The sequence below is a fragment of the Cryptomeria japonica genome, chromosome 5 (assembly GCF_030272615.1).
Source record: "Cryptomeria japonica chromosome 5, Sugi_1.0, whole genome shotgun sequence".
NCBI lineage: Eukaryota > Viridiplantae > Streptophyta > Pinopsida > Cupressales > Cupressaceae > Cryptomeria > Cryptomeria japonica.
In genome coordinates, this window is record NC_081409.1 from 837,809,777 (window position 1) to 837,881,865 (window position 72,089).

The 72,089-nt window shown below is 37.9% G+C and overlaps 1 protein-coding gene across 2 annotated transcripts; it reads right to left on the bottom strand.

The window, feature by feature from the left end:
• Positions 1 to 10,319: 10,319 nt before the first annotated feature.
• On the bottom strand, positions 10,320 to 18,213 carry LOC131052708 (small ribosomal subunit protein uS10y). 2 transcript variants are annotated; one of them, XM_057987293.2, is made up of 4 exons: positions 17,901 to 18,213; positions 12,423 to 12,538; positions 12,146 to 12,259; positions 10,320 to 10,729 (listed from the first exon to the last, which is right to left on the bottom strand). In XM_057987293.2, exons 2-4 carry the CDS (start codon positions 12,532 to 12,534, stop codon positions 10,587 to 10,589), a joined length of 369 nt encoding a protein of 122 aa, XP_057843276.1. In that variant the 5' UTR covers positions 12,535 to 12,538; positions 17,901 to 18,213; the 3' UTR covers positions 10,320 to 10,586. The 2 variants fall into 2 exon arrangements, with proteins under 2 accessions (XP_057843276.1, XP_057843277.1); XM_057987294.2 differs by having other exon boundaries at positions 17,878 to 18,076.
• Between the last annotated feature and the right edge of the window lie 53,876 nt (positions 18,214 to 72,089).

Genomic DNA, 72,089 nt, shown 5'->3' on the forward strand with positions numbered 1-72,089 from the left:
TTCATGATGGATCCTTTTGAGATGACTTTCTCTAGGGTCGGTATGGTTCAGGGAATGTTGTCACTCTCTATTAGGATTTTGACTTCTAAATCGATTAAGCATCTTTTGTGTTCCAACACATTGCCTAGTCAATGGGTTGTGGAGGGATTGTTTCTCCTACTTGGTCTATAACATATGATTTCTTCAATTAGATATTCTTCCTCACACAAAGTGACTTTTGTTGAGATGTCTAGTAAGGACTCCCTTCTCCATCCATGGTTAGAGGAGTTAAATAATGACCTGTATTGGACAATTGTTCAAAGAAGGAAAAGAGGTCTTCCTAAATATGTATTAAAATCTCATCCTCAAGTTAAGGGTGTGTAGATTGCAAAGGAAGGGATCAATCATAGTGTAGGTTAGGTTGGTCATTTTCCAATAGCATCTTGGCTATAGTTCTATTGTAGGGCAACTTTTCTAGTAGTTGTTTTTTATTAGTAAAATAGCGTTAACTAGGGCTTTTCTAGGAGTATGTATATTGCCCTTGTTTAAAGTTTTAGGCACTTCCAAAACTTGATCTTTAGTCATTCTTTTCATGTTGGTTAGATTTTTTTTTGTTGACAAATTGTTTTAATTGTTTTATGAACCCATTAAAACCTATTTAACCTTTATCCAAAAACATAACATGAAACCATGAATTTTGCACTCCAACAAAAAAAAAAACCCAACTATATCAATGAGAAATTTTAGTAGTATTGAAAAAGTTGGTATGGATAGTAGAATTTTGCAATATTTTTATGCCTCCAATTTTCAAAAAACATAATTTACAACCAACTAGAATACCCATTATATAGATTTATCACAACAAAAGACTTATCCTAAGACATAAAGGAATTTTTGCAGATAACTATGCAATTCACAATCATAATCTAAAGAGTTTGGTATTAGTGGAAAATAGTGTCATCGCAATTCAATCGAAATATAATGTGATCATGGTCTCATTTAGATACATTCTCCTCTAGTTTCTACCATGTTCTTATTCCTAAGTTTAATTTCACTAAATCATGGTCTTGTCCAGATACATCCTCCTCTACTTTATACTATGTTCCTATTTCCAAGTTTGAATTTTATTTATTGCTCAAGTTTTTGTCTTTGTGCATTTTCCGATCCACTTTGGTTCAACCCTTCGGTTTTACTTGAAGTCTACTACCTCTAACAAGAGTGACTTGTAAGAGTTGAAAAATTGGATATGGAGCAAAAATTTCTTCTCAAAGCTTTTCAACATTTATATCGAAAAATGTGGTTGTCTTTAATACAATACTAGCCCTTTTCAAATTACCAACCTACTAATCAATTTACTTACAACTAAAATAATAAGAGAAATGAGAGGAAATAAGTTGTTGGATACTTCTTGAAACAAAACCCAACAAAGGTCTTAAATTATTATTAGCCTTAGAAACATAATTATGTAATTATTGACGAATCTATTAGTGTTTCCTCACATGTGCACACATCCATTTTCTTAATCTTCTTGTTGAGAAAAATAATAGCTTCTTTAAACCTTAGAATGCAGGATTTCTTAGTACAATTATAGAGATCTAATTCAAATAATCAAGCAAATAATGTAAAATCAAATTTAAATTAAATTAACCAAAAAAACAGGATATATTTGAGAAGGGAGATAAGATTCTTTTAATGCAAGTGCATTATGATAGGTAACTTAAAATTAGGAAAAAAAAGGAATCAAAAGCTTGTGATAGAGCTCTAGTAAAACCATATTGTCGTGGATGGGATAATGTTGTGTAGCCTTGTCCCAAATCAGGTCATGTTGTGCAAATCTCTTTGTTGTGACCTAGTCTAGCACTAATGCAATTTCTAAATATTGGTCTTCCTTGACCTCTTGTTGAAAAGGAGTAAACCTGCGCACTTCTAAGTTATAAGTCATCCTTGGAAAGTTGGCATACAATTTTGTTGGTGTATATTATGTCTCATAATTACACTTTACTTAAGCTGACTTAGGATAATGCATCTCATAGTAGTTTGCATATGAGACACTTAGGGAAGTGTGCATCTAGGGAGGTTGCTTGTAGGAGAAATTTCACCTTTTGTGGTCTTATCTTGTGGTTACATTCCACCTTCGTTGGGTGATCCACCTCTTATGAAATATTTTATTATTTCTCCTACCCACCCCTTGTATCTCATTGGACCAGATGTCATGATTGTGTGCTCTCATAGCCTCGTCTTTATAAGTAGACTCGTCTTCATTGTAATCAATCCAATCAATCAACTCAGTCAGTTGGGTATTCTGCATCTTGATAAGAATACAGTTTATTCTTATCACATTCATTCTCTCTAGCTCTTGTGCTTTGCATTGGACTCTAGATCTTGGTTGCTATTGGCAAACTCTCACAAATTTTTTAAACATGTCACTTAAACAATATAAATGGAAATGCCTTGATTAGTATTAAGTATAATGTAGAGATTATGCTTTAATGTGTCTATGAATAGGAATACTTTAGTGTATGATTGCATGAATGCTAGTTGATTGCTAATGTCCTAGAACTTCCTATAAATGTATAGCTTTCATTTATCAATTTAATATATTTGACATATAAATTGAGGGGATAATAGTTTTATATAGTTATATTTCAAAAGGGTTAGACCAAGAGTAAGAAACTAGAATTTGGTTAAGAAGGAGTAGGCCACAATTTGTGGCCCTCTCCACAAACAATGGTGTGTCATCTAACAGGTGTAGACCATTGCTCACTAGTCTTGACTCATGTATTTAGGGGTCAATTTGTGTGCCACCATTGCTCACTAAGAAAGCATATAAGGAGTCTTGACTCATGTATTTAGGGGTCAATTTGTGTGCCAGCATTTCTATAGAGGGTATAAAATATTTCAATGTAAACCATGGTTTAAGAGTAAGAAGGATTGTACATGTCCCTGTGGAATGAAGTGTCCAAAAATGAAAACCTTCTCTAAGGTGCATGTACAAAATTGATTCATGGGTTTAGTGGATTATGAAGAGAAAAGGTCTAAGGTGCATGTACAAAATTGATTCATGGGTTTAGTGGAGTTATGAAGAGAAAAGGTCTTTAACTAGGTTAGGTATAGTGTTGTTGATTATATATGTCAATCCAAATCAACTAAATTGATACTTGTTAATCAAAGCATACCCGAAATTGACATTATTCAACCTCTCCCACAATCATTAATTTTCAAATATTAAATAATATGGAATGTGAAGGATATCAAATATGAGAATATCCCCCTGAGGAAACCTTAAAAAATTGTAGTTGTGATGTAGTGTGGTTGATTATATATGTCAATCTAGATCAACTAAAATGGTACTTGTTAATCAAAGCATACCCAAAATTGACCTTATTCAACCTCTCCCACAATCATTAATTTTCAAATATTAAATAATATAGAATGTGAAGGATATCAACCATGAGAATACACCTATGAGGAAACCTTAAAAGAAATGGTAGTTGTGATGGTTGTTCCTTTTCCCTTTCTAGTGTGTTTTTTTTTTTCTGATTTTTTTGGGTGTTAAGACTGCTGATGGTTTTCTATTAGTTGTTGTTTGTCTATGCTTATTTTCTAATCAGCATTTTATAAGACATTCCAAATTTTCTTTAAAACCTACTTTATTTTTAATTAAAAAGTATGAGAATATCTTAAATTTGGAATCTCATTTTTATAAAAAAAAAATTACGAGTTCATAGGAACATTGACTGATGTTTGTTATCATAATGATGATGAGGAATTTTAACACATTAAAGATTTTTTTTTAAACTCGCCTAATCTAATTAGAGGGATAAAACACCCCTTAATGATACAACAAAGTTCAAATAACTAAAATAAACATGTAGAGAAGTAAGAGGGATAAAACACCCCTTAATGATACAACAAAGTTCAAATAACTAAAATAAACATGTAGAGAAGTAAAAACCTTTGTGCTTAAAAAAGGATTTTCAGCAACCACTAGTCTAATTAATCTAATTAGAAACATAAAACGCCCCTTGACTAAAACAGCAAACATGTGAAGTAACTTTGTGAGATAACACAGTTGTGGAAGTCCCCGGATTTTTTGCAGGTGTTCCCGTCCCCGACGGGGACGGGACTCTTAGGGGACATCCCCATATTTCTGCATATATAGACTGAATTTTGACAATGAATTCTATAAGCAATTTGACTTTGACTTTGACTCTCAATTTAACACATTTGTCATAATAACTCTGCCAGTTCTTATTCTATAGTGTATATGTGCATGTTTTGTCCATGTTTTCCTATGAATATTTAAAATTTCTCCATAGATTTTATTTTTTACTATTTTTATATAGCCATCCCCAAAATTAACAAAAAAAAAACACATACCCCCGTCCCCAAACTTACAGTAACATATGATTCAACAAAACAAAAAAGCTATAATAGCCCAATTAATTAATGAAAAAAAAAATGAAACCACAGTTTAATCGTGTCAAAATGGCAAGTCTTCTAGCTTGAATAGGTTTCCATTGGCAGAATACGTCGTGAATTTGGAAGATGTGTTGAGGTTTGTATACGAAACTCATGCGAGAAAAGAGATTCTTAAAAGAGCTCAATGATAGCTTTATTGCCTAATACAGAGCGTAAAATGTCAAGTTCTTTAAATGGCGTAAATGTCATCTAGAGAACATCACACCTACCATTACAAGCATCGAGGTAAATTAATCTTTAATGCTCTATTCTTCCCTCATGGAAACTTCCCTCTTTGACTCCCCTTATCTTATCATTTAGGTGACCATCTTCCTTACCGTAACTGTAGTTGCAGGATAATTGTTCAGGCCAAAAAACTACATCATGATTATTATGATCAAGGCTTGATAGAGGTGATTGCAAGGCTAGGATTGGAGGACGTCAACCCAAAGATCGACTTAGTTAAGCAACCAATCACTATCCCTAACTTCAGCGAAAGAATAAAAGACTGGGCAGATGCTGCAATTGTGTAACCACCACACGGTTGGAGAACAGTTTTCTCCTTGAGATTAAAATCCTTCAAGGGGATCCCTAGATTAAAATCCTTCTGGGGAAGGGAGTCAATTCTCGTTGTTTTCAACCCTTCTCTGCCCATTAGAATGGTAGGGCGTCGTAAGGTAGGTAGAGAAGGAAAAGAGAGGGTCTCCCTGCCTAAGGCAGTTCCGGCTTACTAGCAGTTCCGTAGCAGTTCCAGTTGCGGTTGTTAGGCCGGGGCAGGCATCGGTCCTGCGGCATCGGTCGGGTTCCAATTTGTTTAATAACAATGAAGCTTCGTTTACAGCTACTTATGGATGGTAAAGGATGAAATAATCAACAGCCATATTTGTATCATCCATCTTCAGGTAATATGATTCTGCAATGACAGCACGGTTCTGTTAGTTGATGTGTTTAGATGAGTAACAATGCAATAAGTCGTCAGCCACATTTAGATCATCCATCTTCATACATTGTCATTGTTCATAGCCTCCACTGTCGCACAATGCTGTTTTGCAATCAGTGACTGGCTTCTGAAGATTTTCACTATGCAATAACCTCCTGTTTTGGGAAATATGGCGTTTTGTTCAGTGACTGGCTTATGAAGATTTTCATTGTGCAATAATCTCCAGTATTGGGAAATAATGTTTTGTTCAGCCACTGGCATATGGAGATTTTGATTGTTCAATAACCTACAGTATTGGGAAATGCTTTATTACCAGCCAGTGACCATCGTGTATGAATACTTGTGTTAGTTTGCTGCCATGTATGTCATTTTTAGTCAAATACAGGCTAAGCCTCCATATTTACATCAGCTGTACAGCGAGATGGTTGTTAGCATTTCTACTTTCATGCAACATACCTATTACCAGATATCAGTGCTTGAACAGTACTCCAATCTCGAACCTAATTTCTGATTTCAGTTTTCCACTGGATAATATCGTCGCCTACCAACAATGTCTGCAACATCAAAATACTTGTTCCCCAGTCAAAAACCCTCCATAGGAGAACATAAATGAGGTTCCAAACAAGCCAGCCCTTGCACAAGGTGTCTCTTGCATTGATATAGCTGTCCCATGTCTCTAGTAGCAGTAAAAACGGTCTCCCATGCTTGGAATGCAAAATGGAGCATCCAAAACCCTTCAACTTCCCCTAGAAACCGCCTCAAATCAACATATGGCAATCCCAAAACTGCAACAGTGATTGCCAAACTCAGCTGTTGAAAACTGGCAATCATGAAACCACCAGCATGATTTCAACAAACAAACTGTTGGAACCAGCGATCCCAAAGCCATTCAAATTTCACTTGTTTTTTCTACCTGAACCTGTCTTCTAGCCTCCTTGTGATATTCTGCATCACGCTAAGGCCGCATCTGACCTGAGAACTGACATTCTTGCTTTGAAACTTGACAAAATCCAATCTTCTAGAAGGAGCTAAGTCCTGAGACAATCTCTTAGCTGGAAATGGCAATAAATTACCTTTTGTTCCTTAGGTCCATTTTACGTATCACTTTTTTTCACTACTTTCAAGTAAATATCAAGAGACATAATACTTTAAGTCAGCATTGCACATTATTTATGTAGATTGCAACTAATATATATGGTCAGCAGATTGATAAGAGCTGGAAAGCTTTGTTATTAGAATTTATTTTGGGTCATTCTTTTGAGGCCAAAGAAATAAAATGGAGATGCTTTAGTTATGCCTGCTAGTTTTGTTCTCTAGGATTGTGCAAAAAGATACCATGGTTAATTTTATAGTCTTTGCGTTGGAAAAGCCAAAAGGGGATACAGAGATGTTCCTGATACACTGGGCATATAAAGATGTAAATTTAACTCATTTGATAACATAAACCCATTGAGGCATTACAAGCCAAAAAAGGAAATCAAAAGCTATGCGAAAGCAGGTGAAGGTTTACCCTGCATCCTGCTATTCACTGCATGTGCTACATTCAACAGACAACTCTTAAACCATTTTTTCTTTGCAAAATCTGTAGCATCAAAAATACAGAGATGAAAAAATTTCAAAAAGAAAGTGAGCTGAGGCTCAGGAGCTTACTCTCAAACAACAGCACTGTCACCAATCTTGTTGAAAGAAATGAAATTTGAGGCTTATGTTTCTCCTTGCTTGCCCTGAAACAGGTTTTGTATTGTAAATGGCCTGTTTCTTGTTGCCAATGATTTATTTTTAAATTTTACATGTTTTCTATACTTTGCATTTTTATCAGTTGCAAGTTGGTACACCTTTTGGGTTATTGAGAACTTGAGATATAGCAAAAGTCTGATTCATGAGATTTTATGAATTCCATATGTATATATACTATGATTTCATGTGTTAAATTATTCATACATAAATGTGTTTCTTGCACTAAAACCTTCCCTACCCTATTTCCTGTCACGTTGTCATTGTCATCATGTTTCTCGTTTCTAGCAGCTATGGCCATCATGCCACCGTGACAGGTTCCTGGAAACTCGAGCAACTTCCAGAACTCTTTCAAAAACCAAAGCACAGGATTTACGACATCTCAACTTTCAATGGAGTCATGCTGCTTCTCTTCTTTGAATGAGTGAGCCACAAAACCTGTCCTTGTCTCTGATTCATTTGTTGTCTCCTAAATTTTAACTTCAACTTCCTTATTTTTAGAATACTCATAATACTTGGTCTTTGAAACCCAATTCGCCTCACAATTTGCATTCATTTTTAAATTCAGATGTTCTCATTACTCAAATTTTTAAAAATAATTTATCTCTTCAACTTTTAAATCCTAATCAGTTTCGAGTCATTTTTTTCATCATTTTCAATTTTATTTGTCAAAACCCTAATGCAGCAAAGAGCAGAAAAACATCAATAACTTAAATAAGTTATCTTCTTTAATCGCAATGGTTTTATCAAGATCACCTGGAAGCATGGGGTGCAGGCACACTATTTCAAATCAAGTTACAGGGCTAAATGAAAAAAGATAGAGCCATATGAATATTTATATACTTATCAAAATATGTGGGTACCTAGTGTGTCGGTCCTCATCCCTATTCTGGAGACTTCTGGTGACTGGATTCATCAACTGACAGAGATTCACTTGGTAGAAGATATTCAAAGCATGTATGAGGACGGGTTCTCCTCCCTAACTTAGGACTCCCATTGATTGTGGGTTTTACCAACTATCAAAGAGTCACTTGGTCAATGATGTTTAAAACATATCTATTCTGGAGCCTCCTGATGACACGGCTGCTACCAGCTTTGCAGAGCCAACTGGTAAAAAAATGACTAAGACATATAAACATGGGTTCTTGTCTCTATACTCGATTTTTAAAATGACCATAGGTTTTACCAATTCACCAGGGGACGGCAGTGATTTGGAAAAACAAAATGTTTCGAACATATATGAAATTTGTGGGTTTAGTTTCAAATATCTACCGACGCATCTTCTCAATTTTAGGACCTCTTTCTTGCATCACCTAGCCAGTGCTCAAACATGGTATCAAAAGTTCAATTCCACACACAAACCCAGTAGTGCATAGGCCTGAATGGCACTGATTACTGACACTTTGTTATACAAATACTCTCTTCATTTAGCCAGTGTCCAAACTTTGAAACAAAAAGATAGACGGTATCTACTACATCATTTGATCAAAATTGACAGCAAAAGATCCCAAATTTAAAAAGAAAAGGAGATCCAATAGGCGCTGTGTAGACAGCCTGCTCGATTAGATTTTTGTACTTAGCAGTATGGTTAGTTGTGGTATGATCTCATAGACTGTTTGGCCCCTCATTTATTCATACAAAACTGATTTGCAAAAATAAAATCAGAAGAAAAAGAATAAATTTGAGGGGAGGAGTGGAAGTGAACTGTGCGTACCGTACATAAAATGAATGCAATAGACAAAAGCACTTGCTCGGCAGGAGGAAGCGAGAGAAGCTTCGGGGGGGGTACGACTCCCACTTGAGCCACTAAATTGTTATGAGAATGAGGAGATTTTGGTAGTTCCAAGTGCGAGTGTGGATTTGAATCGTTGTTTTTCAGAAGGCGGGCTACAGCAGATGCTCCCTATTTTCTACTAACAAAGCGGCGAGATTGAATTATGAGAGGAGTGCGATTAAAATATGAGCAGCCTGTGAATTGGGCTGTGCAAGTGATATTCATTTCGTTTTGTGTATTGATGTGGCGTGGCTGAAACCCAAAGTCATTATTGGTCGGGAAAAACTAATAATATTTTCCAGAAGGCTCAAGAAACTGCTGTGAGGGATGGTGGGCATGCCCTCCAAGCACCAGTGGAATAAATTTATAGAGTAAAGCTGCCTTTCATAGTGGGGCTTCTTAAAATATCTTCTGGGTATTGCCAGAATTCATGAGAGTTTTATTGTCCCCAAGGATATGTATAGCAACTCAGCAACTGCTACAAACAAATCTGGAATACTTTAGTACATATATTCCCAGACAAGGATCAAAATGTACAGCTTAGCTTCACAAATAAAATAGAAATTAACAAAATTTGAGAGAAACAAAGAAGTCCATACCTGTACCAAGCTCAAAATACAATGAAAATTAGGTTTCGCAACGTCAAAAATAAATTAAACTCTGCATAAAGCATTCAATGCTAAAGATTTTTGCAAATTTTGGGAGAACAAATTTGTACATCTGCCAGCTCGACGATGCAATTCCAAACGTGCAATGCAATTAGCAATTGTCAATAATAAATGCTTCCTTATATAGTGAAATAATACATAGTTTCAAAAATAAATATTAAAATTTTCAAATAAATCAATAATTATAATTTCTACAATGACTGTTACTCTTATTAACTGATAGGAGAGCAGATAAATACTTTTTAAGAAATTTATTAAATATTTATTAATATTAAAACTATACATCTTCATATAAGTTCTTAATAATTCTGAAAGCTGATTGGCCGATTGAAAACAACAAATGCATCAGACCGATGCACCGGCACGGCAGGAACTAATAATGTAGATAATGACCTCAACAAAAGCAACAAGAATTATTTAGCTCTCTGACAATTAACTTGGAATTACATGAATATAAAACAAAATGGATTTAGTTGAATAAGTTATTTACCATCAATCAAACTCAACTACTATTTATTTCTTAAAAGGATAAAAACTAACAAAAATTAAAACATTACTCAGATAATTTCATTGCAAAGCTCAATCCCTGTTTATTAAGAAACATTTGAACTGCAGAAACATTGTGTTATTTATCATACCCATTCAAACATAACTACTGAATGAAACACAACATTGATCAAAAACAGCCAGACTAACGAAATATATATAATGATTCTGAAACATGTTGTGACAAGCTGAAAAGGGAAAAAGCAACAAGTGGCAATTGTAAACAAGATCCCGCCACCATATGATTGTAGAATAGTAAAGAAACAGAAACCATCCAAACTTCAAAGTATGATGTCACAAAGACGAAAAGTTCCAGAGAAAATTGCAGATGTGAAGCTTAATTCTAGTCATAGCTTAAATGAAAAACAAAAAAATTCCACAGTAGAAATCACATCTGAGATATTAAGTGCTCAGTCAAAAATTCAATCTAATTAAACCCTAAGGCAAAATTCAAGATTACAATAAGCAGACTAATGTTTAGTTCTCATGTGTCTGCAATAGTAACCTCAACCTCGACTCCAGGTTCGATGGTAATTGATGTGATCTGCTTCACCACTTCAGAAGAGCTAACTAAATCAATTATTCTCTTGTGAACACGTAACTCAAATCGATCCCAGGTATTCGTACCTAGATAACAATCAACAAGACTAAAGATCAGTTTGAGTTCAAGTCATCAAAGAATGTGGAGCAACAAAAATGAGTTTTTAACTTCTAAATTTATTCAACAAAACCAGGTTTCAAGATAAATGGAGTGCAAGGTTTGATGAGCATCAAAATTTCATCACACAAAAAAATGTCCAGGCATCCAGGAAGGTAGAATTCGCGAAAGCATTACAGCACTGGAAAACCCCTGAAAACTACATGAGACAAGAAGTAAAAATCATACAGGAGTTCTAAAAATATGCTGGAGGCGAAACATCCAGAAACAAAAGTTAGATTGGACAGTGTAAGAAGAATCCACTTGTTAGGAAAGAAAGACAACATTAAGTGCAGGGCAAAATTTCAACCTATACCAGAGATGGAGCCAATAACTTTTGACTATTCCATCATATTTCAGATGATGAATGATTTAAGAATAAAAACTTCTATTGTGACAGAAATGGAATAACAAACAAACCCCAATTCAAAATGAGTTGCATGAACTCTTCAGTTCATTTTTGGACCAGAAAGCAGTATTTTAAATTATATTACTGCAATGCTCAAATGTACTGGGCTTTTTCAAGCATCAACCTTCTAAACTAAATAAGTATTCACAATAAAAGCCACATTAAAGGCTACTACAATAAACCAACCACAAAGACCACCAGGAAAGAAAGTTAAATTGCAATGGGCAACCTGGCAAATGTCCTATAACGTATTAGCCATAACAGAATATTTGCGTCCAATTGAGAATATCGCTAAAATTCACAAAAGGTTTTGAATAAACAAAATACTGATCTAGGCTGTCAAGCCCACGTGGGATCAGTCACACAACATAAAAAAATAAACTTGACACCTATGTTTCTGTTTCTTAACACACCAAGCAACCCAATCTAGCTTGGGATTCACAAATTGAAGGATCACAAGGCATGCAGCTTGGTAAAATTCATTTATCAATTTATTATAATAACTAAATTAGAAGAACATGCTCACAAGCGTTTCAAAAACAGCCTGTGTAATTGTACTTGTATCATTAGATGTCCATACATATGTAAATATGCAATGAACATGTAAGATACCACAGGCTCACAATATCCCCAAATCTGAACAGCAACTCTGTGTTTCCGTACCATATTTCTTGTAGACTACAAACTTCAATTGAATGTCAATGAGGAAATGGACATACAGGAGCTTTTTGTTCACAAACAATAGAACTGTAAATATTTAAGAATAAATTTCATGCACCTTCCAGGACTATCATTTCTAACTAAACATTGAAAAACATGTCCATGATGATGCATCTTATAGATTTAAAAAAAAAAGATCTAGCTTAACACTACACATTTTAGGAGCTAGATTGTATTCTGACATAGGATGGCAAAGATTAATTATATATGTTAATACCTTCTCCACAAGGGGACTTTCGGGTAGTGATATGAAGGACCTTGGTAGGCATTCTGACAGGTCCCTTGACCTTCAGCCTCTTATCCTTGGCACCACGCACAAGGTCAGCACAAACTGCAAGAAAAATTGAAAAGAACAGAATTTAAGAAGTGAAGTGCCACCAATTATTTAAATCACATCCTACAAATGGCAAGTGCATACCCACACTATCCTAGCAGACTAATTGTTCTATAAAAATTTAACATTATACAATTTAAATAGAGGATGGAAAAGATACCTTTCTCAAGGTTTTTTACATTCTTAGAGGAAAGAGTGATCCTAATTCGATGCAGCTGCTCCTGAGATTCTTCAAGACCAGCCTTCATGGGTTTCATCATACCCATAGCCATGTTTCTAGTGATAAAATAAATAAAAACATAAAATGTGTGTAAGGATAAAGAAACTATGTAAATTCAGTAAGCTACCTGTGGAAAGTAAAAGCATCACATATCAAATAGCTAATTCCTTAACAAACAGATCCTCTGAAATGCATGATTCCAATCCAGGAAAAAAAGAACTCAACCATTCCATTATTAAGGTTAAGAATTCATTAGGACACAAAAATTTATGCAACATGCAAAATACAAACTTGAAATCACTAGTACCTAAACTCTTAGAGGGAAGAGCAGGGGGCATCAAAAGGAATTTATTCAATAAACAAGCTATCTTTAAAATATCTAACTGATGCCAAGAGTTATCAATCTCAAGGTACCTATATTGATATGTTTTAAACTTTTATAGAATGGATAAGCCACCTCGCATTTTTTCGATAAATGCATTTATGATATACATGTTATTTTAATTACAAATTCATCTTAATATTATAATACCCTATGCCAAAAGGTTCATGTTCAAGTTCCACAAATATAAAATTTAGATAGGTTCAATTAAGCAAGAATAAAATTTGTTAAAAACAATATTAGCGATTAAATTCAAATAATATAAATTTTCAAATTTTTTTAATATATTAAATTAAAATTAATAAGTCGATGGGATTGAGCTCTAATGGCAAAGGCCATAAGGTTCTCAAGATGGAGATCCATGTTTGAACCTTCAAAGTGACATCTAGTGTTGGATTTCCATGTGGTGGCTCTTGGACTTCCATTGTGGCTCCTAAGTAGATTTGAGTTGAATAAGTGAATTCTTAGTTAAAAATGTTGATGGGGAGGAGGTCCCCTTGTGACCTCCCCTGGACTTGGGCCAGGCTAAAAATCCCAAGATTTGCCAGGGAAAAAATTAAAATTAAAATTAAATAATCTCATGTTGAGTGCCAACTTTTGGATATTTAGCTGTCGTATGCATTGCTAAACAATTATATAATAAATTGTTACAGGTTATTATAAATTACACTATTAAATTACTATACTAGTCTATTGCTAAATTCATATTACAATTAATGTTATGTTATATTATTGAATTTAAAATCATTATAATTTGTGTAATAATTATTGAAGCACTAATACTTGCAGGCCATAGAATTGCCTATTTAATTTATAAATGTAGCAGGTTTGGATTCATTCAGAAAACAGATTGGGAATGTTAGCTTCAATCTTCAATACTCAGCAACAACACCATCTTTCTCTAAACTGCTACCATACGGTATTAGCCAAGTGGTTTTGGGATTCAATAAAAGTTAAAACAAAACCCAATTAACAATCTAACTCTACAATGAATAGAATTAAGAGTCACTGTCACTTTCTATTACAGAGCCACAAAACTGTCATGACAAAGAATGAAACTAAGTTCACTGAATTTCAAACTTCAAGGATTAAATTCAACAAACCGTACGACTTACTTGTAGATAATACCACTAATATTAACATCCCTACTACTTAAGAATGTTTAGATTTAAATCAACGTTATTTCAAGTAGATAGATTAAAAATACATATTTCTTTATTTTTATTAAATAGCTATTTCATTTGTCTATATTGCTTATTTTACTTGAAGATCAATTTTATTTTTCTAAAATCAAACAAAAATAAATTATTTACTTTTACTTTTACTTTTACTATTTTATTTATGTATATTTTTTAATTTTAGGTCCAAGAACCAGCAAAAATTGGGGGTCAACCCAAATTATCCAATGCAAACAAATAAACTTGCTTAAACAATATCAAACCCACTCGAACTATCAAACAAAAAGGCCGAAGCCACAGCAGTTCCAAACCCTACCCGAATCAACAGAGTAGGTATATACATACCAAAATAGGCATAGATGAGGGAAAGGGCAAATTAGACAAGCCCATTCCCAACATCCCAAACACATTCACAATTACAGTTGGAGCTTTTTATTTCGATATCGCATCCTTCATCACCTCTTCTTCGGCATCCTCTTACGCCAAAACCTCCATTTTGGAATCTGGAGACCAATCTATCTTTTCTTTATAGCATGAAAATGATCCAAAACACTGTAAAAATAAACCCAACCTTGTTTAAGGGCATCACCCACATCCTCATGGTGGAGAAAGAAACTCAAAATTGTGGAAAGCATACTCACACAACATCAAAGGCATCCCACCACCTCTGGTATACCCCAACAACAGCTTACCCCTCACCTCCCAAACTGCATGCATCAAGAGACTCATGCATCCCCTTCGCCAGCTCCCAATTTCGAACCACTCACTACCTTCATAAAACCAAGTCTATCATAAAACCAACCACGGCTTCTTCACCAATCACCTTATCCCATGCTTAGGCACACATGCATCACATTTCCCTCTGGCTCTTGCACCATCCACCATTTTTCCTCCCTTGCTGTGAGAACTAGAAAGCCAAAGCCACCAAGAACAACAGCCACAAAAAAAACCAATGAAAATGATGCATTCAAAACTCCCGACACAGAATAAACAACATCAAGGCTAACACCACCCACATTGATTAAAAAATACACATGCTTCTTTTGCCACCAAATGTCTTCTTCGGACAGCACAAATGTAATATTTTTCTCCTCAATTATTCCCACTTTATTTCCTTAAATCCAGACTATATTGGGCATATTTTCTAGTAGACCGCAGCCAGCAAAAAATATCCTCCACTAGTAGCCTTCATAATACACCTATAAGAACCTCCTATGAAGTACCTGCTGCTCATTTTATTTTAAGTGTCCTTTTTTATCATACTTTGAAGTTAAACATGTGTTAGTTAATTAAATGTGTTTTCCCTCAGTGGTCTAAGCCCGGTTGACCTTCAATGCACAAACTTACAATCTTAAGTCTTAATCCAGAGGTACCATCTTCCTTTTCCATTAGAAATGTGCTCTTCCTGATCAATCTAAAAACAGTAATAACCAATCCAAAAATCCTAACGGTAATGTAAAAAATCAATAATAAAATGGTGTCAACAAGAGATATTTTAAAGCAACAAATAGTCTAATTTTTTAAAATTCCTTCTATATTTAGTTAATTTTATTATTTTTAGTAAAACCAACCCCAAAATCCTTTTGATAGAGAGCAAATGCAATCAAACACCGTAGGAATAAATAACATGATGTCAAACAGTAAACTATAATTTGAAGCATCATTTCCTAATCTTTGAAAGGCCTCTGTATGCTTAGTTACATAGCATTATCATTCAATCAGCACTGAAAATGTTTTGACAATTGCCAATTTTTTCAGTGACTTTTTTTTAAATTGTAAGGATTTGGATAATATTTGATGAATGAAGAGCTTTGAAAGTCAAAACATAATAATGCAACAGGAATGAGATTGAAGGTGACCAGATGCCCACTATTTGTAATAATATCCACTCCAAACATTTTCTTCTACAATATGCCGAATCTATGAGAAGTTGAAAACACATAATCAAATGTTATATAATTATTTTGAACTCACATGGACTATGGTAGTAGTTAATCGCTACCTACTAAAGATCAGCTCAATAAATTATGAAAAGTAAAACCGTAAAGAGCAACAAAAAAAGGAATAAAATGCAATCAAAAGCATTAAATGACCCTTGTTACCTGGGCCATGCTGATCAAACTGGCACTTTGAAAAGGGGGCAGGTTTTTAACAACCTGAATTTTTTCACATTTTTTGGGGTTTAGGACAGAATTTGCCATTTTTTCCTGGTTTAAATCCTCCATGTGACTGAAATCCATTTAAATTTTCAGTTTGCCATATAAATGTGATGCTACTGTTCTTAAAACACAAACCACGGCTTTTAGGATCTCCATATAAACAAATTAGCTTACTTTTAGAATTGGTTAGACCTTCTTCTCCTTAATATACTTTTTACAAAAAGCCAAAATATTGACCTATATGAGTCCAAACACAGATGTAAATACCCTAAGTTTTAATGAATAAGAATGACATGTAGAGTAAAAAAATTAAAAAATCATTCAGATATTGGTCTCGAAAACAAAGGAGGACAGAATCTACACGGCTGAGGAAAATATATAATCCGGTTAAAAACTAAAACAATATGAGGGATGAGGAATATGACTCTCGGAAGGTAGATGAGTACTCCTTTGACCTTTCAACCAAAGGAACATTGAACTCAAAGAATGAACCCACCAATAAATAAGCTCAGGAAATTTCATTAGCCCCTATAATGATACCATACAGAATACAACACTTTTAACCTAAAACCTTGTGTACGGTTTCCAATACTATTATGAACAAACTACATAATACCATTTAATGACATCATGTTCAACATGAATATATTCCCCACATAAAAACTGCAAAAGATAATATATCATAGGGTAAATCATGCTTGTATTATTTTATTTTACTTTAGTACAATGTATAAGGTCCCCTCAAACAATCTCTATACATATAATACAATGTTCATCAAAATATATTCCCACATCAAAAAACCAACAGATAATTTCATCAAAGGTGAATTAAAGTTTATATATTGTTGCACTCTAATAATACAACGTATAAGGTCATCTCAGAAAACTCTACCCATATTAAATGCGTGTATATTTAAAAGCCAAACAACTACGAACTCTAGTGTAAAAAATGACGATAAATACAACCATGCCTAGCTGAAATTCTTCTAGGTAAATCATTAAGGTGTGCATAACATTCGGCAGACTATACTGACACTTTCTTAATTTAAAAAAGAACATTTATAATCCCACAAATAAACCAGATATCAAATACCCATCTCATTTAACTTAAGCATCATTAATAATGTCATGTCCGTGGGGTTGTAGTATACTCTGAAAAGTTTCACTCAGATCACAGTTCCACCAACATAGGAAGGTAACTATGACTCCAATAAACGACAATTAAGCATAAATCATATTAACAAAACTTGAGAATGTTCTCCAGGAATAACACACGCCCAATCCAAAAAAAAAATTTCATGATATCCCCTGAGCTGGAGAAAAGGAGGATTAAATGGGCAGAAAACTTACATTAACCTAAAATGGGCAGTACCAAAAATCTATTAATCCGGATTATAACCAGGAAAAGCCCACTAAAAATAATACAGATTGCTGAAAATTCAACTTTCGCTCAGATGGGTTGTCCCATCATTATTGGGATTTTCTATACAGATCGTGAAATCGAAAGTAGAAAGATAAATCTAAACCGAAAAGGATGCCTCTATCTTGAACAAAAAATCTGGAAAATAAAATCAAGCAATACAAATTACAGAAGATGAAAAAAACCAAATAATAAATGTTCTAACTGCAGTACTGATTTATAGTTATTACAATCAAATATGATGCAGAGTACCAACCTCCAACTCTAATGGGTTCTTACCAAAGATAATAGCAGCTGCTGTCGAAGAGTTCTATCGCCTCCGCCGCTCAGCTTCGAAAGAAAAATTGGTGAATCGACCAAATCTTACCTTATGTTTAGTTTTCTAGGGTTTTAGAGGAGTGCTGAAAAAGAAGGGTTTTCTCGTCCGCGATAGAGAATGCAATATAAACATTTCTTGTAGAGAGGAGATTCTCTAGTTGTAGAGGACAAAGGCTCCTATCCTAAAGCAAACAATAGGCTCAATAAGATTAACAGTTGCACCTAGTTGTGCAATGGATACGCAAAGACATGTGGAAGGTCAATTAGAGTAAAACTGTTATATTTTTTGCATACTCTTGTGTAATATGTGAGGTCAATTGGTAGGATCAGTGGAGAAGTCATAGCTTCAATTCGTATGAACATCAACTTATAGGGAGGCAAAAAATGACTAAAATAGGTTTTTTTAATCAAGAAGATAATCAAGTTGTATCACCGATAGGGATAGATGGAGAGAGATGAAGAGATGAAGGAGGGAAAAGCGAGAGAAAGAGAGAGGGATGAGGAGATAGAGATACGGGATAAAGAGGAGAGAGGGATAGATGGAGATGGAATAGATATATATGTATATATAGAGGGAGAGATATGAAGAGATAGAAAGATATGGTAGAGATATGAAGTGATGTATATAGAGAGGGGTAGAGAGTGAGAGAGGGGTAGAGAGTGAGAGATGAGGAGAGAGGGATAGAGATGAAGAGATAGAAAGATATGGAAAGAGATTCTAGAAGTGATATAGAGAGAGAGTTAGAGAGGGGGAGAGATATAAAGCTAGAGAGATGGAGAGATAATTAGAGGGTGGAGAGGGAGACATGTCTATAGATAGAGGAGGAGAGAGGAAGATGGAGATGAAGATGAAGATGAAGGTAGAGAGAGAGGAGGAGGGGGAGGAGGAGGAGGGAGAGTGTGAGATAGAGAGCAATCTAGATGGTTATATAGAGAAAAAGAGAGATAGAGATATAATGATGTCTAGAGGGGGAGATGGAGAAAAAAAGATAGAAAGAGAAACAAACAAAAAGAAGCAAAGATAGATGAATAGAGAGAGAGGGGGGGAGGAGGAGGAGGAGGAGGGAGAGTGTGAGATAGAGAGCAATCTAGATGGTTATATAGAGAAAAGGAGAGATAGACATATAATGATGTCTAGAGGGGGAGATGGAGAAAAAAAGATAGAAAGAGAAACAAACAAAAAGAAGCAAAGATAGATGAATAGAGAGAGAGGGAGAGGGGCAAGAATAGGGAGAGGGGCAAGAATAGGGAGAGGGAAAGGGGGAGATGGGCATATATAGAGATATATGGATATAGATGTAGAGAATGATATGAAGAGAACGAGAGAGAGGGGCGAGAGCAAGATAGATAGAGAAATAGAAATAGATATTTAAAGTAGGAGAGATGGAGGGAGAGATGAAGTGAATAAGGGAGAAGCAAATAGGGAGAGAAGAGGAGATAGCTCAATATGTAGAGAGGGATAAGAGAGAGAGAGATTAGTAATAGAGAGAGACAAAGAGATAGAAAAAAGGAGGGAAAATATAGAGAGATAGAGATGAGAGGGGGATGGAGATAGATAGGGATAAATAAGAAACGTGTGTATGTGAGTGAGATATAGATAGAAATAGAGATAAGGAGGGAAAATATAGAGAGATAGAGATGGAGAGGGAGATATATAGAGATAGACATAGGGAGAGAGAAACAAGGAGTGTATGTGAGAGAGAGAGAGAGAGGGAGAGGGAGAGGGAGAGAGTGAGGTATTACATTTGTACATATTAATTTAATTTATACTATATATAAGTTGGATTATATATTATGTTATATTTATATTAAATGATTTATATATAAAATCTACTAAATAATAACAAAAATAATTATAATGTTATTTTAAAAATTTAACATTTGATTATATGAATAAAGTATCAAAATGAGGTCTATACTTCTCTTTGCTATTTCCTTGCAAATTTGATTGTTGTTTCATTAGCTTCAATACAAGATTTTGCAAAGAAAACCTTGTTAGCACATGTTGATTTAGCAAGACGCTTTACAAGCTTCCCTTGGTACAAAACAACACAAAGACAAGATGATTCAAAATAGCAATAAATAAAGATTGAGATTCTTACACTTTTATTCTTTGAGCCATACATTTTAAGTGCAACAATATAATTGCAAGACATTAACTTGGAAATGGGTAAGCATGGGTCACATTTTTAAGATATGTAAAGACAAGTTGACTAAATATTTTGTGTTTCTTTTTTCTTAAAAATTGAATTAACTCGATATCTTGTGTTTTTTAGGAGAATATGTCGTGTTATAGAAAGATTTCAGTGTTGTGCAAAAATTGTATACAATGGCCAAAATTGTAAATATATAACTTTTAGAGAGAGAGAGAGAGAGAGAGAGAGAGAGAGAGAGAGAGAGAGAGAGAGAGAGAGAGAGAGAGAGAGAGAGAGAAATCTGTACAATTAGACTATAGACATATTCTACAAGAATCATCAATTTTGAACAACAAAAAAATTGATTTTACATAACTTCAATTTTATTTATCCATCATTAATTTGAAAACTAGATACTCTTATCCATCCCTCTTAATTTTCATAAATTCATTACAATTATTTATTCAACTCTAATTCATCGAAGGTGTTTCTTATTTGGGAAGAGCTACCTGACTTTAACGATCAACGACCCACATCATCTACGTATCGTACAAGATGATTGAAATTCCTCCAACCCTCAGATAATTTTAGTCATTTATTTCTTTAGGTCGTTTCCACCTTTTAAATCTCCATGTGAAGAGAGTTCTCTACCACATCAACTTGTTTGTTTAAAAAAATTAACTTACTAGCAATTGCACCTTAGTATGCAATGGGTATGTCGAAGAGGTGTGGAAGGTCAATTAGGACAAAATTTCATCAATTTTTTGCATAAATTTGTGTAGTACATGACATCAATTGGTAGGCCAAATTTAGAAAATAATGTTGCTTGTGCAACAAAGGTGTCAATGGAGAAGTGATAGTTTCAAATCCACTTTGCATCCTTTTACAAGGTTCTAATTATAAATAAAACAAAACTTTTCAAAATTGGGAAGGTAATCAAGTTCCATAACCAATAGGCTCATGTTATGTTTGCAATCAGGTGAGAGGGAGAGAGAGGTAGAGGTGGGGAAAGCAAGAGAGAGGTAAAGAGATAAATAAAGAGACATAGATATAGATGAAGATGAGATGACTATGAAGATGGAAAAAGGAGAGAAAGATGAAGAAAAAGAAAGAGAGATATGGAGGGAAAAAGAAAGAGATGAGATAAATGTGGAAGCTAAAAAAGTAAGGAGAGAGAGAGAGAGAGAGAGAGAGAGAGAGAGAGAGAGAGAGAGAGAGAGATGAAAAGAAGAAATATGGATATAAGGAGGGAAGTAGATATGAATATAGTGATTTAAAAGGAGGTATAGGGAGAGAGAGATGGATATATAAAGGGAGACATGTATATAGATAGAGGGGGGGGAGAAAGATAGAGGTAGAAAGGAAGATAGAGTGAGAGAGGAAGAGGATAAAATAGATAGAGAGATAAAGAGACGTAGAGTGAGAGATAAAGATATAAAGATAGGGAGATAAATAGGTATATAGAGGAATATGGAGAGATAAAGTGATATACATATGGTGAGATAGAGTGATAGATATATACAGAGAGGGAGAGATAAAGAGAGATACAAAGATTGATATATATATATATATATATATATATATATATATATATATATATATATATATATATAGAGAGAGAGAGAGAGAGAGAGAGAGAGAGAGAGAGAGAACTGGAGATAGACAAATATATATGAAGGGAGAGGTAGAGAAACATGGGGAAATAGAGGAAGAGATATACATATATTGGAAGATGAGCAAGAGATAGATATATACTTGAGAAGAGAAAGGGAGAGAGACGTAGTGATAAAGAGATAGATAGTGGGATACGGAGGGAACGAGGGAGAGAGAGATAGGGGGAAATAGAGAGAGGGGGAAATATATAGATAGAGGGAAATATAAAGAAATGAAGAGTGATAGGAAGAGAGATAGAGGGAGGGAGCGAGAGAGAAATAAGGGGTGTGTGTTTATGAGTTAGAGAAAGAGAGAGAATATGTAGAGAGATAAAAATAAAAAATTAAAGATAATTATTCTACAATAAATTAGAAATTAATTAGACAAATATATATATTAAATTAATTCTATTATCTTTTAAAATTATTATTTGTAACTTCATACGACAAAAATAATTAAAATTAAATTGGGTGGGTGGCAATAGGAGTTGCAACCATCGCATGCCTTGCAAACAACACATGCCTTGCAACCACTACATGCCCTAGGTGAGATTTCCCTACAAACATTGCATGCCTTGCAACATCACATGTAACCATCGCATGATACCATTGCATGCCCTAGGTGAGACCAACAAGGTCGAATTGTTTTGCATGCAACCCTAGTCACAAGGTAACAAGCCAAACAGTGGGTGGGCGACAGCAGCTGTCTACATCTAGAGAAATTGAGTAACCTTGAGTGATGCGGCAAGCCATGCAACTAGGGTTGCTAGGGCCTGGAACCGTGGGAGTTAGGCAAGTTCTGTGGCAGTTACACGACATTATATCAGAGGATAGGCGTTCTTTTGGCAGAGGCTAGTGGTTTATAGGCAAATTGCAAGGTAAGGGGAGAGAAAGAAGATTTTCGTGACATCGTTTTGAACGCTGACTAGACCAAATACCATAGGCCCCTTTTGACATTTGTGAGGGGACATCACCGCGATCACTCTGTTCTCCATCTGAGTCGCAAGCTAATCCTGTTAATCTTCTAGCATATGTGACTTGGCCAAACAATACCCAATTGATAAACCCCAAATTCTTTCAACCCCAAACAATCTTCCATTAAACAACCTGCGCCAAGGAGCACCCTTCAAACCAAAAGAGGTTACACAAAACTAGAGAAAGAAAACCCCTTGCACATCTCTTCCTGACTCACTTGCACAAAATTTAGATGTAGAAGGTAGTGGGCAACTCTCAAATGATTTAGCTAAAGATGGTAGTCGGGCTCCAATCTCGCTAAAGGTCAAGAATGCTACTAATACTGGAGAATCAGACAAATCGGAGGGTGTGTATAAGATTGTTTTGTCGGACCATCTCATTCAGCCTCAAATAGATCTGTTACATGCCACAACCCTCATTGGTAAACTACATTCTACTATTTCCTTTATGCAATTTTCATTTTGGGCTAAACAGAATTGGCTGGGCTTGAAGGATATTTTTTTGATGGATAAGCAATCTCTCTTTTTTATTGCCATTTTTCATTCCAAAGAACATAGAAATTATGTGCATAGATATAAGAGGTGGTTTTGTAAGGGGGTTGGTATTATCACTTTGGCGTGGGTTCCAAATTTTAGTCTGGATTTAGTTCCCTCCCTTTTCATGCATTTTTGGATTTCTCTCCCGAGGCTCCCGCTTGAGTTTCGAGACCCAGCTATTATGGAAATTTTGGCTAATCAAATGGGTATTTTTATCAAGCATGACCTTATCCCATATGAACTTGCCCATTTAATAATCAGGGTATGCCTATTGCTAAACCTCACAAAGCCACTTCCCAAGTCTATTTTAATTACTTCCTCCATAGGGAAATGGAATCAAGTCATTTGCATATAGCGTACCAAAAATGTTGACGGTCGTATAGATAAATTGGGCCATTTTAATTCGCAATGTCAAGGATCGGGTATTGATGAAATCAGCGTTTGCAAGGATTTTGTGACTGATTTTCATAAATGCTCCTTTTTATCAGTTTGTTGCATCTCCTTCTTCTACACCAAGTGGGACAACAAGTGTAGCTAACCTATCAGAGAGTCCCATGCCTCTGAATAATGTTGATAATATTGCAAGATCTTTCCAGGGTGTTCAGTTACAGGCAAATCCTCCTCTTTCTGTGATTCCTTCTCAATTATTTTCGGGTTGTATGATAGACGTTTTACTTCCAAAAGAAAAAATAGCAAGGCCCTCCAATTGGAATTCTCCCCAATACCAGGTTGTTATCTCTAGTTCATGTTCTCTGCAAAAACTTGTGGGTAGATGCAAGAAAATATCTTTTAAGATCCATTGCTCTTCAATCCTGATTGATTGGTTGTACAATAACATATTTGTTTCCTCTCTCTTTAGGTAGGTCACTTCTTTTTTTTTGAGTTTAACTTCTGTGGGACCCATAGACTCTCAAGACCAAGAAAGTTCTATTTCACAGAATGCAAATGATAATTTGATTCATAGCTTGATGTTTAATTGCCAACCTTTCCATGTGGTTGATCGCAATCTTCTCACTGTTGGACCCTTATCGAATGCTCCAAATATCGAATTAATGGCACATGATTTCCTTATCTTTGTTGCATCGAACTTGATTGATGAAATTGCTCGAGGAATTCCCAAAAATTCAGGATGTCCCTTCTGTTGATGTTATGTCTCTCGCTCTTAATACTTCACCATCCATTTTGGAGTTTAGTCATGTTGATCACCTTGTGGCTGAACATAATTCATATCAACCTATTCAACCTCCCGCATAGATTGAATTCGATTTTTTCTCAACATCTTTCTCTAGCTCAATCAGTCTCTTCATCTCCTTTGTTAACCAAAACACCTAAAAAAAGAAGTCGGAAGCCCAAGATTCTCAAAATCCAAGAAAAGATCGCAGCTGGTATCCAGTCTACAATTGTAGACAAGTTTTCACCCCAACCAAGACCGAGAAGAACATATTGTTCTTCTCGGGTGCAATGAGGATCATATCTTGGAATGTCAGAGGTTTGAATGCCTCTGACAAGAGGGGACAGATCAAGCAGCAACTGGATTCCTCCCAAGCAGACATCATTTTATTGTAAGAAATAAAGCTTTCTGATGAAGCCACTCAAAAGATTTTTAAAAAATGGACTCTATGGGATTTCATACATGTTCTTTAGTAGGGGATTCCAGTGGTATTCTGACATTGTGGAATCCCAAGACAATCAAAGCAAAAACCCTAAACCAAGGGACACATTGGCATCTTATTCTTATTGAAAATTTTGATATATCCTTTATTCTCTTTAATATTTATGGTCCAACAACTCCCCATGAGAAACATGCTCTTTGGAATACCTTATCTTATCAAATCCATCAGCAGGGAGCTCAAAAAATCATCTTAGGAGGTAATTTTAATGCCATTTTGTCTCTAGATGAGAAACAGGGAGGCAACCCTACTACTTCTAAGGTGATTGATGACTTTAGAACTTTTGTGTCTAATAACGCCCTTTCTAACATTTCACCTTCTAATGGTCAATTTATATGGACAAACCGTAGAACTTCCCTTCAAATAGAAAGAAGATTGGACAGGTTTTTCATTTCATATGAATGGATCCTTCAGAAATATACTTTCATCTCTAATATTCTATCGTTCTCTAGATCTGACCATTTTCCTATTTCATTATGCTTGGATAAACATGAAGCTTCTCATCATAGACCTTCTTTTAAATTTGAAAGAATGTGGTTTTGACACACACACTTTCATGCTTTGCTTTGTGAATGGTGGGTAAGTGCCCCCTTCTGTAGGGGGAACAAAATGTTTCAACTTTATATGAAAATGCAGTTTGTAAAAGCAAATATCAAAGTCTAGAATAGGGAAGTATTCAAAAACATCTTTGCAGAGAAATCAAATGTAGAGAAGGAATTAAATGACATCAACAAACTTATATTTTCTAATGGGATTAACCCTGAAACCTTCTCAAGGCATAAGCATTTGCAAAGAAACTGGGAAGAATTATGCTCTAGAGAGGAGTATTGGAGACAAAAATCAAGGGAGCTATGGCTAAAAGATGGGGATAAAAATACTAAGTTCTTTCAGGCATCTGCAAAGATTAAGCAAGCTGCATCTACTATATTTTCTATAAATGCCTCTTCTTCGGGGATAAAATTAACTAATGAACAAGAAATTAGGGAAGAGGGTGAGCTCTTCTTTAAAAATCTTCTTGCTCCTTATCCTCCTTTTGTTTCTAAGGAGTCCAGTGTCAAGGTATTGCTAGATTACATCCCTTTTCTGATTTCACAACGTGATAATGATTATCTGATGCAACCTTTCTCTCTTGCTAAACTTCAAGAGGTGGTAGTTTTGATGGCTCCTGACAAGTCTCCAAGCCCTGATGGTTTCACCATGCTATTTTTTCAGAAGTGTTGGGATGTTTTAAGTCTTGATCTTTTAATGGCTTTGGAGGAGTCAAGACAAAAAGCTTTTATACTCAAGAACTTCAATTTAACCCATATTGCTCTTATCCCCAAATCCAACAACCCTGAATCTTTTGCAGACTTTAGACCTATCTCCTTGTGTAATACAGTTTACAAGATCTTCACAAAAGCTATTTATCTCCAGTTAAAATCCTTGATACCTAAAGTAATATCTCCTCAACAAGGAGGTTTTGTTCCTAGTAGGGAAACATCGGAAGGTGCGCTTGTGGCCCATGAAGCTTTGCACTCAATTAACTCTTCACAGTCCCCTACTTTCATAGCTAAATTATGTTGGGAAAAATGGTGTCTCGACCTTGCATTTATGTGAGGTTACTATTTATAGTAAGTTTTTATTTGAGCACGAAATGGTGCGAAACTCTCCCTGAAGCTTCTGGTTGGCTAGATAAGCATTCCGGTAAAGTTGCGTCGCAAGGTCACAGCTAGTTTTGAAGATATTAAAGTTTTCGTCTTGGAGGGGTGCAATAAAATGTTTAAACTTAATTTTGGGCACTTTAGAGGCTCCGAAACGCCTTGAAAAGTTGCCGTAACCGGCGAAGCGGGTTACGAGGTGATAGAGCACTTCGCGAGCTTTCCGGCGCTTCAAACGGTTCATCAATCGGACACCCGGTTCTCAAGTTATGGCCTCCGAAAGTTTGTACTCCTGAAATAGGAAAAATAATTTGTATCGGATACATAAATGAGCTATAAAAGGGAGCGACACGTGTTGATGTGTGCTTTAACATGTCATAGAAGGGAGATAAGGTCGGCTACACCTTATTGGGTGGTTTTAGCCCATGGTTTTGTAATACCGTTTGATGGTTTCTTGTATTGTATCTCCTATTTATGAGGTGTGTGAGATAGAGGTTGGGTGTAAGAGTCTTATGGCTATTGAGTTGCCTCTGAATCTCTGTTTAGTGCTACTCCTGCGAAGAGCTTGCTCTGCAAGTATTTTGTAATCTGTTTTTGATTGCTGAATAAAATATTGAGCTGCTTTTGGAGGGTGGGGTTTTTCTCCCGAAAGGGTTTTCCCCACGTAAATCACTGTGTTGTGGTATGAATGCTATTATATCTATTTCTATTTTCTGTAACTGTTGTAATGATCTGAAAAAGTTTTGCATTACCCTCCTCTCAAGGTTAGTGTAGGAAGTTGTTTCCGCTACTTAACTTCCTTACAAGTGGTATCAGAGCCTGATCACCTTTGGTTTCAATTGTGGGCAGTTGGGTTTTTTGAACTAATCCAGATTTGAGTGGGAGCTTGTGCAGAAGACACTTTTTGATCTTGTTGCAGGAATATTCAGATGGCGAGTTCGTCAGGGAGAATAGAGGTGGAGAAATTTAATGGAAGTAATTTTGAGATGTGGAAGCTGAAGATGGAAGATCTGCTAATAGATCGAGATCTTTGGGATGCTGTTGATGCGAATGTCCAAAGGCCCTCAGATCCTACTGCGGCAGCTCAGTATGATGTTATGGACCGAAAAGCCAAGGGTCTAATCAGACTGTGCCTGACAGACTCTGTTCTAATCAATGTCCATGAAGAGAACTCTGCAAAGAAGCTATGGACTAAGCTTGGTGAGATGTATCAAGTGAAATCTTTATTAAATCAAATTTTCTTAAGAAAGAAATTGTATTCCTTGAAGATGGAAGAGGGTGGACGAATTGTAGACCACCTAGAAGCATTCAATATGATTGTGGCTCAATTAGTATCCGTCGGTGTTAAGATGGATGAGGAGGAGAAATGTCAGATCTTGCTTTGTTCTTTGCCTGATTCATGGGATTCTCTTGTTATGGCTATCGGTAGTACTTCTGTTGTTTTGAAATCTGAAGACGTGGTGGGTGCCCTACTCGGTGAAGAGATGCGAAGGAAGGTATCCATCAGTTCAAAGGAAGCCCTAACCGTTCGTGGAAGACCTAAGGAGAAAGGCAAGAAGAATGAGAAGCGCGGCAAGTCCAAATCCAAAGGGAGATCGAAATCTCCTGGAAAGTCCAAAGTCATTTGCTGGAATTGCGGTAAACCGGGTCACATCCGTAAGGACTGTAAAGAAGAAAAGAAGAAGAAAAAGAAAAAGTTTGATTCTGATTCTGAGTCCGACAAGGAAGATGGTGATGCATTTATTGCGGCTTTGGCGACTCATGCAGGTAATGATGCCTGGCTAATTGACTCAGGTGCATCTTTTCATATGACTTCCAATAGAGATTGGTTTTCTGAATATGAAGGATTTAATGGAGGTAAGGTGTACCTGGGTGATGATTCACATCTAGACATTGTTGGTCGAGGTAAAGTTAGAATCAGGTTTTCTGATGGTAGAATAAAAAGGATTAATGGTGTGTTGCATATCCCTGGATTAAAACGAAACCTGTTATCTGTGAGCAAACTAATAGATGCAGGTGTGCAGGTAGTCTTTTCTGAAGCAGGATGTAAGATGATTAAGGGTGCTATGGTAGTTGCTAGAGGTGTCAGGTTTGGCACTTTGTATAAGCTTGAAGCATACATTATTGAGTGTAATAGCACTTCTGTAAAAAGTAAATCTGCGGAGACTTCACTAGAAGATTTGAAGGTTTCACTTTCAGCAGATGGAAATGGTTTTTGGGTACCTAAGGGTGCTCTTTCGTCTGAAGCAAAGTTACCTGCAGAGAAGACTATGTTATGGCACCAGAGACTTGGCCACATTGGAGAAAAGGGTCTAAGGACCTTGAAAAATAAAAACCTTGTTGAAGGTTTGAATGATTGTAATCTTGACTTTGATTTCTGTGAGCATTGCATTTATGGAAAACAAAACCGCGTTCAGTTTTACTCGAGTTCTCATAAAACTTGTGGTGTTTTGGATCTTATCCATTCTGATGTGTTTGGTCCAGTAGATGTCTCTTCGATTGAAAAATCCACATATTATGTTTCATTTATTGATGATTTTAGTAGAAGGACATGGGTATATTTTCTAAAGAGTAAATCTGAAGTTTTTAGTCGTTTTAAAGAATTTAAAGCAATGGTTGAGTTGCAGACTGGAAAGAAAATAAAATGTTTGAGAACTGATAATGGCGGTGAGTTTTGCTCTAATGATTTTGATAGATTCTGTAAAGACTGTGGAATTAACAGGCAGAAGACAACTCCGTATTCTCCACAGCAGAATGGAGTTGCAGAAAGAATGAACAGGACACTGATGGAAAAGGCTAGGAGTATGTTGAGTGGTGCTGGTCTCGAACAAAAGTTTTGGGCTGAAGCTGTTGCCACTGCTTGCTACCTGATTAACAAGTCTCCTACATCAGCTCTTGTTGATAAAATGCCTATGGAAGCATGGTCAGGTCACAAGCCTTCATTGAGACATCTTAGAGTTTTTGGTTGCGAGGCATATGCACATGTGCCAAAGGAGAAGCGAACAAAGTTGGAGAACAAGACTGTGAAATGTATCTTCATCGGGTATAGTTATGGTGTGAAAGGATACAAGCTTTGGGACCCTGTTGCACAAAAGGTAATTCACAGTAGAAGTGTTATTTTTAGAGAAATTAAGTCTCCTTCTGTTACATTGCAGCCAGAACAGACTAAAAAAGAAGATGTGATTCAACTTCCTTCTACACCTGAAAGAGTTGAATCAAGACCCCTAGATAGGCAAGAATTTGAGGAGAGCTCGTCTAGCTCTGAATCTTCAGAAGAGGAGGAAGAACCTCCAACTCAGCTTGTTCGAAGGTCTACAAGACATAGACAACCACCTGAAAGGTATTCACCTGATGATTGGAGATGTATTTTTGCTCTGAATACTAGTGTGGATGAACCAAAATCTATAGAAGAGGCATTAGGTATGAATGATGCAGAATCCTGGAAGATTGCTATGGAGGAAGAAATGGCAGCGTTGAAAAAGAATGATACATGGGATCTTGTACCATTGCCTGAAGGACGAAAACCTGTTGGTTGTAAATGGGTGTTCAAGAAAAAGATTGGTTCAGATGGAAGCATTGAGAAGTATAAAGCAAGGTTGGTTGCAAAAGGCTACTCTCAGGTTGAGGGTGTTGATTACGGTGAGATATTTTCTCCTGTTGCAAAAATGACGTCCATTAGATTTTTGCTTTCTATTGCTACTGCTTATGATTTAGAGGTTGAGCAAATGGATGTGAAAACTGCTTTCCTTCATGGTGATTTGGAGGAAGATATTTATATGACACAGCCGGAGCACTATGTGGTGAAAGGCAAAAGTAATTTGGTCTGTAAATTGAAGAAATCTTTGTATGGCCTCAAACAAAGTCCTAGGATGTGGTACCAGAAATTTGATACATATGTGTTGAGTTTGGGATTTGAACGTTCTAAATCAGATCACTGTGTTTATTATAAATCTTACGGTGATCATTTCTTATTCATTGCATTGTATGTTGATGATATGTTATTCATTGACAAAAGGAAAGGTATGATTTTAGAACTGAAGTCTCAGCTCGCTGCTAAATTTGAAATGAAAGATCTTGGTGCAGCAAAGCACATTCTTGGGATGGAAATTAGAAGAGATAGGGCGAACAGAAAGCTATGGCTAGGCCAGAGTAAGTATGTGAATTCAGTGTTACAGAGGTTCAACATGCAGAATTGTAGACCATTGAGTGTTCCTTTTACAGTTGGAATGAAACTATCTGTTTCAGATTGTCCTACATCCCCATTGGAGATGGAAGACATGAGCAGAGTGCCTTACCAGAGTGCAGTTGGAAGCTTGATGTATGCTATGGTCTGTACTAGACCAGATATTGCCCAAGCAGTGGGAGTACTTTCTAGATATATGTCTAATCCTGGTAGAGTTCATTGGGATGCAGTCAAAAGAGTCTTCAGATATTTGAAGGGTACTTCAGAGTATTCTTTGTGTTATCATGGTAATTCAGTTGGAGACATGACTTCCCTTGATATCCATGGTTATGTGGATTCAGATTGGGCAGGTGATATTGATAGCAGAAGATCCACCAGTGCTTATGTGTTTACTTTGTTTGGTGGTGCAATTAGTTGGATGAGTAAGCGACAGGCTGTGGTTGCTTTATCCACTACTGAAGCAGAGTATATGGCAGCTACTCATGCTTGTAAAGAGGCCATTTGGCTTAAGAGACTGTGTTCAGATATTGGAATAAAACAAGGTACAGTGACAATTTACTGTGACAGTCAGAGTGCAATTAGCCTAGCTAAGAACCCGACATTTCATGCCCGGACCAAACATATTGATGTTCAGTATCATTTTGTTAGAGATATGGTCGAAGATGGTAGGGTGAAGCTGGTTAAGGTGGACACTTTGATGAATGTTGCAGATGCTTCAACTAAGGCTGTGAGCACAGAGAAATTCAGATGGTGTTCAGAGTCTATGGGCCTTATGGCCCCTAGAAATTGATTCATTGTGTTGACATTCCCTTCCGCTCATGCAAGGTGTTCGACAAGTGGGAGATTTGTTGGGAAAAATGGTGTCTCAACCTTGCATTTATGTGAGGTTACTATTTATAGTAAGTTTTTATTTGAGCACGAAATGGTGCGAAACTCTCCCTGAAGCTTCTGGTTGGCTAGATAAGCATTCCGGTAAAGTTGCGTCGCAAGGTCACAGCTAGTTTTGAAGATATTAAAGTTTTCGTCTTGGAGGGGTGCAATAAAATGTTTAAACTTAATTTTGGGCACTTTAGAGGCTCCGAAACGCCCTGAAAAGTTGCCGTAACCGGCAAAGCGGGTTACGAGGTGATAGAGCACTTCGCGAGCTTTCCGGCGCTTCAAACGGTTCGTCAATCGGACACCCGGTTCTCAAGTTATGGCCTCCGGAAGTTTGTACTCCTGAAATAGGAAAAATAATTTGTATCGGATACATAAATGAGCTATAAAAGGGAGCGACACGTGTTGATGTGTGCTTTAACATGTCATAGAAGGGAGATAAGGTCGGCTACACCTTATTGGGTGGTTTTAGCCCATGGTTTTGTAATACCGTTTGATGGTTTCTTGTATTGTATCTCCTATTTATGAGGTGTGTGAGATAGAGGTTGGGTGTAAGAGTCTTATGGCTATTGAGTTGCCTCTGAATCTCTGTTTAGTGCTACTCCTGCGAAGAGCTTGCTCTGCAAGTATTTTGTAATCTGTTTTTGATTGCTGAATAAAATATTGAGCTGCTTTTGGAGGGTGGGGTTTTTCTCCCGAAAGGGTTTTCCCCACGTAAATCACTGTGTTGTGGTATGAATGCTATTATATCTATTTCTATTTTCTGTAACTGTTGTAATGATCTGAAAAAGTTTTGCATTACCCTCCTCTCAAGGTTAGTGTAGGAAGTTGTTTCCGCTACTTAACTTCCTTACAAATTAGACATGTTGAAAGCATATGATAAAGTATGTTGGTGTTTTCTTTTGAGAGTGCTTAAAAAGTTTGGCTTTTCAGATAAGTGGTGCAAATGGATAAAAAATTGTCTCTCTGGTGCACATTTCTCAGTTATTATTAATGGTAATCCTTCTAGTTTTTTTCGAGCCACTCAAGGAGTTAGACAAGGTGACCCACTATCACCTTTTCTCTTCATTATCACGGCAGAAGCTTTTAACAGATTGGTCAATAAACAGCTGACTCTGGGTCTTTGGAAAGGGATATGCATCTTGATTACTTCAATTTCCATCACCCACACTTTATTTGCAAATTATACACTTCTATTTGGTTCTTCCAACATTCAAGAAACAAGGCATATTAAGAAAATGTTGGACATATATACTTCCGAATCTGGGCAAAAAATCAGTGCTCACAAATGTAAACTATTCGTATTTAATACTTCTAAAAAGGTGTCTAACAACATTATGCAGACATTGGGCTTTCCAGTGGATTCTCTTCCATCTTCGTACTTGGGCATCCCTTTCTTTATGGGAGTAGGGAAAACCTCTTTTTGGAATTCTGTGATTTACAGATTAAAAAGAAGAATTTCTGTGTGGAAAGCTAGATGGTTATCTTTGTCAGGCAGAATCCTTCTTGTCAAAATTATTTTGGATACAATCCCAAACTACTACATTTCGGTCCTTCAAGCCCCGAAATCTATTGTTTCCCATATCGAGAAAATTATTTGGAATTTTATTTGGAAAGGTAATCTTTTAGAAGATAAAAATATCCCGCTTGTATCTTTCAACAAAATGACTACAAATAAATCTACAGGCAGGGTTGGTCTACACGATATTTCAAAAAGGAACAAGGCCTTTGGGGGGAAGTTGGTTTTGAATATTTATGTAAAACCACATGCTTTGTGGTGTCAAATTATGCAAGCAAAGTATTTAGATACTCCTACCCCATCACGTATTTTTACTATCCTTGATCCTCCATCAGGCTCTACAGTTTGGAACTTCATGATGGCTTCTAGGAATGTGATTACTAGATATTTATCTTGGCAAGTACATAATGGCAAAGATGCCAACTTTTGGCATGATTCATGGAGTGGTCTCCCCCCCTTAATCTTAAGGAATCTCTAGTAAATGCAATCCCCAAATTTATTATTCAATGGGGATCTTACCTTTGTGATTACATAGATGATCTTGAGAAGCCTTCAAATCGTGTCATTTGGAAGAATCCAGCTTCACTCCCAATCTCCCCAGCTCAAAAGGTAAAATTTTCGTTGATTCTCAAGAACCGCATCACTTTTATCTCTAATGGTTCAGATAAATTGATATGGTGCCTTGTGAAGAATGGAAAGTGATGAATACTAAGAGGGGGGGGGGGCTGAATTAGTATATCAAAAAATACTGAACTCAAACACTTAAACAGTCTAGTCGTAAACCAGTATAATAGTTTTACTAACAAACCAGTTAACACAAAAGCAAACCAAACAGCAAATGAGGCATTCACCCACAAAAGAACAATCACCATTACACAAGAGATTTTGACGTGGAAACCCAAATGGGAAAAACCACGGTGAGATGAAACTCACAAGTAACTATCTGCAGAATAGTAACCAGACCGGTTAAGGTCATACAATGTTCTTCACCAGAACAGATCATGTTAGGAATCTCAATCTCTGTTAGGAGATAAATCCGATTAAAGACTACCTTGTGAGAGGATTTCAGATCCACAGTTGTGAACCACCTTGTTAGAGGATTTACAAAGGCTTTTCTGGGCCTACTCGATTAAGGGTTTCAGACTTGTCAAAGATGTGAGTGATGAACAAGTGAATGATCTAGCAAATAGCACAGTCAGTTTGATTAGATCCATGATAGCTCATTGTTAGTGCATTTCAGCATTACTTCAGTCTTCAATAGCTCCACACTCTATTACTTTGCACAAACTTGATCTTTTCTCCTAAGATCATACACACAAAAACTCATGCACTATTAAAAACCCTAACAACCTTTAAAACCCTAGACATGATGTCCTTAAAAAGGAATCTGATTTCATGTCGGTCCAATAGGATTACATGGCAAGTTCCTAGGTTCATTGCATCTAGACACATTTGGTAACACGACACAAAATCACCGTCAAAGTGTTGGTGGATGGTAACTCGTCACAAAAATACCAGTTCAAATATAAAACCGATTACTGGTTGACAAAAATGAAGACTGGGAAAAATGATAACTGCCACTTTAGTTCCTTCGTTCTGCTTAAGATCCTCGAACCGCTTGAGGTCTTCACACCGCTTAGGTCTTCATGCCGCTTGAGATCGGTAAACACTTTCTGCAAAACACCGATAGTCTAAAGACTATAATACAAGATGTCGGTTTGGAACAAGTACTAGTTGAGCATAACTCATTCATACAAAAAGTGATCTCAAAGCAAGTGTGTGTCCATCAATGACAATCACAACATAATCATAAAAAATGCCAACAATCTCCCCCTTTGGCATTGATGGCAACACTTAGGAAAATTTTTGACATCTAAGTGTTTTACAACAAAAATATGCCATAATCAAAATTACTCCCCCTAAGCATATACACTATTCCTTTTGTAGAAAATACAATGTATACTACTCCCTTACAGAGATAAACATGAAAGTATACATAGCATGCAACAAAATTTTAAATACAAAATACTACTCCCCCTTTGTCAACAATGACAAAGTACAACTGAATAACCCTTGTTTCCATTAGCATTAAAATAATAAGAGTTTATGACAATAAAGAGTGAAACTTGTCAAAAACTGATTTAAAGTCTTGCATAAAGATCTTCATGGATACAAACCATGACTCAAGCAATGAGGTAGCAACCTCACTCTTCATTTGCATCTGATATACCTATTCTTCCATGGCATCCAAGGTACTCATCTCTTGAGTGACCATTAAGGCATCCAGATTGAGATAGCATTTCTGAAGGATTTGCAGTCAAGGCAGTAGAACCAGTTGAAGTTCCTGCAAATCTCTGGTCTGGTTGTTGATCTCTAACTCTATTTTGGCAATCTGGAGTTGAAACCGGTGAATGGTTTGCCCATAGGTGGTGAAGGAATCATAGGGCGTCTTGAAGGTGCTTATGTATGACTACAAGTCAGATTGCAGTTTGTCTTTCTGAGCAAGCACATCATCACAAAATAGATGGGGTTAACATATCTTACTAAGCAGTAGATTCCCCTCGTCCAAAGCATCTCATATGTCTTTTTGTGTTTTCTGTAGTTCGGATTGGAGCTCATTTAACTTCTTCACCAAGGCAGTGTTCAGAGCCTTTTGATGCTTCTTTTGTGCATTGGCTTCAACAACCTCTTCCAAGCATTGCACCTGGTCGTCTACAATTGTGCATAAGAGTTTCAGTTGAGCTAGAGAGGAATCGGTACTTGGGAGATTGGTACCGGGAATCAAACTAGTAAGAGCTATAGACACTTAAAAATAATTATTTTAATTATTTTTAATTCCTCACATAATTAATTAATTAATTATGTTAATTAAAATTTTTCTCAATATTAATTAAATATAATTAATATTGTCATTATAGCATATGATTTATTTAATAAATCAATCCCTTTCTTTATTCTTCTAAAAAATCAAATCCTCACAAATCTTCCTTTTAGTTAATTAATTTCAATTAATTAGTTAACCTACATGATTCCTACAAATCATCTTCTTAATTCATCATTAACCTAATAAATTCTTCTAGAAACTCCCTAAACTCACTTAACATTATTCTTCTAATTTTTTATTCCCTCCACTCATTCTCTCTCCTAGTCAAATTCTCCTACAAATATAAATCCCACCTAACATTTCCTCTAATCCCCCTCCTAATGAGTCGTTAATGGCTAATCATCATGATTAGCCACAAAGTCAACTCTTTGTCCTTTCATCCAGCCACTAGCTTTAAATGCTCTTTTTCTAGATGAATGTAAGATTTTCGAAATCTCACATTCCTCTAGACATTTCCTTTTCCCAAGGAATTTTTAATTCTTTTTTATTCTTCTAATCCCCATAATATCCATTTTTGGAGAATTTTTAATTCCTCCAATGCATCTTGTAGAGTGTGGAGATACGAAATGCCTTTAAGACATATTTCTTGGTCTCTACACCCTCTCTTGGAGCTTGTGTGAGCTCACAAGTAAATCTTAGCCCTTCATCTTGAATTCATCCCAGCCATCTGTTTTCCTCTCCTCTTTCTATAAAATAGGGTTCCATCCCTTCATTCAAAACATCTTGAAATCCAGCAAGCTTATGTTGCCTTTTTGAGCCCAAGAAATCATCTTGGCAACTTGATCATCTCATCCTTATCATTCATCCTTATCATTTGTGCACAATATTGGAGAGCCATTCACATCTAGCAATCAAAGGAGCACATCAAGTGGAGCATTATCAAGGGGCGCCTTCACTTCATCAAGCTCAATCCGAAGGAGAAGGTAAAATAGCAAGGTGAAATGGTCTTTTAATGATATTTTAGCATTTTGCATGTTTATTTCGTTATGTTTTGATCAGTTTACCTTTCAAATCTGTTTTCCCCTCTTCATTTTGGCACGCCCGGTGGGACTCACGTCCCTGAGAACTAATGTTGTTGTTTTTTTAGGTTTTTATGAGTTGTGAGACGCAGGTTCCAGAATAGCGCGACTATATATATATATATATATATATATATATATATATATATATATATATATATATATATATATATATATATATATATCTTTTTCGTAGGTTCCAGAATCGCGGCTCTGCATTTCTGCGTGATAGCTCCTCCTTATTCTGTTATGTTTCTATTTTTTTTTTATGTTTCTGTTTTTGTTGCAGCATGACAACTCTATTATCTGATTTGTTATTTAATTTGTTGTTTGTTCTGTTTTAGTATAATCTATGTGAAAGTAGGAGAGTATGCTCTTGTCTATATAGACAATCAGAAATCCAGACCTTTCACTTTTCTATTTTGTTTAGCACGACTGTATGCTTTGACCGTAGGAAAGTGTGAAAATAGGAGAGTATACTCTTGTCTATCTAGACAATTAGAAATTCGGACCTTTGACACTTTTCTATCTGTGTAGTGCTACTGTCTGCTTTGTTAATCTGTCTGAAAATTTTAGGCGCTAATTATAGTTTGCATTTAATTTATTTATTTCTTGTTATCTGCTTTGTTTAAATATAATCTATCCGCTCGCAGGAAAGTGTGAAAGTAGGAGAGTATGCTCGTCTATCTAGGCAATCAGAAATCTGGACCTTTGACATTTTTATTTTATTCTGTTTAGTGCAACAATTTGCTCTGTTAAATCTAGGGTTTCTGTCTGCTCTGTTAAATCTAGGGTTTCTGTTTTGTTAAATTTAGGGTTGCTTCTTTATCTTAACTCCATTTCCCTTCAAACTTCACCAGATTCTCCACATTGCCATTTTCCACATTTTCTTCCTTGGAGGCCTTATCTCAAAAATCCACTTTTTGAAGCCCAAAATCTCATATTTCTCTATTTTTAGGGTTTGTCATAACTTCTTTCCTTTTCATCCAATCACCTCCAAATTTTTCCCATATTATCCATCTTCAACTTTTGTTTCTTTGTCCCTCTTGGACAAATTTTCCCATTACTTCATCTCTCCTCCAAAATCCCCATTTTTCACTTGCCTATCCTTTGGAAAGTGGTAAAAACCTAGTCAAACCCCATTTACCCATCAAAGCTTTCTTCAAATCCACATTTGTCATTAGTAAAAAAGTTTTTATTCATGTTTTTCTATTCATTCCCCCCCAAAAAAAAAAAAAATTAATATTTTTGTCATTTTGTTGATTTTTGCAGGACGCTTGTTGAAGACTATTTTTCCAAACTACTAATCAAGTTGTTTTGCAGGACGCTTTTTGAAGATTCCATTTTTCAAACTACTAATCAAGTGGTTTTGCAAGTTGCCTAGCTGATTCAACCAAATATTGCACATTTATTTAAATTAGGCACCTAGATATTAATTAAAATGGAATGAACCATTGTCTTATGTGTCTTTAAGAAAAGTGTAAAGGTAGGAAAGTATGCTCTCGTCTTACTAGACAATCAGAAATCCAGACTCTCCAACATTTTCTTATTTGATTGTGTGTTTACCTCTAGTGGGCTTGCCCTCCCAACTTGCTCTTTGAGAAGGTAAGAGGGGAACGACCCAAGTGAGTACACCCGGACCTGGGGTTCCCAACTCACTATAATAAATAGGCCATTGACTATGAAAGGGTTAATGTTGGGGCTATATGAGAGTTCACTCTCACATTAGGTGCTTAGTAGGATCCTAGAGATCTCAATCATGCTTGCGTGACTACTAAGTTCTTGGTGCTTCATTGGGCTATAGGCCTCAATTGTGCTTGCGCAACTTCGAAGGGTAGCTCCTAACAGGAAGACTTACTAAACACCTTGTTCATAGTGGCCAAAAACCCTTTAGTTATTGGTGCAGGAGGTCGGACCTCTGAAGCGACCCATATTCTTACGACCCTTAGTAGAGACACAAAGTTCGCCATGAGGAGTTTTCATGGGAATTGATGCTTGGCTACCCCGAGAAGTGAGTGCCGTGGAGGGGAGCTAGTGGGGTCAAGCATCTAAGTGTCCGCTCTAGGTAAGCATAGATGGGAAACCAATTGGGATTCAATGACTATTGTCCTTGCTAGCCTTAAGAATGTTGTATATGAGCATGAGTGTCTTTGAGATAATATGCATTTAATGATTGTGTTTGCTTTGTTTGATACATACTTGCCAAGAGTAGACTAAAAACACATCACTATCCCCAAACACTTTGCAAAAATATTTGTCAAGACACAAACAAATTGTCCAAGTCATTACCCATGCCAAGTATTGCGTCAAAACTCCATCTGTCCCATTTTTCATAAGCCTAAGAGAGAAGCTAAGAGTTTATCCCCTACATCAACATTCAAGTTTGTCCTTTGAAACACCTACTATCGTCCAAATCGGGGTGGTCATATCCTTTCATACAACTTGCCATTTAAATAGATCCTTCATGTTCATGCCAAAGACAACCTAGTCATCAAGTTTTCTTCTAAACCATCACTACCATACCTTCTTCATCAATCATCCTCAAATTTCTTAAGTCCTTTCATCCTCAAATTTCTTAAGTCCTTTCATCACGAATTTTTTAAGTCCTTTCATCCTCAAATTTCTTAAGTCCTTTCATCCTCAAATTTCTTAAATCCTTTCATCACACAAATTTCTTAAATCCTTCATCCACAAATTTCTTAAGTCCTTTCATCCTCAAATTTTTTAAGTCCTTTTATCACAAATTTCTAAAATCCTTCCATCACAAATTTTCTAAGTCATTTCATCACAATTTTCCTAGGTCTTTTCATCACAAATATCGTGTATGGTCGCAACTTGATCCCAAAAGAAAAAGATGGCTGATCAACAATATGGCATGCCAGACATTGGTGTCCTATATGAAGATCCCACACAAGATCATACACAAAGTGGGCAACCAAGCGATCAAGATCAAAGCCAAAATCTTAACATGGTTAACCAAGATGAACTTTGTCTGGAAGTGCAAACTTTCCTAGCGGATTCTTATAACCAAGAGATGATAGAAAAGTTTATTAAACACAATCCTACTACACTTCTGAAAACTCTTCTTGAACATGGAGCTCAACTTCCACCCAAATTTAATAGATCCGCTCTCGTCCAACAACCACAAGGAGACCTCGCTCCCACACAAAGTGCTGCACCTACTATTCAAACTCAATCAATTGCAGCCCCATCAATCATCCAAGCCCAATCAATGCCACCCGTGACACCTCCCACCATGGTCTCCATCCCACCTTCTTCCTCCTTACCATCCATACCACTATCAAATCCAATCTCATCCATTCTCCAACAAACTTCTATTCAACCACATATTTCTATTCCACAAACTTCCCTTTCTCCCAACAATGTCGCAAATTTTATCCAGACCGCATTCAATCCTGTCACAACAGTTGGCGAACCACAACCAACTATCACACGAACCCCAACGACATCGGTCATCACATCCCACGTTCCCACCTCCTCATCATATCAATATATTGGTGGTGGTGCACCTTCTTTGGTTCATCCAATTCTTGGGGCAAATACAATCCATCAATATCAAAGTCCACAACAAGACCTCATCAAGGAAATTCAAGACATGAAGAATATCATCAAAAACATGAAAGAAAAGACTAATAAAAGGAAAGCTTACTCATTCGAAGAGTTTTGCCCTTGTCCTTACAACCCATCTATATCAGTTGCACCATATCCCCCGGGATTTGAGATCCCTAAATTCACCAAGTATGAAGGCAAAGGAGACCCCCTGTGACCATGTCCGAGAATTCCACATCTTATGCCAAGAAGTCTCCTATAGTGACCTTTATCTTTGTAGACTCTTTTCCAAGAGTCTCACGGGAGATACCCTAGCATGGTTCTCATCTTTACCATGAGGTTCCATTGTCTCTTTTCCAGACTTGGCAGAAAAATTTGTGGTCCACTATGCATACAACATGGGTAATGATGTTTCTATGATGGACCTATGTAATACAAAACAAAGGCCTGGAGAAACCTTCGCCAATTTCCTACAAAGATGGCGACATCTTATCAAAAAATTCCAGTGGGACATGCTAGAACAACATCAAATTGAACTATTTCAAAAGAACTTGGTGCCTGAACTTTCAAGACCTTTAATATTTCAATTTATCAAATCCTTCCAAAAATTGACCGATAAGGGCCTCGCCCTCGAACATGTCTTGTTGGAGGAAGGAACCTTGAAACATTACCAAAAGTCATCACAAAGTTCTTCCTCTTATCATAACGACAAGCCAAAATTCTGGGCTAAAAATAAAAATGTGGTCAATGATGGTGTAACTGATGTAAAGCGGGTCCAAACCATGGTTGTTCCCCCAAAATCCACCACCAATATTCATCAATTCAACAATCAAAACAATTCAAATCTATCTCAAAAACCTCACAACAATGTCTCAATCCAAGGACGATCACCCCAATCGAATAACAGGACTCCAAGAGATTTCACTCCTCTTGTTGAGCCTATTGAAGTGGTGTTTCAAAAACTTGTCCAAGCAGGTATAGTGGTTTTTCCAATCACTCGCCGATTTGATCCCAATCAACCTAAACCAAGATGGTATAATGAAAATGAGTATTGTGAATACCATCGTATCAAGGGACATGATACACGAAAGTGTATGAAACTGAAGATCTACATACAAGATCTCATTGATAGAGGTGAGATTGAGGTAGCAAATGCAAAACCTGGTAATAACAATGACAAACTCAAAATGTACCAGAAACCCTTCCCAAAGCATGATAAAGGAAAAGGCTCATCATCTAACGCAAAGGATTATGACTACGCTAATCACGTAACCGGTTTTGATTTTTTAGTAAGTTGCATTGAACCTACAGACAATCATGTCAATGTCATAACCATCCAAGGAGTTAATCCTCCTTCTTCCCAAAGCAGACCAAATCCGGCTAGAATAGTCATTCAAGGTGCCATGCCTTCCACCTCCCATTTCCAAAAATGCATCTACATGCTGAGGAAGAGTCACCATCCAAGGAGTTCCTCCCCCACCAAACCTCCCACCCATATCTTCCACCCGTCGATATGACCTCCTTGATCAACTTGGGAAGACACCCGCACAGATCTCCATTTTGGAACTTCTCAAGACTTCTCTGGTCCATAAAGAAATTTTGGAACAAGCCCTTCTCCAATCACGCGTTCCTGATAACATCAACGCCACCCAATTTCAAACCGTCATTAGAAACCTTACTGCCCAACAGCACATTGTATTTAACTCCCAAGATGCTCCCGCAGATGAGGACCATAACAAACCTTTGCACATCGAAGCTCTCATCCACAAGCATAAGGTCAAACGTATCTTGATAGACAGTGGATCCGGGCTTAATCTGTGTACATACAAATTGATAAAACAATTGGGACTTTCTGAGGATCTGATAGACACATCAGGAAGGATCACAATAAAGGCATATGATGATGCAGAAAGAATTTCAAAGGGCGTGATCACCTTACCTCTTCAAGTGGGCCCCATTACAATTGAAACCCCTTGTCAAGTACTCGATCTTGATCTCCCCTACAACATTCTCCTCGGGAGGCCATGGATTCATTCCTTGCAGGCCGTACCCTCCACCTATCACCAATGCATCAAAATCCCCTATAATGGAAAAGTGATCACTGTCAAAGGTGATCCCCAACCTTTTCAATATTGCAAACTATTAGAGGGGAAGCATTCGTATCATTGCCCACTAAATAGACATTCGCCAACGCCTCCATCTGACACATCAAATGTTGCCTCCACATCATCCCAACCAAATAATCAAATCAAGATCTTGGACAATGGCTATGGAGAATACAAATTGGAGGATGTCTTATTAATAGGCAACCTCCCTCTCTCTCCTAAGTCATTTGGTAAACCAAAAGAGCTAAAAAAGGACCTGAAACCAGTCATGCAATGCCAAAACACCACCTTCCAGCAATGGGGCCCACTTGATAACGAGAACATCGAAGTAGATATCTCTTCATGGCTGTACTGGGAAGAGGACGATGATCCAACAAGAATATCCAAAAAAATGTACCCAAAATCATTTGCCATAGTTGAAAACATGGGTTACAAAGGACACAGTCTAGGACCATAGAAGAAAGGAAGAAAAGCGCCCATAAATCCTATCTCCTATAGATACAACAGAGGCTTGGGGTACACCCCGGTGCCTAAGATTACTATCGCTGGTGCCCCTTCTAGTCCTTCTTCGGATATCGAAAGCACTGACGAAGAGGAATTCCACGAAATGCCTTATGAATACGAGAAAGATACCTTCTTCGATGCTTACATCAATACCATTACCCCCGTAACCCCTCCCACTTCACGTGAGCTACATCTTGTCCATCCTGAACTCATTGAATGGGGCTAACGAGATAAACCCAATTTAGATATTTGCGCCAACGATAATGCTCTCATTTCTCTCCTAACAGCGCAAAATATGGAAGACTGTAATAGAATTGAGGGTATTCAACTACATGAAAAGGGATACTTTGGTAGTCAAGTCAATGCCCTTATCCACAAAAAAGATAATAAAAGAAAAAGATATGATTTCCTAGGTGAAAACCTCCCTGAGGCGCCTTTGGATGAACAAGAAATAAAAACAAAGGGTGTATCTGAAAGTGAAAACCTGGAAAAAGGCACTTGACGATGAGGGATTTGACCTCCCTACCATTGGTTACCTTCCACAGGACAAATCAAATTTGTTGTAGAAGAAACATATAGCATCAACATGGGCATCGAAGTCATTCCGAAAAATGTGCTCATTGCCAAATCCCTCACCGAAATCGAGAAACAAGACTTCATCAACTTCCTTACAGAGGTTAAAATCAATTTTGCATGGTCCTATTCCGATATGCCAGGGTTGGATCCTGCCTTGGTGGTTCACAATCTCACCGTCCGCCCAGATGCAAAACCTGTAAAACAATAACTCTGCAAAATGCACTCGCATATTGCTCTCTTGGTCAAGGAAGAACTTCAAAAGTTGTTAGACGCAGAATTTATCAAACCCATAGACTACGCTGAATGGGTCTCCAACATTGTACCTGTCGGCAAACCTACTAGGGGCATCCGCATCTGCACAGATTTCCGAGATCTAAATATAGCTTGTCCTAAAGATGATTTCTCGCTCCCAAACATAGATATGATTGTGGATCTTACAGCAGGACATGAAATGTTATCGCTAATGGATGGGTTTTTTGGATACAACCAAATCAGGATAGCAAAAGAGGATCGGCATAAAACCTCATTCACAACACCATGGGGTACTTTCTGTTACCAGGTCATGCCTTTTGGCCTTAAAAATGCTGGAGCTACATATCAACGGGCAATGACAACAATTTTTCATGACCTCTTGCACAAAATTATGGAGGACTACGTGGATGATCTGCTAGGCAAATCCAAGACAAGACAAGAGCACATCCCTATTCTAAAACAGATCTTCGAAAGACTGGAAAAATACAAGCTGCGCCTAAATCCCAAAAAGTGTGTGTTTGGCGTCACATCAGGAAAACTACTAGGATTCATTGTTTCCCACAAAGGCATCAAGGTTGATCCCGCAAAGGTAAAAGCTATTATGGAAATGCCTCCACCAAAAACTCTCAGACAACTACACAGTCTCCAGGTAAAACTCCAGTCTGTCAGGCATTTCATTTCACAACTAGCTTACAAGTGCCATCCATTTGCACACCTGTTACGTAAAGACACAAAATTCAAATGAGATTGCCTCTGTCAAAAGACCTTTGAAAAATTAAAAGAATATCTAGCATCACCTCCAGTTTTGATGCCACCTACCCTTGGAAAACCCCTCATTTTGTACATATGTGCTACTACAGTGGCATTGGGGGCATTATTGGCACAAACAGATGATCAAGGGAAGGAACACGCCATTTACTACATCAGTCAGACGTTGGTAGGATATGAACTCAATTACACCCCCATTGAAAGAGCATGTTTGGCATTAGTGTTCAGCACACAGAAACTACGACACTATATGATAAATAATAAGACAAAATTAATTGCTAAAATTGATCCACTTAAATATCTCTTGTCCAAAGCTGCTCTCACTGACAGAACCACCAAATGGGTCATGCTCTTAAGCAAGTTTGACATTGAATATGTGGATAGAAAGGCAATCAAGGGACAAGTCATTGCAGATCAGTTGGCTAAAGCTCCACTTCCAGGCGATCACCCTCTTCTCACAGAATTATCAGATGAGTTCATTATGACTGTTACCACATCCTCCACATGGCAATTGTATTTTGATGGCTCCTACACTCAAAATGGATCGGGGGCAGGAATATTATTGGTCACACCTCAAGGAGATGGCATCCCCAAATCATACAAGATAGCCTTTGCATGTACCAACAACATAGCAGAATACGAGGCCCTCATCACAGGTTTATGCTTGGCTATCCACTGGAAAATAAAGGAGTTACAAGTTTATGGTGATTCTTAGCTCATTATAAAACAAGTCAATGATGAATACTAGACAAAAGATGATAAAATCCTTCCCTACTGTACCATGGTTGAAGATCTTAAACAACATTTCACAGCAATCAAGTTTGATCAAATCCCATGAACAAACAATAGGGCTACAGATGCAATGGCCACCATTGGCTCCCTCCTTCAAATGCTAGCACACAGTCAGAAGTGTGAGTTCTTGGTCGAGCAATTATTTATACCGGCATACGACCTACCAGAATTTAAAATGGTGTGTGTTCTCGTTGGTCCAGAGTCCTCTTGGTACCAAGAAACCTTTGCTTTCCTCAAAGACAACACCATTCCCTCACATCTCACCAAAACCCAACAACAAACTTTCATCTGCCGATGTGCCCGTTACACCATCCTTGCAGAAACTTTGTTCAGAAGGCATTTTGATGGTTCCCTCCTAAGGTGTTTAGATAAACAAGAAGCAGAATGGGCATTACGCGAAGTACACGAGGGTATCTGTGGGGCACACTCAAGTGGACTCATGTTGGCTAAAAAAATTTTGAGAACAGGATACTATTGGCCTAAAATTGAAGAAGATGCATACAACTATGTGAAGAAATGCATCCCTTGCCAGCAGCATGGCGACAAGATTCATGCACCATCACAAGAATTGCAGCCATTCATTACGCCATGGCCCTTCTCGTAGTGGGGGCTCGATCTCATTGGGAAAATCCACCCTTCATCTTCCAACGGACATAAATTCATTATCACCGCCACTGAATACTTCACCAAATGGGTAGAGGCTATCCCTCTTACTTTCACCATCGACAAGCAAATATCCAAATTCATCCTGAACTACCTAATCTACCGATATGGCATCCCAAAAGTTATCATCACAGATAATGGTAAACAATTTAAAAACCAGGATGTCAAAGAACTCTGCCAAAAATTCAACATCCAACACCGCTTCTCCACTCCATATTATCGCCAAGGCAATGGCCAAGCTGAGGCTTCTAATAAAACCCTAATAAAAATCCTCAAAAAGACAGTCAATGAAGCGGGCCGTGATTGGCACCTCCAAATCCATCCTGCATTGTGGGCCTACCGCACCTCCATCCGCACCCCCACAGGTGCCACTCCTTATTCCCTAGTATTTGGTTCCAAAGCTATCCTTCCCCTTGAGATCGAGATCCCCTCTCTAAGGGTATCGTTGCAAAACATCCTACCAGAGGAAGAATACAGAATTGCCCGCTTACAAGAGCTAGAATTGTTAGATGAAAGGTGCCTCAAGGCCTTGAATCATCTCCAGGTATATCAAAACTGTCTGCGCATGAGTTATCATAAAAAAGTCAAAACCCGAGAATTTGAAGTTGGTGATCTTGTCCTCATGGGGAATCAGAAAAATCTACAAGAAAGAGAAAAGAAAGGCAAGTTCGAGCCTAATTGGTTTGGACCATATGTAATCACAGCGAAATATGGATCAGGATCTTATCAGTTGGCTACTCCTGAAGGTGATCCTTTGGATGATCCAATAAATATCATGCACCTCAAAAGGTTTTATGCTTAGTCCTCAGAAAGTCTTAAATTGTCAAAAAAATAAAAAAATGAGAAAAAAAAAAGATCCTGAAAAAATCGTCACTTTGGTGCAAACCTGGTAAACAGGCACCTTATGATACAAAAAATTGAAAAAAAAAAATCAGAAAAAGAAAGAAAAACAATTCATGGCGCTATGGGCAAGTAACTTGGTGAAAACCTCTGTGCAGGCGCCAAGGTAAATAACTAGATCCACTGTCTATCATGTCGATACTACAAGTCATCTGCCATCCAGCCCACCCATGTACAACATTCCTTCTTTTCCTCCTCCCAATAAAACATGGGTATGATGATGAGTCTTCGCCTAAGTCATGAACAAGAAATGTCCCAGTGAAACTGAGCTTTTATGCCTCCGTATAAGCTTCAAGAAGTCTTGAGAAACAATCCCAAGTCCATCCTAGTTCTACTCTTGGCAAGAGGTATCATTTGGTCGCAAGGAAGAGACTTTTTAGATATTTTCATATAGGCTTGCATCTTTTGCCCTACGACTGCCACTATTTACGACTGCCTGGGTTCTTCCATATCCAGGTATGTTATGATAGGTGCATACTAGGGCATATTTCATAGTATGACATGTTTTGGATCCTTCTTGTATAAACCGATGACCTGGTACTAGTGTTTATCAACACTTACCTTCTCGTGTACAAGAGGTATCGGTGTGTTTGAGGGTTTCCTTGCACGAACCCACAACTTTGTATTAGTGTTTCTTAACACTTGCATTTTTGTGTGCAAGAAATTCTCGTTTGTCTGCAGAGTCAGTCCACACCCTGGGTTTCTCATGGCATCCTGATTTCTATAATCAGTGGTGCAAGTCACTCAGGGCAACATCAAACTAGGTTGGCTCTCCACATTTATTGTGCACAAAATCTCACCATCATTCCATCAAATCCTAAACTCAATAATCCCATGGAGTTCTCAATTGCCCCCATTTTCCTCCACGGTCTCGCATCTCTTATTCTTCTTTCCAAATATACCTCACGACTACTTCATATATCTTCCTCATTTATCCCTTCCACCCTAATTTTTCTTCCTCTATTTTTTTTTTCTTCACATAATCAATTATGATTCTGATTCATGTCTTATACAGGATGTATCCCTCTTGAAACTAGATGTTGTGATCGATCATGTCTTATACAGGATGTATCCTTCCTAAAACCAGACGTTGTGATCTGATCATGTCTTATACAGGATGAATCCTTCCTGAAACCAGACGTTGTGATATGATCATGTCTTATACAGGATGAATCCTTCCTGAAACCAGACGCTCTTATCATGTCTTATACAGGATGAATCCTTCCTGAAACCAGATGTTGTGATCGATCATGTCTTATACAAGATGTATCCTTCCTGAAACCAGACATTGTGATCTGATCATGTCTTATACAGGATGAATCCTTCTTGAAACCAGACGTTGTGATCTGATCATGTCTTATACAGGACGAATCCTTCTTGAAACCAAACGATCTAATCATGTCTTATACAGGATGAATCCTTCCTGAAACCAGATGCTCTGATCATGTCTTATACAGGATGAATCCTTCTTGAAACCAGACGTTCGTTGTGATCGATCATGTCTTATATAGGATAAATCCTTCCTGAAACCAGACGTTGTGATCAATCATGTCTTATATAGGATGAATCCTTCCTGAAACCAGATGCTCTTATCATGTCTTATACAGGATGAATCCTTTCTGAAACCAGACGTTGTGATCAATCATGTCTTATACAGGATGAATCCTTCCTGAAACCAGACACTTTGATCATCTTTGTCTTATACAGGATGAATTCTTCTTGAAACCAGACTGAATCTAGATCTTATCAATTGAATCAAATCAAATCTATCAGGATATCAATTTCGCAAAACTCCAAAGATCAAATACCTCAATTGATCTCCCAAGGCGGCATTACCATACCGTAATATATAAATCAAGAGCTAGGGCATCCTATCAAACCAATATCAGCATCAAAATAAGATTATTCTTTGAATCAATGTGTCATCACACCTCGCTTCAAAGAGGGGCAAAATGTAGACACTTAAAAATAATTATTTTAATTATTTGTAATTCCTCACATAATTAATTAATTAATTATGTTAATTAAAATTATTCTCAATATTAATTAAATATAATTAATATTGTCACTATAGCATATGATTTATTTAATAAATCAATCCCTTTCTTTATTCTTCTAAAAAATCAAATCCTCACAAATCTTCCTCTTAGCTAATTAATTTCAATTAATTAGTTAACCTACATGATTCCTACAAATCATCTTCTTAATTCATCATTAACCTAATAAATTCTTCTAGAAACTCCCTAAACTCACTTAACATTATTCTTCTAATTTTTTATTCTCTCCACTCATTCTCTCTCCTAGTCAAATTCTCCTACAAATATAAATCCCACCTAACATTTCCTCTAATCCCCCTCCTAATGAGTCGTTAATGGCTAATCATCATGATTAGCCACAAAGTCAACTCTTTGTCCTTTCATCCAGCCACTAGCTTTAAATGCTCTTTTTCTAGATGAATGTAAGATTTTCGAAATCTCACATTCCTCTAGACATTTCCTTTTCCCAAGGAATTTTTAATTCCTTTTTATTCTTCTAATCCCCATAATATCCATTTTTGGAGAATTTGTAATTCCTCCAATGCATCTTGTAGAGTGTGGAGATACGAAATGCCTTTAAGGCATATTTCTTGGTCTCCACACCCTCTCTTGGAGCTTGTGTGAGCTCACAAGTAAATCTTAGCCCTTCATCTTGAATTCATCCTAGCCATCCGTTTTCCTCTCCTCTTTCTATAAAATAGGGTTCCATCCCTTCATTCAAAACATCTTGAAATCCAGTAAGCCTATGCTGCCCTTTTGAGCCCAGGAAATCATCTTGGCAACTTGATCATCTCATCCTTATCATTCATCCTTATCATTTGTGCACAATATTGGAGAGCCATCCACATCCAGCAATCAAAGGAGCACATCAAGTGGAGCATTATCAAGGGGCGCCTTCACTTCATCAAACTCAATCCGAAGGAGAAGGTAAAATAGCAAGGTGAAATGATCTTTTAATTATATTTTAACATTCTGCATGTTTATTTCATTATGTTTTGATTAGTTTACCTTTCAAATATGTTTTCCCCTCTTCAAGAGCTTCCACCATAGTTTGAATAACATCTTACTCCTTTTTCCTCCTTAGCACTTCCAGTCGCTCTTGGGCAAGCTTAATGCTTTGCAGCAACTCTGATTCATTTGCAGATTGGAGGTCAATGGGACTGGTAATGTTAGTCAGTTTGGCTTGACTACCGGTGGCCTTTGGGGTCTCCACTTGTGTGCTATGTGTCGCTTCCTCCTTCTCTTTGGCTCTTAGCTTGTCCTCTTCTGCCTTCTTTTGCTCCTCTGCTTCTGTCTTTCTTTTCTCTTCTTCCTTCTCTTCTTCTTTTAGCTTCTCTTCTTCTTCATCCTTCTTCTTCTTCTCCTCTTCCTGCTTCCTCTTCTCCTCTTCCTGTTTCTTTCTTCTTCCTTCCATTTCTCTTCCTCTTTATTTTCCTCTTCCTTCTTTTCCTTCTCTTCCTCTTGTTTCTTGTTCTCCTCTTCTTTTCTCTTCTTTTCCTCTTTTCTCTTCTCTTCTTCCTGTTTATTCTTCTCTTCTTCTACATGTCTCCTCTTTTCTTCTTCCTATTACTTCTTCTCTTCTTCTGCCTATTTCCTCTTTTCTTCTTTCTAATTCTTTTTCTTTTTCTCCACTTGCTCCTTTTCAGCCTTTTCTTTGTCCCGTTTCTCCTATCCTGTCGCTTCTATTGGTGTATCCAGAGTAACAATTTCACTGTTCAAAGCATCAACATCAATGGGGTCCATTTGATCAGTGACCGATTCTCCTTCACTATCATATACCTCATATGGTTTATTGATTTTCATTTCTTGCTCAACTTTCCTATTGGCTTCAGCCACTTGGTGCAACCTTAAAGCGGATTGAGCAAGGGAGTGGGTATCTTTTACCACTTCAGGGACTTTTCCTTCTAGTAACAAGAGTCTCCTTCTTCTCATGAAGAAGAGGCCTTTATATTTTTCCACAACTTCATAAAGTTCTGAATTAGGCACATCAGGAAAATATTGTGCAAATACTTCCTCTCTTATTTCCTGTTCCTTCTCTATGGCAATGTGCCATTTGTTATCTAAAGAATTATATAAAAAATTAGGTGTCTCCGATCTAATTTCTGATGGCCACCGGTCATTAATACATAAATATTTAATGACTTCCTGTTCAACTTCTTCCTTTTCATTATCATTAAAATCATCAAAGCATTCTTTCAAATCACCAAGCACTTTTCTTCTAATGTTCTTGATAGTCCTTTGACAATGTGTCAATGGTTTGTAAGAGGAAATATCAATATTTATCAGTGCTGATGTTGTCGGTTCATTGCTGGTTGTCTTTGTCTTCTTCCTCGTTTGCCTAGTCTTCTTAGGTTGTTCTTCAGATACAGTGTCCTCTGAGTCCAATGTGTTGCCTTTTGTCTTCCGCTTTCTCTCAATTACTTTGGCGGGTGCAACTTTTGATTTCTTCTTTGCTGATGATCACTTGGTCACTTTAGGACTTGCTGAAGTAACCGGTGCCGATACAAATGGCACTTCCTTTCCCTTCTTTACTGAAGGTTCTTCAACCGGTGTAACCCTTTCCAAATAGGTGTCAGTTCTCTTCTCCTTTGGATCAAGAGGCAAGGCGAGTAGAGTAGAGGCATACCCATCTAGCATGTCATAAATTACCTCATATCCCATGGGTTCCACTTCTTCTTATCTAAGCTCAACCACCTCCATTATGCACTCATCTAATCTGATGGTAAAGCAGATGTCCTCTTCGTACTTCTTGACAATATCATCGGATATTCTCATCCTTTGGCTCATCTTGCGTCTGAACTCATCAAAGTATTTGTTCAATACTTCAAGGTAACTGGTTCCAACCACTTGTAGACTTTCTTTGATTTGCTTTGTAACCGGTTGGTCAGCAGACCACTGAATATCTCCAACTCCTGGGAAGTAGCCTTGGAAGTAGAAGAACAATCCAACCAATAGTTGTCCAAATTTAAATATCAAGGCATTGTCCTGTTTAATAGATTTCATGTTCACCAAAAGTTGTCTTTGTATATAGGTGCATTAATCAAATGAGGCATCTTCTTTGATCATCCTGTAGGCAGCATTTATCGCTGCAGCAGAGACAGAGTTGATCTTGCTAGCATAGAATGCGTGGTAACCTATTACCATGTAGGAATACTTGACCAGATCGTCCTTGATGATATTGATGGTCATTCCCCGTTGTTTGCTCACAGAACCAGTGAGCTTGGTCATTTCAGTCTTGATGATCTTTCTTAGGGCTGGCACTTCACCGACATTACAGAAACCGGTGACAACATGAATCACTTCCGGTGTGATGTCATTGTCTGCTCTAAATACATATTGTCACTGTGCACTCTGCTTAGAATGATGCAGATGTGATCATCTATGAATTCTTCAAGGAGATAGATCGCATTGTGAAGCTTCTTCCTTTCCAAGATGTTGTATTTCGGTTTGATCTTCTTGTCCTTCCCACAGAATAAGCTTAACTGAGAATGGATCATTAGAGATCCTAGGTCTTCAATTTTACAATCAATATAATCTGAAATACCTTCCTCCACTATAACACCAATGGGTATTTGGGATAGGGCATTATATTTTGTCTTTTGTTGGATGAAATCTACTGAATCAACAGGTGCATTAGAACTAGAGTGTTATGCAGAAGCCATGATAAATAGATAAACTCAAAAAATACCTTCGTAAGTCGAGATTTAGGGCTCGCAAATTCCACTTCGCCACACACTACTTCGGTTGTTGAGTTACCGCTTTGAGTTCTACACTTGACTGATTGATATTATCTACTGATTCTTCTTCAAGGTTTTCAAATCTCTCTAAATCGCAAGACAAATCGCTTTTTGTCACTCTGCACCTGAAAACGTCTTCGCTCCCAAATTGATAAGTGAAAATGACTTGAAAATCCCTTTTAAATGAATTCTTCACCTACCATAATAAATGCTCCACTAGTAGGGCATAAACCCTAATTTTCCTTTTATCATTTCTGGTCTTCTTCCAATTGACAGGTATCACATACCAGTTAAGGTCTTTTACCGGTGTAAATCGGGGGTTCGAAAAATTTCATTGTTTGCTCCCCCTAAGCTTTTCTGGAGCTTAGTTTGTCAGTTCAACGACTTCCACACTAGGTGCAGAAACTAGTTCTTCTTGAATCACTTCTTTTGGCTTCTTTTTCCACGCTTTCTTCATATTCACTCAAACAGTTTCAACATCAATCTTTTCTTCCGGAGTGACTGGTATATCATCCGATATATTCTTTCTCATCCTGCAGAATCTTGTTGTATGACCCGGTTTGTTGCAATGATAGCAAACCATTCCAGGTGCTCTCCAAGGTCCATTATTCATATTTCCATTCTTCCTTCTGCATGTTGCAGCAGTGTGACCACTACCATGACAAATCAAACAGGTTGTCCTCCATCTGGTTGCCGCTTGATAGCCACCGCTACCTGACTGATGATTATAGATATTAAACCAGTTTGGATTCTGGTTCCCAGAGGGTTCAAGAAAAACTCCTTGACTCCTTTGAGGATACCTTCCGGTGTTGTGCATGACAGACCTACATTCAAATGCTCTATGCCCAAACTTGTTGCATGCATAAAAATTACCGTTGAATTTATTGGATCTAGGCTTATTGTTTAGAAAGTAGGGAAAATTATTGTAAGCCTTACTTCTACATACATTAGTAGTGTGTCCTTCCTTGAGACAATTAAAGCAAACAGGTTTGAACTTTTGCTTACCTTTATCCTTTGGTGCCAGTTGCTTCTTTGATACTCCATCTTTTGTTCCAGAGGTCTCACCTTCCTCATATTTAGAGAAACCAAGTCCATCAGTATTCTTTACCGGTTTAGCTGATTCAAGCTTTTGCTCTAGCTTAATAGTGCTCTTATTGAATTTGGCAAGTATTTCCTTTGACTCAGTGAGTTCTTTGGAAATAGTAGCATTGGATTAAAGACTACCTTGTGAGAGGATTTCAGATCCACATTTGTGAACCACCTTGTTAGAGGATTTACAAAGGCTTTTTTGGGCCTACCCAGTTAAGGGTTTTAGACTTGTCAAAGATGTGAGTGATCAAGAATGATCTAGCAAATATCACAGTAAGCTTGATTAGATCCATGATAGCTCATTGCTAATGCATTTCAGCATTACTTCAGTCTTCAATATCTCCACACTCTATTACTTCGCACAAACTTGATCTTTTCTCCTAAGATCATACACGCAAAAACTCATGCACTATTAAAAACCCTAACAACCTTTAAAACCCTAGACATGATGTCCTTAAAAAGGAATTTGATTTCATGTCGGTCCAATAGGATTACATGGCAAGTTCCTAGGTTCATTGCATCTAGACACATTTGGTAACACGACACAAAATCACCGTCAAAGTATCGGTGGATGGTAACTCATCACCAAAATACTGGTTCAAATATAAAACTGATTACCGGTTGACAAAAATGAAGACTGGGAAAAATGATAACTATCGCTTTAGTTCCTTCGTTCCGCTTGAGATCCTCGAACTACTTGAGGTCTTCATACCGCTTGGGTCTTCATGCCGCTTGAGATCGATAAACACTTTCTGCAAAACACCAATAGTCTAAAGACTATAATACATGATGCCGGTTTGGAACAAGTACCGGTTGAACATAACTCATTCATACAAAAAGTGATCTCAAAGCAAGTGTGTGTCCATCAATGACAATCACAACATAATCATGAAAAATGCCAACATAAAGTACTCTATCAAGGAAGGGTATAAGGCAATTCATCAGATGTCAGTTCAATCCTATTCCCAAAGAGCTTATAACTTCAGTTGGAACAACAATATTCTTCCCAAGGCAGGGATGTTTGCTTGGCTTGCTCTACATAAGAGACTTGATAAATTGAACATTGCACCTCCATTTGCCTGTGTACTTTGTGGTGAGCATAATGAAATGTTAGATCATCCCCTCCTCCAATGTTATTTTGCTCATTATTGTTGGATGTTTGTGCTTGCTAAACTTTCCTCTAGCATCCCTCTTCCAAATAATGTATGGGATTTGTTCCAGTCCTAGCCAGTCTTATACTCATCCTCTCTTTTTGCATGCATTTGGAAAGTGATCCCATCCACAATAGTATGGTCAATCTGGTGGGAAAGAAATAAGCATATTTTTAGAAAACAGACATCTCCTCCTTTTGATGTTTTCAATTACATTGAAAAATCAATATTAGAATTGGTTAATGCTCATGTTTCAAATCAGTTCAATCCAAGTAGGGAATTTACTTCTTGGGATGGTCAAGTTATTAATTGCTGGAAGGGCATCTCTATTCCCGTATCACCTTGCTTTCTGAGAGTGAGGATTACTAAAATTGACATAAATAAAGTGAAATGGTGTCCTCTAAATTCAACACATTTTAAATTGAATTTTGATGGCTCCTCTAAAGGGAACCCAGGTGATGCAGGAGTAGGAGTCTGGAGTATGCATTAGGGACCATACAGGGTGTGTTTTTGCTTTGAAATCTGTTTCCATTCCACTGGGTACTAACAATTATGCAGAGGCATATGCTTTGCTTGAAGGCATTCTACTAGTTAAAAAATTGAACATCTCTTATATTCACATCGAAGGCGACTCAACTATTATTATCAATGCTTACATAAAGAGAAATATTGACAATTGGCAGATAAGATATTTGCTTGAACAAGCATGGGCACTCATTGATACATTTTTAAATTTTACTATTTCACATGTGTATAGAGAAGGAAACTGGGTGGCTTATCATTTGGCAAATATGGGAAGTTCCAAGGTAGAACTTAATATGATGGGGCTGAATTGTGATCTTGATTGTTTTCCAATCCTTAGAAAAATAATTTTGGAGGACATGGGTACAAGATAATATTGTACATGGTTATGCAGATGTTTTCATAATGATAAAAAGTTGGTATGTGAGGTATTATAATTGCAGGGTTCCGTGGTTGTGGAGTATCTAAATGATGTGAATAGATGTTGACTTGGGCATCTATGAAGTGAGGCAGACTGTGGATTGCTATGTAAATGTGTACAACTTTCATGATGTTTTAGTTCGGACTTCATCTTGGTCAACATACTTTAGGAAGCATTCGACACTTGGAGATGATTTGCGGCATTTGATATTCTGGACAGTATGAGATATATTGTACTTTTGTGGCATATTAGGGATTTAAGTTTCACAACCTTTCTATGTAATATTGAGCAAGGATCAGAGTTTTTCTTTCTGGTTCTTTTCTCTGGGAGCTCTTTGAATCAGCTTAAAGAAATATATAAATAAAATATATTAAGTGGCACTCGCACCTTTTTTTTTTAAAAAAAAAAAAACTATAAATTAAATGAATTCTAATAATTCTGAATTATTATTTGTAATTACATTAAAAAACACAAATAATTAAAATAAGATTTTCACTTAATAAAAAATTAGCCATTTAAAAAAGTAGAAAAAATAGCCAATTCTTTCTTTTTTAATAATTTTGTTTTTTCCACTTTTGAAACTTACAAAAATATGGAATATTCAAATAAAAGAAGATACCATGAAAATATATTATTATTAAAAGCAAAAAATATTAGATTTTTCTTTTTGTACACATTCTTTTCTAATTAATCATATTAAAATATGTTTTTTTAATTTTTTTTTATCATTTAAAAAAATTTAATATTAATGTGAACGGGCGATTGAGATCAATTCAATCATCTTGCACCCTTTTAGTCAATTTTGAACCATTGATTTCAATAAGTAAGTTGAAAACTTCATATAGGTATGCCTTCGACATAAAAATGAGGCACAACTACCTATACAAGACCTATTTCTAAAAACATGTGTAGAGATCATTCGTACCTCAATTTTATTAAATGAAAAATAAAGAGGAGACCAAATTAATATAATTATTATGTTATATTTATGAATATAATTATTTTTATATATAAATTTTTTAAATATAATATAAGATATTTTATATTATATAAATTAAACTGTATATAATACAATTATATTTATTATTTAATATAATATTTTATTTGAATTTAGTAGTTTGTTGATTTAATACATAGACAAATTCTACTAGAATCAAACCCCTTTGGTGAATTAGTATAGTAGTGATGAGAAATACTAAAAGCAACATACATAGAGATGCATTCTCAAGATGGCTCACATGTCAGGCTCATAAATAGGGTGAATGCGGGGTAGAAATCAAGAGTCTCAGAGGTTGTAGCGATGGTGGAGAAATAAATTAAGTTCAAAATTGTAGAGTAGAGACAACCGTGAAGGAGTAAGGGTAAGAAGGTGCCATCACCATGGAAGCGACGTTCACAGTGACCATGAAAAAACAACAAAAAGGATTCAAAGGGGCGGTGAGCAGGGATCAAATGGCAGGGCTCCTATGTTTTAAAGAAGAGGAAATGATAAACATGGTGCTGAAGGTGGTCGGCCCATTTTTTATGGAGAATGTGGCTCCCTGGAAGGTAAACTTGGATGTCATATCAATGGTGATAGCATGGGGTGTAGAGCTTGAAGAAGACAATGACATGGTGAAATGGGCTATAACTTCAATTTTTGATGATGCTATGCTGGAAGGGCTCGATTCCATCCTGGAATGGGCAGTGCTCGGGGTAGGGTTTGATTACTCAGAAGGGTTCGTAGAGGCCAAAGATGCAGAAGAGTTTGGTCTGGTTCCCTTTGTTCGTTGGATAGGGAAGGTAGATAAGGAAGTTTATGTGCTGGAAAGGGTGGGAGCATGGGATAACCTGAAGAAGCTGATCCAGCAGCATGAGGTGGAAGAAAATGACTTGGTCAGAGCATGGCCAAAGGCTCCCCAAAAAGGCAAGCGCAGAGGTTCAAGGAAGCGAAGGATTCTCCAAGGAAATTGGCTGCAGTAGAAGAATCCCAACGATTATCCGACTGGAGGTTGATGTTGGTGTTGGGCTTGGTGGGTGTTTTTTGTTAAGAAAGGATAGCTATTTTCTGAGCTCAAATAGGGATTACAAGCGTAGCATTTTCAATGTAAACCTATTATGGGTTCGATTAATAGTATTAGATTACAGTAATAGGTTCTTATATTATCCTTTGGATTTAGGGGGTGATGACTAGGTGTGTGGTTTTTTGTTATTCTGGTGATGTTTTGGTTGTAACTAATCGAAGTCTGAGGCTCTTGTAGGTTGTAAGGTTAAATTATCAGGCTATCTGGACTTTTGAAACCCTAAAATTTTGATGATGTAAGAAATATATTATTTAATAAAATAAAATATTATTACCGACCAAAAAAACAAAAAAACATGTCCCATTAATGTGTGTTATGTGTTGGTTCATAACAACTATCTGAATGGGGTGGGAAACTTAGAATTTGAAGATTAGGTTCATTTATATGTATATGCTTCAAGATCGAACTAGGTCAATCATGAGTCACTTGGAAATAAACCTTGGGGTAGAATAATAAATGATTTTGAGAAAAGGGGAAAATACATGAAAGTAACTATTGGTGTTGCAATGATGATGAATATATGATAAATTTATGAGAACAAGTGCAAATAAAGATGAATAAAAGCAAGTTGAGATCAATCTAAACCAAATACAAGAATATACTGCTTGACACATTTATTGTATTAGAATTCCATCAAAATAAACATATAACTAAATAAGAATAACATGAATACGATAATTTAATTATTACACTAATATTATTAGATGTATTCCTCATTCACAAGGCCTCACAAGTTAGGTCTCAAAAGATAGATAGGAATAAAATAGAATGGGAATCCCCTTTGCCCCAAAGATTAAATTGAATTTCAACAATATTATAAGGGGCAACCTTGGTCATTTCTATGTAGGATGTGTGATCAAAGATACAAATGGGAAAGTCATAGATTGCCTCAAGACAATTGAAAGAAGGTACCAATAACAAAGTTGATGTGCAAGTGTTTATTCTTGGCTTAAATGTGGAAATTAATGTAAAGATCAAGGATCCAATCATGGAGGATGACTACATAATCAACATCAATTATATGGCATCTAAAATACACCAAACTAGAAATTTATCAATATTCTATACTTGATTCATATCTTAAAGTTGGTGTATATGGTGAAAATGGATAACAATAATAACAATATTGAAAGGCTAAAATGAATCCAACCACTAAACCCTAGCCTAACAATGAACAAAGATCCACCATAACATATGAAGATAACCTAAGACAATGCAAATAACTCAAAATCACAAAGATTATACCATCACATGTCCAATAGGGTTTTGATCTCCATTCTTCCTATCTCCATTGATCTTGCTTGATATATTTGCTCTCAGATTTTTATAAGCACAAGAGCTCAACAAAGAATGGAATGTGGTTGCAAGTAGGATCTTAGTGTAGCCAAGTTGCATGAAAGATCATTAGCATGTGTCATTAGTCATTAGGGTTTTACAATGAAGAAAGCATCTCCTTAAATAGAAGACACAATAAGAAATGGAGGGTTAAGATTGAGAGGTGTAAAAAGAGAGGTCGGCTAGGATTAGAGGGTAGGTAAAGGAAATAATAAAATAATGAAAGGGGTAGGTAGTGTATGAATTAAGAGATGAATGACATGTGTCATGTGTAGAAAAAGCTAATGAATTAATTAAATAAATAAAGATTTATTTAATTAATAGAAGAAGTAGGACAATTAAATAAATAAAATATTTATTTAATTTAGGAAAGGGTAATTTAAATAAATAAATGTATTTATTTAAATAAGAAATAAGGCTAGAAGAGGATAAATGAATTAATTAAATAAATAAAGATTTATTTAATTAATAGAATAATTAAGCTTAGATAATTAAATAAATAAAATTTATTTATTTATACATGACAATTTTGAGTGTCTACATTTTGCCCCTCTTTGAGACAATGCGGCTTGTCGCGTTGTTTCAAAGAAGATAAGATGAACTGATACAAAGTTGCCCCAGAATGGGAATAATATGCCCCCTCGAGAGATTGGATGAAAATGTCTGAAAAGATTGCAGACAATCTCTCGATAAGAAAGAAAGGCTAGAATGGACTGATCGGATAGAGTGACAAAGTCACGGGATAAGGAAGACTGACTCGGGAAATGAGGACGAGGGCTAGGCTAGGCTATAAGATAGACCACGGGCAAAAGACATCCTCATTGTCATCCACACCCTTAGAAGATCATAGTGCAGAGCGAGAAAAGAGCAGCAGCAGTCAGCAGCGATGGCTTTCGTTCACAGATTCGACCGCGTTTGCCGATTCCAGCGACCAGCAGATGCAGGAGAGCCAGTAAGTACCCGAAAACCTCCTCGTACTTTCACGCATTTCAAGTTTTGTCATTAATGCATGCTAAGTAGCAATAAATGCGCTAGGAATAGGGTAGTTGAAAAGTGCAAAAACGCGCAACCGCGTCTGTGTTAGTGCCAGGCGCGTCTGTGTCCGACAGGCGCGTCCGTGTTGGGTCCAGGCGCGTCTGTGCCTGGAACCGCGTTTGTGCTGAATACGGACGCGTTTGTGAAATGTAGAAGCGTCTGTGCTTTGTAGGAGCGTTTATGTCATGTAGGGACGTCTGTGTTCCCTGGTCGCGTTTGTGCATGGTATAGGCACGTTTGTTAGTTTAAAGCGCGTGTGTGTCAAAATGCATAGGTTGAGTCTTTTAGGTCAAATCGGCAGTTCTGTGATGAACATACGCTGTCGATTGGATAAGCTGCTGAGAGGATACACTCAAGCAGGTCCTCTAGGAAGACTAGGATAGATCAAGGCACTTTGTGATGAACAGGGAGCACCAAGATAGGCAGCACTTTGTGATGAACAGGGAATGTCACACACGTAGTACTTTGTGATGAACAGGGAGCACTACTAGGATAGATAGCAACACTTTGTGATGAACAGTGAGTGTCACTAGGATAGGTAAGCGTATGCATTTATGTAGCAAGTAGCATTTTGTGATAAACAGTGAATGCCACGATAACTGACATGATTGATTGGTTGACTGCAGGAGTATTTGCCGATGTTGGAGTCACGGGAGAGATTCCCGTCGACTCAGAGGTTGCGACCAGAGTTGTCGATTCAGGACATGATTTCTATTGAGGAGATGGGTCTCACACATGTGCTCTATGTGCCCGAGTTTCGGGCAAACATGGGGTTGCTGACTGCGTTGGCTGAGAGATGGCACTCTGAGACGTGCACGCTTCACCTACCGATGGGTGAGATGACAGTGACATTGGAGGATGTATACAGGATACTGCATATCCCGATCGATGGAGAGTTGATTCCATACGATCGTGACGGTGACAGGGAGGCATTGAGACGGGTGTTTCAGGATCCTGGTTTGGAGATGCGAGCAGGTCACGTGGCCTGGGATACCATGACCGCCATAGGTTTAGCATTGCCGGCTGTTATTGGGGGAGCTATCAGTGGGTATTTATGTCCGGACAGAGCCACACGAGGATTGGCAGTTGGCTGGGGAGGGGCATTGGAGACACTGATGATAGAGCACACCAGGTATGCATGGGGGCCATGTGTCCTGGCCCATTTGTACTATGAGCTGCATCAGTTTGTTTACCACGGATCAGTGGGCTTGGGCTGCAGCGTTACTCTCCTTCAGGTGTGGGCATATGAGCACCTTCCCATCACACGACCAATCCACTTCAGAGGCAGAGGGCAGGGACGGAGCTTCGTGCATTTATACGACATGATCACATCCCAACCTCGGATTGGTAGATTGGAGCATTGGAGGCGCGTCATAGATGACATAGACATGGTTATCTGGAGGCAGTACTTGGGGTGCGAGGAGTGGGATGACGACGCATTGGAGCTACCCTATACATTTAGGAGCAGGTATCTGATTGGGTGGACGCCCTATATTCTGGAGAGGCAGCTTGTCGACAGGGTATGCAGGCAGTTTGGGCGGATTCAGCGGATGCCACGAGGCTCGGGCATGTATGCCCGCACAGTCAGAGATCAGGTACAGTTCGGGCCACTGCTATCATATGATCAGGCCATGACACAGCTGGTAGAGATGATGCCATTACCATGGGACATGTGGCCGGAGGTAGAGGATGCAGGGATGGACGCAGAGTACTCTGCGTATTGGGCAGAGCATCCATTTCCTAGGTTGACAGATTCGGGAGAGCTGCTTGATGGAGAGGTTGGAGGGGATGATGATGATGATGGTGGAGGAGATGGAGGTAGGGGCCGACGGAGGCGGAGGGGAGTGGTGGGAGAGAGGCGAGTAGCGCCTCGGAGGGAGGGAGGACAGGAGAGACCAGCCCAGGTGGTGGTGAGGGGTTGGGGTGGATTGCCCCTACAGGTACCAGCAGCACAGGGTCCTAGACAGGGACCTAGACAGGTGCAAGGACAGAGACAGGTACAGGCATAGGTACCTATTCAGGCACCGAGACAGGTGTAGGCAGAGGCACAGGGACAGGCACCTGTAGAGGAGGAGCCACAGGCAGAGGCTGAGGGCGGAGATCCCGAGGAGGATGAGCTGCTAGGGCTGAGAGAGATCTGCCAGGGCCAGGCAGATGAGATTGAGGATTTGGTGCGGGAGAGGGATCACCTCAGGATCAGGCTCAGGGACACAGAGCGGGAGAGGGATCAGGCTATCCAGAGATACACGGAGGCCGAGACAGCTTTGAGGGCAGGGAGGCGGGCAGCAGAGGATGCAGGGGTAGGCTACGCATATGTCTTGCGAGCCGGAGAGGAGATCACCTACTGGAGGGATCTATACTATGCTGCCATGCCAGCAGATCAGCGGGCGAGGAGCTTCCATAGATCGTCGCGCACAGCGACGGCTACGGGAGGGAGTCGCAGGAGGCAGGCGTCCAGCGGTGGGGTCATGGGCCCTCCACCACCACCAGAGAGACAGGGGGATCCTGGAGCGGGTCCATCTACAGCTCAGACTCCTTCGAGGCCAGGCGGCTCCGAGGGAGGGAGTTCATCATAGCCATAGAGGGCTCCCCTTTGTATCAGTATATGTACCATTTTTGTATTGTAGACACCTGCGGGTGATTTTGTAGCCATATGATTCTTTTGACATCATTGTATCATGACACATTTTGATTATATATGAGATGATTCATTTTTGCGGCAGCTATATGCATGTGTACCTTATGTGATGAGATGTTCTTATGTGATACATGTTTTATGATATGGATGCTTATATGATGCGATGCAATATATTTTTGTTCTTTTATGTTGTATATATGATGCATGATGCAAATGTGAATGTATGTAATGCAAATGAATATGATAATGCAAATGATTATTTACATAATGAGAATGTGGGATGTGCTAACATGTGTTGTATGTAGGATGTGATGCATTTATGATATCTATATGTATGTAGGAAATGCTTATATGTGATAATGCAGGTGCAACTATATGAAATGCAAATATTTTTTTGGTGTGTCAGTATACTCAGTCATGTGACAGCGGGCTATGCAGACTCAAGAAGGACAATGGAAGTCAATCAAGAAAGGGGGATGGAAGATAGAAGATATGAATGTGAAAGAGCTTCTTGTGCGTTATCATCATTGAGCTTTATTATGGCAAAATAGGTTATGACAATCGAGGCATATGTTCGACCCAGAAAGTCATTGTACCTGTTTGCATGGAGATAAGATAGTCACAAACAAGGAATGCCCCAGTTCATACTAGACTCATAGTGTCCTCATATCCTTGGACAAGTCATAGCATTACTAAAAGACAATCCATAGACAGCAAACAAAATAGGTGATAATATCCCATCCTCGCTTTTCTAGTCAAAGACATCCTGGAGATAGAATCTCTAGTCAAAGACATCCTGGAAAAGCTAAAAGACATGTCACCAAAAGATAAAATCAAAAGAAAACCAAGACTCGACACCAACATCCACTGTAGTCCTCAAGTTTAGTGTCTCTTGTCACTTGTATAAGTCTTATTTGATTATGGTCACAATGTTTACTTTCACAAAAAGGATAGATAGCACTGAACCATATGTTGTCTGAGTCTGTTGAAAGATTTGATTTTGTTGAAGCTCATTGTTGTTGCTGTGTCTCATCTGAAACTGACTGAATCCATGAAACTGATACTTTTATTGCGGAGAAGATGGAACTTTATTGCGGATCTGTGATGCCGATGCTGCTTTATTGCGGATTGTGCGCAGATAGACTGAAGGAAGCTGGAAGAAACTGTACTCCTCCAAACATGTGATGTTCTCAGTTCCACACCCATCACTAGACGTAGGATTTTGCCTTAGCCACAGATAGGATCGGATTTATTATGGATGGAAAGGGATGTGAAAAGGGAGGTTTATGGATGGCTAACCAATCTTAGGTAGATCAATAACAAGCAATGATGGGACTGGGTAATTTTATTATGAACGAATAGGTTGTGAGTGTGTGAGAAGTGAAAGGATGAAAGAGAATCCTGAAGGATGGAGGAGCAAAGTCTCTACGCATGGCGCTAGTGACCCAGTTTTCACCATGGTACTTGCCCAGGGCGCCACCGAAGTGGTTTTCACCATTGGACGAAATTATTTCTCTTTACTTTTTTTTGATTTTTCAATTTTTTTGTTGTCACAAGGCGCCTGTTTGCCAGGTTTTCACCAAGTAACGATTTTTTTGTTTTATAATTTTTTTGTATTTTTGAAATTTTTTGATTTTTTTTTGTATTTTTGAATTAGGATATTCCAAAGAGCTTATGAGTAGAACCTGCGAAGGTGCATGCTGTTGATAGGATCCTCCAAGGGTTCACCTTCTGTAGTTGAGAGCTGATATGCCCCAGATCCATATACCGCTGTGATGATGTAAGGACCAAGCCAGTTTGGTTCGAACTTGCCCTTCTTATCTCTGTCTTGTTGATTCTTGGGGTTCTCTCTGAGGACTAAGTCACCTACCTCAAATGTGCGAGGCTTGACCTTGTGATTGTAGCTGCGACTCATTCGTTGTTGGTAAGTCTTGAGATGATTAAAAGCAGTATGTCTTCGTTCCTCCAGCAGTTCTAGTTCTTGTAAGCGAGAGACTCTGTAATCTTCATCATTGATTATGTTTCTCAAGGAGACCCGTAGAGAAGGTAGCTCGACCTCAATAGGCAAGATGGCTTCAGCACCGTAGACAAGTGAGTAGGGTGTAGCTCCTGTAGGTGTGCGGACACTTGTGTGGTAGGCCCAAAGTGCAGGATTGAGTTGGACATGCCAGTTACGGCCAGCGTCGTCGACTGTATTTTTAAGGATTTTGAGAATTGTTTTATTAGACGCCTCAGCTTGGCCATTACCTTGAGGGTAATATGGTGTGGAGAAATGATGGGAGATATGGAAGCGCTCACAGAGTTCACGAACATCCTGATTTTTGAAGGGACGCCCGTTATCAGTAATAATGGAAGTAGGAATCCCGTATCGGCAAATGATGTAGTTCAGGATGAAAGTAGCGATTTATTTCCCAGTAACTTGTGTGAGAGGCACGGCTTCAATCCACTTTGTGAAATAATCAGTGGCTGTGATAATGAATTTATGTCCATTGGAAGAAGGAGGGTGAATCTTGCCTATGAGATCGAGTCCCCATTGAAAAAAGGGCCAAGGAGATGCAAGTGGTTGTAGTTCCTGTGCTGGTGCATGTATGAAGTCTCCATGAATTTGACACTGCTTACACTTCTTGACAAACTGGTATGCATCTTTTTCCATAATAGGCCAGTAGTATCCAGTCCTGATGAGTTTCTTGGCCAAGGTAGGACCACTAGTATGCGGACCACATATCCCTTCGTGCACTTCTCGTAATGCAATATGAGCTTCGTCATTCTCTAAACATCTAAGGAGGGTGCCATCTAGACCTCGTCGGTATAGGATATCAGCTAGGATAACATATCGGGAGGATTGGCGAATGAAAGTGCAGCGTTGATTGTTCGATAGATCGGGAGGTAAGATATTGTCGCGAAGGTATGTGAATATGGAACCATATAACTGAGATTCAGGACCAACAACACATATCATTTCGGTGAGAGTGATCTCATATGAAGGAATCAGCAGGTTGTCTACTAGGAACTCATAGCGGGTCTCATTTTGCGGTAGATCAATGAGCGAAGCAATTGTAGCCATGGCATCTGCAGCACGATTCTGTTCTCTTGGTATCTGCTCAAACTCTATCTTTGCAAAGTGTTGTTTCAGATCATCTACCAGTTGTTTGTAAGGCATTAGCTTTTCATCTTTTGTTTGATAATCATCAGTTGCTTGACGGATGACAAGTTGAGAATCCCCAAAAACACGAAGTTCTTGGATCTTCCATTGAACTGCAATTCTTAACCTAGTTGTTAATGCCTCGTATTCCGCTATATTGTTGGTGCAAGGAAATGATAAGCGATATGACTTTGGTATAGAATCGCCTTGAGGAGTTATGAAGAGTATACCCGCTCCTGCCCCATGCTGTGTGTATGAGCCGTCAAAATATAATTGCCATGGCTTTGCAGGTGATATTGTTAGAATGGACTCATCTGAAAATTCTGACTGTAGAGGAACATCATCTATCATGGGAGCATCTGCCAGTTGATCTGCAATTGCTTGTCCTTTTATTGCTTTTCTGTCCACGTATTCAATGTCGAATTCACTCAAAATCATTACCCACTTGGCCAGCCGCCCAGTAAGTGTAGCTTTGTTGAGAAGATATTTTAGTGGATCAATTCTGGCAATCAACTTAGTCTTGTGAGTGAGCATATAATGTCGTAACTTCTGTGAAGCAAAGACCACAGCGAGACATGCACGCTCGATTGGTGTGTAGTTTAGCTCATATCCCACCAATGTGCGACTGATATAGTAGACTGCTTTTTCCTTGCCGTCAGGTATTTGCTATGCTAGAAGTGCCCCCAGTGCTATTGGAGTAGCTGATATGTAAAGTAGCAATGGTTGATCTGGAATTGGTGGCATCAAAACTGGCGGGTTCAAAAGATAGTCTTTGAGTGCCTGAAAAGCCTGTTGACAGTTCTCATCCCATTTGAACTTGGTGTTTTTGTGTAGCAGGTGCTGGAAAGGGTTACACTTATCTGCAAGTTGTGCTATGAATCTTCGTATGGACTGGAGTCTCCCTTGTAAAGATCGAAGTTGACTGATATTCTTGGGTGGCGGCATGTCCAAGATAGCCTTGACCTTTGCTGGATCAGCTTCTATTCCTCTTTTAGACACAATGAATCCTAGGAGCTTCCTGAAGGTTACTCCAAAGACACATTTCTTTGGATTCAATCTTACCTTGTACTTTTCCAATCGATCAAAAACAACTGAAAGTATGTCCAAGTTTGTATTTCTGTCTATTGATTTAACCAAAAGGTCGTCAACATAATCTTCCACCGTTACATGCATAAGATCATGAAAGATAGTGGTCATGGCTCGTTGATACGTGGCACCTGCATTTTTCAGCCCAAAGGGCATGACATTCCAGCAGAAGGTTCCCCATGGACAAGTAAATGATGTTTTATGTTGATCTTCGGGTGCTATCTTGATTTGATTATATCCAGAAAATCCGTCCATTAAGGATAACATCTCATGGCCTGCTGTGAGATCAACAATTAAATCAATGTTTGGTAATGGGAAATCGTCCTTTGGACAAGCCTTGTTGATATCTCTGAAGTCTGTACATATTCAGATGCTGCGATCTGGTTTGCTAACAGGTACTAAGTTGGAAATCCATTCAGGATAATCAATTGGGCGTATGAATCCGACATCCAGTAATTTCTCCAGCTCTGCCTTGACTAATAATGCCACTTGTGGGTGCATTTTCCTCAATTTCTGTTTTACTGGTTTTGCCCCCGGTTTGACAGTTAAATGATGCATTACTAAATCGGGGTCTAGCCCAGGCATATCAGCGTATGACCATGCAAAGTTAACTTGTCGTTCCTTGAAGAAGCTTATGAATTTTGCCCTTTCGGCCTCTGTCAATGATTGAGCCAAAAATATGTTGTGTGGAACCTCTGCTGTACCAATGTTTGTCTTTATAGTCTCCTCTACCAACATAGATGATTTTTCCTCGTATGATGCTGGGAGAATGTCGAGCCTTCCATCTTTGGGCGCCTCAGAGAGGTTTTCACCCTCAGATACGTCCTTTCTTTTTACTTTTTTGGAGTCAGATAGCGCCACAGTGTGGTTTTCGCGATAAGACCCTTGTTTTGTTTTTATTTTCACATTTTTGCGACTAGAAGGCCCGACACCCTCACCAAAGTATGCTATGTTGTTGAGCTCTATGGCGTATCCTGCTTTGTGGTCTCCAGGGGGAAGATCATCTCGAATGCCAAGGTAGTCGATAATAGCTTCGTCATTTTGAAATGTATCAAATTGTGCTGGTCCTTCATGATCCCAGTCAATGAGTTGAGGATGAACAAGGGGAAGGTCATTAGTGTTTTCAGAGTTTGCTGGACGAAGAGTGAAGATGTGGTTATATTCAGGTATGTCAAGGTAATCGTCGAGGTCATCGATGGCACTCTCCTCATCAGTTTCGATCGTGAGCGAATCCAAATTGTCATCACTAGTAGAGCCTTCTGGGACAGGTGTCCTCATCCTATGTGATTTTGACCTAGGACCTTGAAACGAGGCTTGTGCAGGATCCTTATGGGTTGGTTCTTGACCAACTCTGAACTTTTTGTAAAATTCTTCCTCCTCTGTGGGTTCATCTGGCTCTCTGAATGTTTCAGTGAGCTCATAGTCACTGGAGGATTTGTCTGAACCCCATTCCCACTCATTAGAGTCTGTGGAATAGTAATCCTCTTGTTGAACTTCGGCCACTTTGATTTGCCATACCTCTTTTGTTCCTTTATTGTGTAGTCTGGGATTCAGAAAACCAAGCCCCTTGGAGCGTTCCCTTCTTGTAGTTAGCTCAGGTTGTAAGGGCTCCATGACACCTTCTTTGCGTAGTCCGAGAGGGCTTTTTCCATCATACCCAAATCTTTGCAAAATTTTGAAGCCTTTGCCATAGTTCTCACAGGGTATAATAATCTGATCATGTGTGTCCTCTTCAACGTCCTTATAGAGCATTTTATATAAATTTTCTTCTTCTAGTTCACCCCATTTTTGAAAGGTAGTAGGATCCCATTTGAGCATCATGATGGAGATTTGCTTGTTAGGATGTGGCCTCCCATATTCCTTGGGAGAGGTCATGACTTGTCGTAAAAACATTGTTTGATTCAAGGTGTATTCTCCCATGCCTTTTTCTTGAAACTTGGCTCTAAGTTCACCTTGTTTGGATGTCGAGGGTTTTAATGACTCAGGATCAATATATGCTGAAGAAGGAGTAGCCTCACGATTACTGGGAATGATAGTTTCAATATGTGATCTCAAGTTATTACAATATATGAATGGATTTGGATCACCATTGACCGTTACCTCGACTCCATTGTGAGGGAACTTTATGCATTGATGGTATGTTGATGGGACTGCCCTCATTTCATGAATCCAAGGACGTCCTAGCAATATGTTATATGTGAGATCAAGATCTAGGACTTGACAAACCACATCCTTTGTGACTGGCCCTATTCTTAGTGGTAAGGTGACCGTGCCCTTGGACGAGCGCTCTTCATCATCATAAGCCTTGATGGTGATTTGGTTTGTAGCATTCACAGCCTTGTCAGAATATCTCAATTGTCTTATGGTACTCAAGGTACAAATATTAAGACCTGCTCCTCCATCTATCAGGACTCGCTTTATTCTATGTTTATGTATGAAGGCTTCAACATGTAGAGGTGCATTATGTGGCTGACTTATGGAGGCGTCATCGGCTTCTGTGAATGTGAGGGAGTGTGGAACGGATAGGTATCCCACCATGGCTTGAAACTGGTCCACGTTCAGATCAGTAGGGACGACAGTGTCTCTCAAGATTTTGTCAAGGATAGCTTTATGTGCAGGAGATATACGTAAGAGCTCAAGAATAGATATGACACAGGTGTCTTCCCTAGTTGTTCTACAAGGTCGTACTTAGGCTTGGTTGATGAAAGATTGGTATTCTTAGTGGAGGTACCTGGCAATGTAATCTTACCTCAATGGGTTGTAACATGACTTTCAGAGGCAGATTCGGACGAAGATCCCACACCTTTTAGGACAATCTTGGGTCTCTGAGAAGGATTCTCAGGATTTTTGTTCTTGATAGTAATAGTAGAGATATGATTGTCCATTGAGATGTGATTGATAGTAGAATCATAATTGTAAGGTGCTCTAGTGTAATTGGCTTGATCATCTGTGACTTTGCCTTTTCCTTTGTCATGTTTTTGGAATGGTTCCTTAAACATCTCATGCTCTTGATTAGATGAATGTGCCTCAATCTCTATATCTCCTCTGTCAATGAGATCTTGCACAATGTTTTTCAATCGATGGCAATTACCTATCTTGTGACCCTTGCTCTTATGAAACTCACAATACTCATCATCATTCCACCAATTTGGTTTTACCTTTGGTTCATATGGAGGAAAGTCTGGAACCGTGATCACTTTGTTTGCCACAAGCTTTTTGAATACTGATTCAAGTGGTTCTCCCAATGGAGTGTACTTCCTTCGTGCTCTAGAAGTTGTTTGATTGTTCACTTGATTGTTGGTAGAACTTGATCCAGAAAAGACAAACTTTGGTCTCACTGTGTTGGCATCAACAACGCCATCATTAACTGTATTCTTGTTCTTGTTGCAAAATTTTGGTTTGTCCTTTCCTTTGAAGTCCTCTTTGTTTTCTTTGAATAGCTTGATAACTCCTTGTTCAATTAAGACCTTTTCTGTTGCTAGGCCCTTTTCAATGACATCCTTCAATGTAGACAAACAAGCTTTTCTGAGATCATAGCCAATAGCTTTATTAACGTTTTGTGTGAACATCTCCACCATTTGTTTTTGCGGGATTTCACAAGAGCATCTGCTAGCTAGGTTTCTCCATCTCTGTAAAAATGTTGCGAAAGATTCTCCTTCCTTTTGTTTAGTATTGCACAAGGTAGTAACTGAGACATCTATTTCAATGTTGTAGGAGAAATGCTGAATGAATGCCTCTGCCAAGTCGTCCCATGACTTAATACCAGGAGGTAATTGAGAAAACCATTCCATAGCTTGATCTCCTAAGCTCTGTGGGAACAACCTCATTAAGTATGTTTCTTCTGCCGCTACCTCAATGCAAGCTGTGAAGAATTGTCTTATGTGTGCCTTGGGGTCTCCTCTCCCTCTATATTTGTCAAATTTTGGCGTTACAAAGTGTGGAGGAAATGGAGGCATTGGAATGCTCTTATCAAAGGGATAAGGACATATATCTCTCATAGTGTATGTAGGTTTTGATGTACTCATGTCCTCCATCTTCTTTTGTAGATCTCTAATTTGTTGTTCCAAATTATTCTTGGGAGGAGATTGATTTCTTGTAGCATACCCCATGTTTGAAACACCCATTTGAGGAGGAGCTTGTTGCATGTATGGATGATACTGATCGTAGACATGTCCATATGGAGGTCTATATTGTTGCGACATATATGGAGCACTTGGCATAACTTCTTGTTGAGGGACCCCATATCTATTTTGTGCATATATACCATATTCAATAGGCCTTTCATTTTCCATTGTGTTGCCCCCAATTTTGACATGAGGTCTCCTTGTGTCAAAATTTTGAGGATGTCCTTGAGTATCCACTTGTTTTGATTGATTCATACCTTGAGCATGTGATTGAGCATAAGGCCTCCATGATGGTCCTTGAGTGTAAGTATCATATGTTTGAGCTTGTGTATGTGAGATTGATGGCTTTTGAAGCAAAACTGATGGTGACTCCGGCATCATATTCGGTCCTCTATTTCCTCCACTATTTGGTCTCCTTTGATCCATGTTAGGTTGAGCTTGTTGTGAAGATCGACTTTCCATAAGTTGAGATAAGTCAAAATCATGCGGTATTTTAGCTCCACTTTGTGCCATCATGTTTAAAAAGTATTGACGATCTCTCCTCATTATCTCTTC

Bases quoted from the DNA above. Each gene is read 5' to 3' on its own strand.
- LOC131052708 (XM_057987293.2), bottom strand. From the start codon at position 12,534: ATGGCTATGGGTATGATGAAACCCATGAAGGCTGGTCTTGAAGAATCT. The intron at 12,260-12,422 runs GTATCTTTTCCA...TTTTTCTTGCAG, and splicing joins TGTAAAAAACCTTGAGAAAG to TTTGTGCTGACCTTGTGCGT. The intron at 10,730-12,145 runs GTATTAACATAT...ATTGTTATCTAG, and splicing joins AAAGTCCCCTTGTGGAGAAG to GTACGAATACCTGGGATCGA.